At 52.3% G+C, this 68,484-nt stretch overlaps 13 protein-coding genes across 13 annotated transcripts; 6 read left to right on the forward strand and 7 right to left on the reverse strand.

The window, feature by feature from the left end:
* Positions 1-542: 542 nt before the first annotated feature.
* On the reverse strand, positions 543-1,375 carry HRG_11976 (male sterility protein; the record flags this gene model as incomplete). The annotated part of the gene is made up of 4 exons (XM_044870446.1): positions 543-565; positions 648-800; positions 854-1,225; positions 1,282-1,375. The coding sequence occupies 4 exons, from the start codon at positions 1,373-1,375 to the stop codon at positions 543-545; spliced, it is 642 nt and encodes a 213-aa protein (XP_044714454.1).
* A 1,201-nt stretch (positions 1,376-2,576) lies between these two features.
* Positions 2,577-3,457, reverse strand: HRG_11977 (AMP-binding enzyme domain-containing protein; the record flags this gene model as incomplete). The annotated part of the gene is made up of 3 exons (XM_044870447.1): positions 2,577-2,733; positions 2,780-3,075; positions 3,131-3,457. The coding sequence occupies 3 exons, from the start codon at positions 3,455-3,457 to the stop codon at positions 2,577-2,579; spliced, it is 780 nt and encodes a 259-aa protein (XP_044714455.1).
* Positions 3,458-4,122: 665 nt separating this feature from the next.
* Positions 4,123-4,440, reverse strand: HRG_11978 (uncharacterized protein; the record flags this gene model as incomplete). The annotated part of the gene is made up of 1 exon (XM_044870448.1): positions 4,123-4,440. The coding sequence occupies one exon, from the start codon at positions 4,438-4,440 to the stop codon at positions 4,123-4,125; it is 318 nt and encodes a 105-aa protein (XP_044714456.1).
* A 1,405-nt stretch (positions 4,441-5,845) lies between these two features.
* On the reverse strand, positions 5,846-7,661 carry HRG_11979 (glycosyl hydrolases family 2 domain-containing protein; the record flags this gene model as incomplete). The annotated part of the gene is made up of 10 exons (XM_044870449.1): positions 5,846-5,909; positions 5,972-6,114; positions 6,180-6,251; positions 6,332-6,359; positions 6,424-6,757; positions 6,808-6,825; positions 6,882-6,940; positions 7,047-7,058; positions 7,126-7,297; positions 7,361-7,661. The coding sequence occupies 10 exons, from the start codon at positions 7,659-7,661 to the stop codon at positions 5,846-5,848; spliced, it is 1,203 nt and encodes a 400-aa protein (XP_044714457.1).
* Positions 7,662-11,726: 4,065 nt separating this feature from the next.
* Positions 11,727-12,975, forward strand: HRG_11980 (uncharacterized protein; the record flags this gene model as incomplete). Its single annotated transcript, XM_044870450.1, has 6 exons — positions 11,727-11,736; positions 11,795-12,036; positions 12,162-12,208; positions 12,366-12,521; positions 12,611-12,743; positions 12,925-12,975. 6 exons carry the CDS (start codon positions 11,727-11,729, stop codon positions 12,973-12,975), a joined length of 639 nt encoding a protein of 212 aa, XP_044714458.1.
* A 1,040-nt stretch (positions 12,976-14,015) lies between these two features.
* Positions 14,016-15,915, reverse strand: HRG_11981 (siderophore iron transporter; the record flags this gene model as incomplete). The annotated part of the gene is made up of 4 exons (XM_044870451.1): positions 14,016-14,266; positions 14,314-14,970; positions 15,070-15,428; positions 15,485-15,915. The coding sequence occupies 4 exons, from the start codon at positions 15,913-15,915 to the stop codon at positions 14,016-14,018; spliced, it is 1,698 nt and encodes a 565-aa protein (XP_044714459.1).
* A 1,968-nt stretch (positions 15,916-17,883) lies between these two features.
* Positions 17,884-18,420, forward strand: HRG_11982 (uncharacterized protein; the record flags this gene model as incomplete). The annotated part of the gene is made up of 1 exon (XM_044870452.1): positions 17,884-18,420. The coding sequence occupies one exon, from the start codon at positions 17,884-17,886 to the stop codon at positions 18,418-18,420; it is 537 nt and encodes a 178-aa protein (XP_044714460.1).
* A 381-nt stretch (positions 18,421-18,801) lies between these two features.
* HRG_11983 (coatomer WD associated domain-containing protein) lies at positions 18,802-21,485 on the reverse strand (the record flags this gene model as incomplete). Its single annotated transcript, XM_044870453.1, has 9 exons — positions 18,802-19,122; positions 19,358-19,501; positions 19,578-19,800; positions 19,853-19,922; positions 19,997-20,015; positions 20,066-20,317; positions 20,370-20,477; positions 20,529-21,412; positions 21,461-21,485. The coding sequence occupies 9 exons, from the start codon at positions 21,483-21,485 to the stop codon at positions 18,802-18,804; spliced, it is 2,046 nt and encodes a 681-aa protein (XP_044714461.1).
* Positions 21,486-23,765: 2,280 nt separating this feature from the next.
* HRG_11984 (kinase) lies at positions 23,766-26,871 on the forward strand (the record flags this gene model as incomplete). Its single annotated transcript, XM_044870454.1, has 10 exons — positions 23,766-23,787; positions 23,921-24,052; positions 24,120-24,291; positions 24,451-24,508; positions 24,562-24,648; positions 24,702-24,881; positions 24,956-25,492; positions 25,615-25,656; positions 25,706-25,847; positions 26,714-26,871. The coding sequence occupies 10 exons, from the start codon at positions 23,766-23,768 to the stop codon at positions 26,869-26,871; spliced, it is 1,530 nt and encodes a 509-aa protein (XP_044714462.1).
* A 206-nt stretch (positions 26,872-27,077) lies between these two features.
* Positions 27,078-28,757, forward strand: HRG_11985 (phosphoglucose isomerase domain-containing protein; the record flags this gene model as incomplete). The annotated part of the gene is made up of 6 exons (XM_044870455.1): positions 27,078-27,305; positions 27,352-27,498; positions 27,727-27,818; positions 27,936-28,151; positions 28,240-28,346; positions 28,462-28,757. The coding sequence occupies 6 exons, from the start codon at positions 27,078-27,080 to the stop codon at positions 28,755-28,757; spliced, it is 1,086 nt and encodes a 361-aa protein (XP_044714463.1).
* A 2,619-nt stretch (positions 28,758-31,376) lies between these two features.
* HRG_11986 (mannitol dehydrogenase rossmann domain-containing protein) lies at positions 31,377-32,688 on the forward strand (the record flags this gene model as incomplete). The annotated part of the gene is made up of 6 exons (XM_044870456.1): positions 31,377-31,416; positions 31,511-32,052; positions 32,118-32,219; positions 32,263-32,352; positions 32,412-32,606; positions 32,653-32,688. The coding sequence occupies 6 exons, from the start codon at positions 31,377-31,379 to the stop codon at positions 32,686-32,688; spliced, it is 1,005 nt and encodes a 334-aa protein (XP_044714464.1).
* A 3,922-nt stretch (positions 32,689-36,610) lies between these two features.
* On the forward strand, positions 36,611-37,895 carry HRG_11987 (uncharacterized protein; the record flags this gene model as incomplete). The annotated part of the gene is made up of 4 exons (XM_044870457.1): positions 36,611-36,883; positions 36,949-37,038; positions 37,103-37,200; positions 37,262-37,895. The coding sequence occupies 4 exons, from the start codon at positions 36,611-36,613 to the stop codon at positions 37,893-37,895; spliced, it is 1,095 nt and encodes a 364-aa protein (XP_044714465.1).
* Positions 37,896-52,304: 14,409 nt separating this feature from the next.
* On the reverse strand, positions 52,305-52,889 carry HRG_11988 (uncharacterized protein; the record flags this gene model as incomplete). The annotated part of the gene is made up of 2 exons (XM_044870458.1): positions 52,305-52,733; positions 52,785-52,889. The coding sequence occupies 2 exons, from the start codon at positions 52,887-52,889 to the stop codon at positions 52,305-52,307; spliced, it is 534 nt and encodes a 177-aa protein (XP_044714466.1).
* Positions 52,890-68,484: the final 15,595 nt, after the last annotated feature.

Genomic DNA, 68,484 nt, shown 5'->3' on the forward strand with positions numbered 1-68,484 from the left:
GTATGTCGTCTTCCAACGAAGACCATTGTGTAACCTGCCCTACCCGCCGACAAAGTCAGGGCTTTTATCCCTCCGCGTCCTATCCATCACGGTCATTACTCTCCTCTCTCGCAGCCTTTGTTCAGTACTTGGCTCAAAATGCCCATTGGGAGCACCATAGCTCCACCAGACTTGGGTTAATCTTCTCCATCTTCCGCATCATTGCACTATTCTCCCTTGCCCGCTTGGTTTCGAAGGCGTCGAGTGACGGCCGGCTTTATACGGCGGCGTCTGCCTGTGTATCAAGCAGCTTGATGGAGGGTTCTTCTCCAGGTCAGCGTTGTCGGTGGCGCTCTTCTCGAGAACGTCGAGCCACTCTTCCAAGCTCACAAAGCTTCTTGATTCTGTCGCCATAATATTTCTTGACGGCGTGGGCAACTCTGTCCAGTCTGTCTTGGCGGATTACAAGCATGGTAGTAGCCAGATATCTCAGAGGCCGGCACCTTGGCTGTCACTCCCGCGATCTCAAGATGACGCTTGCGGTATCTTCAATAGGGACCCAATCAACAACGTGTCGCGGTCCAAGCTGGTCAGGAAGGACTCCGAGGTGACTGGCACTAGCGACGAGACTCGGGTAAAACTCCTGCTTGTTCCAAGCTCCTTCTTACGGGGCCACCGATTTGGCCGACCCGGATCACCGCCGTCGACAGCCCACACTTCTCGCGCCTCGTCCAGGATCAAGCTGCTGACCGCTTTAGACCGTCCGTAGCCCATGGTTGGCAGGTTGAGATCGGTAAAGCCAGTCTCTGGCACTTCGTCGTCTGAAGACCAAGTACCGGCCGTGCTAACGCTGGAGAGGAAAAGGACGGCACACGCTTCTTGGCTGCGGCGGCAAAGTCCACAAAGTGACGCACACCCTTGATATGCGGCTCAAAGGACCCGACGCTGATGTTGAAGTTGACCGGCCATGCGTTGTGAATGATTCGGTCAGCCTCATGCAGGAGGTTGTTGTACATCTTCTCCTCGACGCCCAATCTGGGCTTGGAAAGGTCCGCTTGCACAAACTCGACTTTAGAAAAGTCTTGGCTCAATCCTCGTTCTCCGCTGACGCCAGGTTGCCGGGAGCGGCCTCCATCCGAGCCTCGGTTCAAGGCCACAATCTTCTTCACCTGAGGGGAGGAGCACATCATGTCCAGCATGTAGGCGCCCAGTGATCCCGTAGTACCGGTCAAAAGCACTGTCTGGCCTTCAAAGAGTGGCTCTTGCTTGCCTGAGACGGGAGCTGGCAAATCGCTCGTGTACTTGGACAGAAGTCTCTGCGCAATGGAGACTTCACTCTCCGCTCTTTGCCCCCGATCGAAGACCCATTGACCACGGCAAGAAGATGTGCAGCCATCTGCGAAGGAGTAGGGTTGGCGTAAATGTCGTCCAGGCGCTACTGATTCGGGTTATCGGACGGATGGGCAGCGTCCACGCCGGAGCGCAGCATGTTTGCCATCTGGATGACTTGGGCAGAGTCGATGCCAGCGCTGAAGATGTCGGTATCGCCCTCCAGCTCCGGGGCCCAAACTTTGTTTGCAGCAAGTCAATTATGGAGCCAGTCAGCTTGTCGGCACTGTCGAAATCGAGGGCGATCGGGCCCGACGCTCCACCGGACCATGCGTTCTCGTACAGTGTGTCGATCTCATCCTTGTAGAGCTGCAGGGCGGCGGCTCGCTGAATTGACCCTTTCCAGCTCGAGGAAACGGCTTCGCGGGATCGGTCAGTCCGGCAAAGGACCGATTGATGCGGCCGAGCCACCGTCTCCTTGTTGATTTCTTCGACGAGCGGCCACAAATCCTCGAGGAACTTCTCTTTCCTCGTCGCTTGTCGGGTGGGAGGCAGGCTCAACCAACAGTGCAGGCTGGAATCTCTGGTGTCCGACAACGACGGCACCCTTCACGTTGCGTGCGCAGTGACGGCTGCCTCGATGCTGACGGGGTTGAGCTTTTCGCCATTGGAGAAGACGATGATGTTGTCAATTCGTCCCTGGTACATCCAATGGTCCGGGAGATCGGGGTGGCGCTTGAAGATGTCCTGGTCGCCCATTCTTGCGCGTCTGGGAAGGTATAGAAGACGCCTTGCTGTCGACGCCCGTTGGCGTCCTTCCGAACGAGACAAGCTCATGGACACCATCGTCATCTTCCAGCGGGCGCCAGTCTGCCCCCATAACATCCATATTGAAAAAGTACTGCCACAGCTTGGAGTTCCGTTGGAAATACCGAGGGGGAAATGCCTGTAGACGAACATGTTAAACAAAATCGGCATTGAATTTTTCATTGAATACTTACTCTGTGGACGCCATGGAGTTCTCCAAGGTGACTCCACGTTCGACAAGCATGTCGCCAGCTGCCTTTGAGAGAGCGCCTGGAAAGGTTTAGCCACAGGGAAACGAGAAGACTCGGGCGTAGAATCTTACCTCCTCCAAAAGACACAAAGTTCAACTTCCTGAGCGTCTCGATACCCTCCTCGGTGTGGCTCAATTCCTCCATGATCGAAGGAGGAGGAGAGCGGCGTCAGCTCAGACTGGGCAAGGCACTGGATAACAAGATCAGAGTTTAGCGGGCGCTCAGGGATGCCAAGTGCGATGGGCTGTCCGTAAAAATGGCCATCGACAAGAACACGTAGACGGCGGCCGCGTGGAACATTGGCATTGGGAGGAACAGTCTCGTGGACCTGTCGCTCCATTCCTGCAGCGAGAACTTGGCGCCATGGCTCGTCGGGAGAAAGCGAAACGCGTCCGCGATGGCAAAGGCCCTGCCTGACGACGATGGGCTTGGGTATACCGGTCGATCCACTGGTGTGAAGGACGACCATGGGATCCCACTGCGCTTCTTCAAACGACTTGCTGTACGGGAACAGTTGTGGCTCGGCGTTGAGCCAAACATCTGCGCTTGGAGCCGCGAAAGCCTGCAGCTTTCTCTTCTTCATCCAGGTTTGGACGAGTTGGCGGTTCGCCTCGGCGTAGTAAAACGCGTTGCAGTTGGTTGCCTCGAACAGGGAGAGGAAGCCTTCAAGACTGTTTCGCGGCGAAACGAAGAAAGCCTGGTATCCAGCCTTGACGCATCCCAGCATCATGATGAGGTAGCGAACATCGTTGGGTCCGATGTACCCAACGGTAGGGAACACCCGCAGGCGCAGGTCCGAGTTTCTTTGTGATTTCTCCGGCAACATGGTTGATGGCGTTGTAGATTTGCTTGTAAGTCACCTTGGCCCAGCCGTCCTTGGCCTCGGAGCCATTGGGAGTGAAGACGAAGGGACGCGACGGCTCGTTTTTGGCCAGGTCCTCGATGATGTTGATAGCCAGGCGACGGCCGTACGGCTTGTCTGCCAACTGGCCATTGCCGGCGCCAGCCAGGTCACTCAACTGCTGAGACCTCTGTCCAGGGTTGAGTTGTTGGTTTGGACCGGCCGGTTGGGGCAGCTGGGCTGACAGCATTGTCCCGGAGTGCGTGGATGCCTTGAATAGAGACTAAGGGTAGGGCGCTCAGGATAACGGGTTCAGGGGCTCATCAAATGCTTGGGGCGGCAGGATTGAACAGGATCCATTGGCCTGGCAAAGTTATTTGGTATATATAAGTCCTTAGACGGAACGGCATAAGAAATATTAAGGCTGTTCGGTCCAGGTCAAAGCAGGATATACGCACCCGGAAGCGGGTGCACCATTGCGTAACACTGCTCGATAAGCTTTCCCATAGACGACATACGCCGACTCCCCATTCTCGGGGACCTACGGAGTTTCCTGCCAAGCCTTCATGACCGGGATAACATGACGGCATCGGTAAAGTTCAAGCAAAACCCACTAGCCTCTCGTTTTGAACGTATCCGGAGTGCTCTTATCGCCCTGTCCGTTTCGACAAGGTCGGATGAGACTTTGAAGTAAGGCCGGATCTGGTCATCGCCTCATGTTCGTTAAACGGACTAGATGCGGAGGGTGAGGATCGGCAGCGGGAACATACAACAGGCCAAATTTAGAGTATTGTCTGTCATGATTGCACGCGGGTGAACATGTCTCGGAGAAGTGTTGACATGCATAATTCACGAATCTTTAACCTAGTCTAGCCGTTGTCCTTGGCCCTCCTTAACGCCATCGTTCACGAAGCTTCATTTTCCTGCTGACCACTGCTCCTTGACGGTTCCCTTCAAGGCCACCGGACGGACATTTGTGAAGTTCTTGATATCCGCCATGATCTCTGCTCCTTCTTCTTGCATAGCCTTCTGGTACGCCTCCATGCTGGTCCACCGCATGACGCACATCAAAGCGTATGGTGAATCTTCGGTCATTTCTACCACGTCCCACGACTGGAAACCGTACTTTGCCCATTTCTGATTGCACAGCGGCATGTGAGTCGAATAATAGTGCGAATGGTTGAATTGTAGGTCCGGAGACCGGGCATATGTAATCATGACAATGGCCGGCATGGCTGGACTTTATTTTCGGTTGAGCGGTGGGAGTTTGTGTTGAGAATGTGCGCGTAGATGAGTCGGTGGACAGTACAATATTTGGCCTTCTTACCCGTCGCTATCCAGCTACGTGCCGCTCGAGATTTATAGCATGCTACAGCGGTATACATGCGTAGCTGATGTAAACGCCGAATGGAGAAAGGTGCTATTAATCTTTGGAGAAATAAAGATGTACACCCTTCTTACCGGTAATTTGATTCTATGGTGCTAGGGAATTCCAGAGTTTCAACCTCTACGAGTCCGGACTTGATGGTTACGGATCCGGCCACTTCGAGGCATGCGCACGCCTTGCACCCACACCATATCCACAAGACAGGCCACTAGGGAACAACTTGGTCGGGTGCCATCCGCCAACCACTCGTAAGTCTTTCTCCCTTTCCCGTCGAGAGACAAGGACAGTTGGCGGGGGCGATGTCGCGGAAGGGCAGCTCGCCTGTTCTCGTTCAGCTGAATAGGAGTGACGTTGCATGATTATAGCGCTCAAAGCATTCCTGTCATGTCCACGAATGTATGCCTGCACAGGTTGTTTCTTGCATTACGCAAAATGAATAAGTATGACAAGGATTTCAGCATCATCAACGCTCCATCTAGCAGGCGGACTAAGATGCGCTGTTCCTCCAAGCCGTTACATAATTAATGGATGAAAATCCAGTGTCGGCCCCAAAACCACATGTAGAGGGCCAGGCGCCGCAGCCGACGATAATAAGGCCCTGGTCTCTTCCCAAGGGTTGTCTCCAGCCACCCGCACATGAACGCGAGCTGTCACCTCCGTGCACTCGCCGCTCTCTCACCATCCCAGTCATGCCAATGCCTCCTGAACTAATATCCGAATCAACATGTCCCAACAGCTAAAAGAGCATAGGGACAATGCTCCTTACTGCAGGCACAGCAGCTGAACATCAACCCGTCCTCATAATCCGGATTGTCGTTAAAACATTCATGATTAGCGTACCCCTCGTGCGAGCGCAGCCCGGTAAAGGAGCGCGATGTCGTCCTTCCACTGCTGCACATCTGGACGCAGCAAGCGGCGATCGTATGTGTACAGCCCGTTAACCTCACCCTCAACGTCCGTTGTTTGGGTCCAGACGCCTCCGCTGCATGCATACCGCTCAACTTGCTCGCGCAGCTCCATAAAGACGCTAGCTCTATAGTTATAGGCGTTTAGGTCTTTGCTGACCTCGTATGTCTGGTTGATTGTGTCTATCGCCTGCTGGACTTTCCAAAGGCTGAGCACGAGTGAAACCGTTAGCAGCCGAAACGGCGTCAGAACCTTGAGCGCGTAAAGAACAGGGCCAACTCACTGATCGGCTGAAACATTGTGGCCAATTCCCCAAACTCGCCCTGGAAGCCAATTCGCGTTGGATCATACGGGGAAGATGCAATGGAATAAAATGGCGTGCCTGGGGATTCGCGTAATGGTGGTTATCCTGGGATCAACGGTGTCAGTTTGCAATTAAGTTTCCCTGTTTTCTTCGCGGCATAAGCTTACGGAAAAGTCCCAAACCCGTGATCGAACCAGCCTGTCACGGAGTCAATCAACCTCGTAGGGTCAATGCTGCGCACGACATCAGTGAGTTGCCCTTCGGGATACGGTGCGTTTCTCCGCTGGCCCCAGCCTTCGTTGTAAATGACCTGTCAAGCAGCACGTTAGCTCATTGACTCTAACGATTCGTTCACCCTGCCTCGCCACGTCTTACCCAGGTCACAATGGACGGATAGCTCTTGTGCTCGCTGATGAGGACTTCAAGCTGGCGCTGAAACTCCTTTTGCTGTGCGTCATTGGGTAGCCGGTTGAAGTCATCCGGCAAGCTTGGCATATCTTGAACAACCATCAAGCCTATTTCATCACATGCTTGATAAGAAGATCGGGCTCAACTCTAAGAGTTCATTGCGTGAGCACGGCGGTGAGTCTGGGCGAAACGTCACGAGCACGAGACTTACTTTCGAACCATGTTGAAGCCCAGGGACTTGAGCATCTTCAGGTCATAAATCATAGCCTCACGACTGGGCGGCGTGTAGAGCCCATCGGGCCAGTATCCTTGATCGAGAGTGCCGAACAGAAAGACAAAGTCCCCGTTCAGAAGTGGCCGCTGAATGCCGTTGACGAGGCCCTTGGAAATCGTTCGGAATCCGGTATAGCTTTGGACTTCGTCTTCGCCCATCTTGATGGTCATGTTGTACAGAGTGGGCGAAGATGGCTCCCAAAGTTCGGGGTTGTCCACCTCAAACTGGAGTTCCGTGTCGGCATTTCCTCTTCGGCGAGCAACCACGTGCCCTTTTCGGTTGTAGATGGAAACTTCGATGGGGTTTCCTCCTCTCGAGAACTATGAGCGGTCAAGGTGACTGGGCGAGGTCAGCATCCACAGTTGTGTCTATTTCCATCCCGCGGGCATGCGTACCGATTCCGTCCATGCCGGCCGCCACGTCGAGTTGCTGGATGTGGTCTCTTGAACGCTCTCTAGCCACACCGTCTGCCAGATTCCGAGCACGGCCTGTACCAAATGTGTCTTGGATTCTTGGTTTGTTTGCCGACGGGAATGACCTCGGAGTCGGAAGGATCGTACACGAAAACCAGTCTGCGTTCAACCATCGGTCAGATCCACAAGACATCAGCACGCAACTCGCGGAGAAGAGTGAGCTTACAGTTCGTTGTCCTCGTCAAACTTGACTTGAGCCGTCACGTCGAGGCTGAATCGAAAATATCCGCCAACATGATTGCCAACTTTGACTCCGTTGACAAAAACGGTGGCGTCATAATCCACGGCTTCAAAGTGGAGGTGACCGACTTCCTTCCCATTCCTTTGAAACTCGAAAGCTTCTCGCAAACCACATGCGTGTTACGTTGAGAGCTGGATCCCCGACAGGCCGCTTTCGATACATGACGGGACCAGGACCTCGCGCTCAAGGAGACCGCCGGGGAGCTTGTCGATATCGGCGGCGCTCCTGGCCTCTTGATACGTCCAGATTCCGTTCAGGTTCTGCCAGACATCTCTACGGAGCTGGGGGCGAGGATGCTCGGGCCAAGGGTCTCTGCCGACCTTGTATGTCCAGTCCGTGTCCAGGGGCGGCGTCTGGACCCTGTACGGCACGGGAGCGCGCTTAAAGACGGACTGCAAAGATCCCGCAGCGACTGATAGCCAAAATAAGCTGCTCCATAGGACCGCATGTAGGAGTTGCATGACGACTAGAGTCGAAGTCAACTAACGAAACGGGCCGGATGTTAGCGCCCGTGGATTGTAAGCCGTGGTCAGGGGAGACCGAGTGACAAAATACGGTCGAGGAAGAACAAGAATAAAAGCATAGATGCCACGGTGGCAGGGGTAGGTGGAATGGCAGGGAGGCGTCCTTGCCGAGCCATGGAATGCTATCGTTCAGTCTATTATACTTCGTAGACACAGCACCATCGCCCCTCCTGGCTGGAGGGAGGCTGGAGGCTGTGTGATCCCCCTCAGCTTGTAGGGACCTGGTTTTATGCAGTCATCGTTGAACTGCTGCCACAAACAGTGTATCTTGGCTGCCGGTCTCATGTCGGCGGCAGACTGCGGCGAGTGCCGTTGTCCGACACAGGCGCATTGCTGGCTGCCAAGAGACGCCCAAGGCAGAGCCGGACCGCCAGGTCCTGTAGTCAGACGCGTGTCTTGTGTGACCTCCTGGACAGTCGGGCGGACGCGTTTTACCCGGAGTACTGCTACCCCCTAGATACCCCACGGAAGCTAGCTTGTCGCCCGGAATTTGACACCCTTGTTCGTACGTCCGGAGTACTCCCCGCTCATCAGCCGGCCTGTGCAGATCAGACGCAGGGCTGTTGTTGCGGGGTCACATCGTCGATCTTTGCAGGGCCTGGATCCAGGATCATGGGTCATATGAAAATGTCTTGTGGCCCCTCAGGCATCGGCTCCATGAATGGCTTGCCAAGGCTCATCCGGGCCTGTGTCGTCCGGTCGTCTGATGCCACCGCTTGCTGACCTTCCCCATCAGGCAGAGAGCATGTACGTTTAGGCCAGCACCTGAAATTAAGGTTATTTAACAACCAAGCTTGTCGGTTCGTAATGACGCGAGGCTCTTGGGCCCATGACGTATTTCCAGCAGTCCTCCTCCACGCTTTCAGTCGGGTCAATCATAGCGAGTGGTGTGTGGAAGCATTGTTGGTGTCTGGTGGTGGCTTCACCACCCTGAAAGTAAGCGAACGTATCAGTGCCAGCACTGGATGCCTTTAGTTCCCGCGTCTTGGATAGTTCGAGATCATCAATGCTGGCCTCTACTGCGCGCTGGTTTCATGTCGCTTTCGTGTCGTTCCAGAACCGAGCTCTGGAAATATTCATGCGGTCACCCCTTCGCTTGATGTAATCTCGTGAGCTCATGTTGCAACACGCAATAAGTTCTTGGGTTTCATTGACACGTCTCTGTTTGGATTATCGGCGGCGACTGCTTCATGTGCTGTGGCAGATGGTGTTGTGGTGCACACGAGCGTCTTGGTGATCAAACCTGAATTCAGACTTGGTCGGAGACATGTTGACAAATCCCCGGCCATTTGGATTGACATCTCTGCTCTTATGCTGGCTGGCCGAGTTCATATGGGTATGCCATACAGACGTACCTCTGGGAGGTAAATCAAGAAAATCAGAGCCTTGAACAATGCACGCTACACCTGGTTGCTAATAATCCCTACACGTAGTCTCGCACATCCAAACAGCCTGATATACAGGTCCTCTGAAGTACTCGATCTTCGACCAAAGGCAAAGGCTCAAGCAGACAGTGCTGGCTTAGCTGGTAGGCAGCCGATGCCATCGATGACAGCTCGAAATTTGATTCTTACACCTTATCGAAACCATCTGAACATGAAGCCTGCAAGATGTCTCATCGATAGCCAGTCTAAATGTCCATGTCCAGATCTTGACAAGCTCCTCGACAACCCTTCCTCTCGGTCTCTCACTGTTTCCCCATTGGCGCTTCTTCATGGTGAAAAGAGTCCGGCGAGCGGTTCGTCGCGTATTCCGCCGTCTTCCGTGGCTTCAACTTTCTTTTCTCGACGCCAGTTCAATTCACATACTTGCGAGAGGCGGGTAGCAAAGCTGGCGCCCAATCTCAATAGAGACACAATTCAGGGCAACGACAAGTAGAGACAAGCACCTCGGAAAACACGCTTGCGATCGAGTCTCGCGTGCTTGTGTGCAACATCCGCATGTCTCACGAGTGGCCGGCTCATACGTGAAACTGGCTTATCCCTACCGTTGACGCATTGACGCATTGCCACGAGACACTTTACAGCAGTCGGATGCATCTAGAACCAATGGATCAAGGCTTGGATAATCCGTCGTCCTGACCGGCGGAGCGACTGAGGTAGGCGACGGCGTGGGCTTCTCCTCAGAAAACAAGTACCGTCCGACCTCGATGCGTCTATGCAACGCTGCGAGGCTTCAGTTGATCTCGAGTTTACCGGCCGGATGGCCGCAGCGATAAACGAGCATCATGGCTTCATCAACAACTACCACGTGTGCCAGTTGGAGATTTCCCCTTGCGATATGCTGATGAGATGGCATCCTGCGTCGTCCTCGGATCAGTATTCACCCCCGTGTATCTTTCCCATGGAAAGCTTCCCGCGATCAGCAAGTTGCGCATTCACGGATCGATACCTAGTATCGAACCGTGGACTTGAGCCAGGGTAAATGTCCCTTGGGCGAGATGATTGGCTTTCAATGTCTCACCCATGTTCATGTGCCGCGTGACGATGCGCTCAGTTGAGCATCCCGGAGCCTCGACCCAGCCTCAGCCCCAACAAGACCAGGGCTCAGAACCGAGATGGAAGCACCACGATCAGTTGCTTGTCCTAACTCGCGTGTTCGGAGCGCTTCCTGGCTTAGTACGCCGGCGAGTTCCCGAGGACGCCAACAAATGGAATACTCAAGGACATGAGCAGTCGTCGCATCGGCAGACATGAAATCATATAGTCAACCGTATTTGACGGAGGTGGAATGGCCAAACGGGTGTGAACGCCGTCCTGAAACGTCGTTTCGCGATCAATGACAATGATCCGAACTCCGTGGAATACGACAGCCACCCGGCACCGCTTCCCGGCTTGCTTCATTCGCAAAAGCAGCCCGGCTTCGGCCCACACTGTCACATGGCCCGTCGGACGGCGCACCGCGTCCCTCGCGCATCCGTTGTCTCCGCGTATGTACGTATCCGCCCCCGGCCCCGGCGCTGCGTTGTGCCTGCGCGGGACAGCAAACTCGCATCGTGCCATTATTCTGACACACATTTGGACACTTCCGGACTCCGCCACTTGACGATGCCGCTCCAACATGCATCGCCGAGCCCTGCAGGTGTTGCTTCCAAGCGACACAAATGGCAACCAATCATGTCGAGTCGCACTGCAACCGTATGGGTTTGGCTGGATGTCCAGTCGAGTTTGCTTGGCATATACTGGCGGTTGGGTATCGATGCCCATTGAGACGGCAGAAGCGGATGCAAAGAGGAGGTTGGGCAACATCTCGACGTCTGGCCTTTCTAACTTGAGCGTGCGTGCTCTTGAGCAGCTGCTACGTACATGTAAGTTGTCAGCAAACAGCGCTCATGAGCGGGTAGCACAAGCTAAGCGGGAAACCAAGTGCATGGATCAGACGTGAAACGCGGACGGCAGTGTTCAAGCCGCAGCTAACAACCTTTTTGCGTCGCGGCAAGGGGCCCAGTTATGTAGACGCGCCGTGGGTGCACAACCTCTCATGAGATTGCGTGCTCGACATCCTCCTTGACCTCATATGTAGCGGTGGCGTCATCCGCACCATCATCGCGTCAACTCGGCCTGGCCAGTTCCGACGTCGACCGGCGCAAGTCCCCTCGCAGATGGCACATCCGTTTTGGACTGGTATGGCGAAGCAATCAGTTGCATTTCGCAATATGTTGCGTGATGCGGTCACTGCGGGGATCTGGGCATGGACCCGTTGGAGACCGGAAAGGGGGGTGGGCTGTCAGTAGTCGGATTGAAAACCGGGGGAGCCAGGTCCAGCTCCATCCCTCGGCATCCATACATATATATCTAGAGCCGAGGCCCCCCCTCCACCGTAAAGACTGAGAGGTCCAAGACGACGACTCGCCTGCTTGCCATATACAGAATGGCGCCCTCACTTGTCGGGACAACCACTGAGGTCACGACTTCTTCCACTTACAAGCTCACATTCGGCAAGTACAAGGAGACGGACGGCACCTCAATCGACAGAGATGTAGAAACGGGCAAAAGGGCAACAATGCCGCCAGGTGATTATCCTCAGATTATCCCCTCGACGCAGAGACCGGAAATCGGAAGTTGACCCAGCATATCAGTACCTTCACTACTTGCCTACCTGGAACCCCGAGGAGAGATACCCCCCTCTCGAGCCCTTTGAACACTACGAACACGGCAAAGATGCCGACCCGTCTTTTCCCAACCTGCTGCCGCCGGGCACCTCCGTCACGGACCTCACCCCGACCATCGGCTCCGAGGTGAAAGGGATCCAGCTGTCCTCGCTCAGCGACGCCGGCAAGGACGAGCTCGCACTATACGTGGCACAGCGCAAGGTTGTTGCCTTCCGGAACCAGACTTTGCCGACCTCCCCATCTCCGAAGCCCTCCATCATGGCTCCTACTTTGGCCGACACCACATCCACCCGACATCGGGAGTGCCAGAGCTATCCGAGATCCAGCTCGTGCACCGCGGCGAGGGTGACAAGGCCAAGGAGGAGATGCTTCGGTACCACACGACCACGGTGGCCTGGCTCGGATGCCACGTACGAGCAGCAGCCTCCCGGCACAACGTTCCTCTACATCCTGAACAAGCCGGACACCGGAGGCGACACGCTTTTGTCGACGCCGTCCAGGCCTACAGGCGTCTGAGCCCGCTCTTCCAGGAGCGTCTTCACGGCAAAGGCCACGCACTCGGGCATTGAGCAGGTCAACGCCGCCGCCATCAGGGCCAGCATCAAGAGACGAGCCCGTCGTCAACGAGCACCCGATTGTGCGGACTCATCCGGCAACGGAGAAAAGGCTCTCTTTGTCAACGATCAGTGTGTGGTGTTCTGGACAAACGAAGCGCTCTGCATTCTGCTGGGTGGCTCGATGAACTCGACGTGGCTGACACTTGTTTGCTTGACAGTTACACGCGAGATTTTAGGGATGAAAAGGAAGAGTCCGACGCCATCCTCCAGTTCCTCTACAACCACATGGCGGTGCCGACTTCCAGGCCGGATCAAGTGGGAGGAGGAACGGTGGTCGTATGGGACAATCGGGTAACCCAGCACACTGCTCTGGCCAACTGGGAGAATGGACAGAGGCGTCACCTGCACGCATCACGCCACAGGCCGAAAGGCCATATGAGACGCCTTTTGATGGCTAAGAAGCCTAAGCTTGATGACGGACCGAGAACATGCCAATGATGACTTTGATGTTCTTCCATTGCCTCAACTCCAGGTCCAGACGTTGTTCAATCACTCGGCATATCATCCGGATCATAACACGTAGTACCAGAACAAGGCGGTCTCTTCCTTGTGCTCCTGCACTCCCATGTAGAGCAGCTCGTCGTAGCCGCCAAACCTGAGGCCGAGTTTCTTGTAGAAGCGACAGCCGCGACATTATTGGACTGCGACTCGACTCGGATGCCTGCCACGCCAATCTCCGCGCCCAGCCGACGACGGCGCCGAAGGCGTGGCGCCGTTGCCTGCCCCCGAACCTCGACGTCCAGCGCAATGGTGTGCAGGAGCGCCACGTTGTTCCAGTCCTTCAGCGCAAACGCATAGCCATGACCTGCTGGCCGTCGGTCAGCGCAAGAAAGCCTATCGGGTCGTCGGCTCGGCAAAGTCTTGCTCGTCGAAGCCGTATGTTTTTCGAAGGTGGGAACGGGCGTCGTCTTGATCTCTTGGCCAGAGGCGAGGTGGTCGTATGGCGGCGATAACTCTGGACACTTCAGGAAAAATCCCGGTCGGCAATGTCCTCGGCCGTCAGCCGCGCTATCCTGGCCACCTTCATCGATGCTGTGCAAGACTTGAGCACCGGCGACTATCCAGGCGGGTACTGCGTTACCCCGGCAGTATATTGTATAAGCAATAAACCGCCAGGTTGGAACTCAATGGTGTGGCCTTGTCTCTGTTCGCGGGGCGGCGAGTGTCGATGGGGCCGTGTAAGTGCGCCTTTCGTTGCCGAGGATGAGCATCAATGACAAGGTGCCTGCAGGACACTGAGGTACTGGAAATGCATGTCAACGGGCAAATAATGAGTCATCGGCGACAGCCTGAGACGTTGCTGTCCATTGTACGGAGTTACACTTGTCTCATTGTGCATCATCCACCGCGCTCAGTTCCGACCAGCCTCTCACAGACACCATATAAGAACGGTCTCTCTTCCGCTCTGTCCATCCATTTGACCCGTCGGACCAGACTTCAACGTCAGCATGTATCCTCCGACGGACCGTTTTGCATCCTTCTTGGCGTCGTCCTCCTCGCCTACGCCTACGGCCTCGTTTGGCGTTCACTCACTTCAGGCCACCATCAACGTGGTTCCGCCGTTCAGCCCATGTCGGCAAAGATTGCCGACGTCAGCCTCGGGGTCGCACAGGACGCTCCGCTGCATATCCAGTGCATAGTATACCCCATATCCAGTGAGTCGCATGCACTCTCAAGGGCGCTCAAGGTCGACATCCCCGTTTCAGAAGCGCTGTCCTTGGCCAGCGTCTGCTCGTTGCTCAGCTTGGGGTTGCGCAGCATCGCGGCAAAGATGAGGGCACGCAGAGGCAGACGCCCGTGATGCAGAGGATGCGCTGGATCGACTGGTACGCATCCACGACGGCTGTCCTCTCGGGCGTACCCACCGGATAGGCAGCAACAACGTTGGTAAAGGGGTCGGCGTAGGCCGCGGCGGCCAACGTCGAGTTGAGGTCGGCCAGCGTCTCGTCCAGCTTGGCGGGGAGTAACTGCGACCACATAGCCCCAGACACCGTGTTTCCAAGGGCGGAGCCGACATTGTACATTGCCAGATAGATGCCAGTCATGACGGCCAGGTTCTCGTGCTTGAGTCCGACCTGCAGCGAGGCCTGGGCGGTGTATGGAAACATGCCACCGGCGACACCTAGAAGCACCTGGGCGCCGATGACGCCGGCTCGGCCGCTTCCCGAAGTCGAGCCACGGTAGTGGATGAGAAGGCCAAAGGCGACCATGTACAGGGCGGTTCCGACAACGACAAAGATCTTGAGCCGGCGCACCTTGAAGACGACCAGGCCAAGGAGGTCCGACAATGACACTGGTGAAGGTAGAGGAGACGACGCGGGTGGCGGCCTTGACGGAAAAGTCAAAGGCGACCTGCAGCACGGTGAAGAAAGTCGGATTGCATGGTGAAGGCGAAGTTGAGGAAGATGGCGATGCCGAGGAGCCCAGACGGAGCGGTCCTTGATGAGGAAAAGGGCACCAGCGGGTGGCGCCTTGAGTTCCCAGAGGACGAAGACGGGGATGCACAAGACGCCGACGACTGGGGGCGATGACCGACGCGCTTCTCCACTTGCTCTGAAGCCTCCGGCAAGTCAGGGGCACGAGGATGAGGGCAAAGGGGCAACCATGAGGACGGGGCCAATGACATCGAGGAGCCAGAAGAGCTCCAGAGTCAAGCTGCGGAAGCCGAGTATCTCAAACGAGGAGCGATAGTTGGTCAGACGCCCCTCCTTGTGGGCACGGCGAGCGACGACGCCGAGGCTGAGGATGAGAGGCATGGCGCAGAGTGGAAAGATGATGCACCACATGGCAACGCCCCAGCGCCAGGTGGTGGCGGCGAGGACGGCTTCCGAGATGTTGCCACTGACCCAGGTGTTGATGATGAAGGGAAGGGCGGGGATGTAGCTGAAGAAGAGACGGGCACGGGTCGAGGAGATGTCGGCGATGATAACCTCGACGAGCAGAATAATCATGGTGTAGCCGATCTGGTAGATGACACTGCCACCAGCAAAGGTGTCGATGTTGTTGGACACGGCCTCGACAACGGTGCCGACAACGTAAAGGAAGACGGCCACGCAAAGGGCTCGACGCGGCCAAAGACGTCGGCAATCTTGGCCGACACAGGCTGGGCGGCGGCGGCAATGACGGCGCGAACCACGTTGATGGTGGCCTGAAGCGAGTGGACGCCGAACGAGGCCGATGCGACGGGCTGGTAGGCGTAGCGCAGGGTGCCGTCGAGCCCGTAGGCGTAGGCAGGAGGAAGACGCCTGAAAGATGCAAATACGGTCCGTCGGGAGATGCTCGCCGACAGGGCCTCGACGCGAGGCGACGCCAGGCGACGTGAGGTCCTGACGGCGGCGGCGGCCGAAGGGCGCCTGGATGGGCGCGATGGGCGGCGTTGTCGGCGTCGAGGGGATGGGTGCCGTCGTCCGCGCCGAGGTGGCGGGCGGCCTTCATCGGTATTTGGCGATGGCGACGTTGCCATGCTGACGGATGTGCGGGTGCGGTGATGATGATGCTGGTAGCTGATGAGTGTGGCGAGGAGGAGGAGGAGGCGGAGGAGGAGGAGGCGGAGGAGGAGGAGGAGGCGGAGGAGGAGGAGGACGAGACGACGTGGGAAGATTTCAGCAAGCAAGCCGGCAGCTAATGAAGCAGCTGGTCAGTGGCCGGTCTGTCGAGCAGGCAGGCGGTCGTTCTTAACTATACCAATAGAATGAAAAATAATACAGGCTCCGGATGCGGGTGGTCGTTCGGTGGAATCAACAGGTCGCGTGTACAGCAGTCTCGACCTCAACGTTGATGAGGCGACAATGTCTGTTCCAGTCTTGAAGCCTACTTTCCGCCTGTCACTGACACGCACAGCAAACTCTAGAAAAAAAGAGAAAGGTAAAATCTCGTGGCTGTTATCAGATGGATCTGATAATCATGCGACGGATCCGCTCGTTAGCTTCAGCTGGGCGTAGCGCGCCCAGCGGCGACGAGCCGAAAGGGCCGATGCCGCTTTGACCTTTCCATGCGGCTGGAGTCACCAGCCGGCCTGATGAAAAGGCGGAGGCGAGAGGAGATAATAAAAGACGCACGACGAAAAACGTGGTTGCCGGGAGGTCAGACGAGTGGGGGGTGGCGGCCGGATGTTGGGTTCAACCTCGAGACAAGAAGTCAACCCGACTTATGATATACATAATTACACAGTACATTACATGTAGGCTCTCCCGTGTGGCTTTCACCACGCCACCTGCTCGCTGTCGGTCGCAGGAAGCGAGAGCGAGCATGTACAGAACAGACTGTCGGCTCTTCATCTTCATCTTCTTGACAGCATGGGCTTCAAGACGTTCGGTGTCTTTGCTTTGCTCCGCCAAGAGCCCGCGGGCAACATTCACACCGAGACGGCCGACGACAAAGGCCTCTCTGGGTACGTACTCCGTACGGAGAGCAGCCTGCCTGGTACAGTACCTACCTATTGTACTGTACCGTACCTACCTTGGTAGATCGCCAACTGACTCGCGCACCGAGTTGCGGACAGCGACAACTAGTACGGGCAAAGCCCAGCGATAGCAGCAAATGCACAGCCGAGACACACATCCAGCCTAGCTGTATTAAGGTCACCGCTACAGTACGAGCGGATGCCACCGCTGATTGCCTCGGAATCCGGACCCGCTGCCAGCTTGGCCTGGTACAACCCGCCTGTGTCTCGACAGCCGGCTGGAGTGACGGGCAAATGGGAGACAAGGTCTGAGACAGGGTGCGAGATGGGATGCGTTCTCGTCGGATTGTTAATTAATTTAGCCTTCTGCCCAAGGGTTCATCCAGGCATCAAGCCCGCTTGCATTCCTTGAAACTCGTGGGCCCATGCTTAATGGTTCTGTATCCTTGCAGCGCGCACTCAAATTCGGGACGGAAAAAGAATGTCCCCACTTGCCCAAAACTCCCCTTGCCTTGAACATGACTACCTAATTACTTGCGAAACCGCCCGATGCGCCCTCGGATGAACCGTCCGCCTTCCTTTCTCGAGATTGGGTCGTGTGTTGCCATGCTCTCTCGCATTACAAGTGACTTGAAACCCGCCGCTTGCCTCTCTGTTGCTCCATCGAAAGCATCTTTCCCGAGGTTGAATGCCGAAGACATGGCTATTTCAGTCAGAGGCCACTCCCGTCACCCATGGGCCTCGAGTCATCGTGACAGGCTCACCTCGCTCCCTCTCCCGAGGCCTGACTAGTGTCTTTGTCTGATCTACGATCCGAACAACAGGAATCTGCCCTACCTCGATCCAGAAGTCCACCAACACTCGGCAATCGTGACACGGGACAGATTAAAAGCCCCTCCCTTTCCTCTCTCCCTTGCCTTCCCCCCGGCCTCTGCTCTCGAATTCTTGAAAACAAGCTGCCAACCACGCCTCGCTCGCCATCTCTCTTCTGACATCTTTCGCCTCGTCCTTCAAAAAGGAAACGCCGCCATGCAGTCCCGTCTCGCCGCCCTCCTCGCCGCCCTCGCCGCCGCCTCGTCGGCCTCGGCAGAAGTAAACTATCTGGCCGCCATGCCCGCCGCCCTCAACACCCCCCATGCCCTGCTCCCCCGGCAGACGGGAGGCGCCTCGCCCACCATCCCCACTGAGTGCTACAGCGCCATCGTCTCCCTCTTCAGCTCGTGCCCACCCCGCCCCGAGGTCCAGTCCGCCCTCGAGGCCGACCTCGCGCGCAAGCCGCCCGCCGACCTCTGCAGCTTCACCACCCCGCCCAACCTTTCCGCCCAGTTTTCCTCGTACAGCTCCCAGCTCGACTCGTGGTCCTCGCGCAACGCAAACCAGCTCACCGCCTGCTCCAACCTCCCCAACATAAACGCCTTCTCCGCCTGTGGTTCAGACCGCTCCAGCTCAACCCCCGCCGCCAACGCCGTCTCCAGCAGCACCCGGTCCGGCAACGCCCCGGCCCGCCAGAATGGCATGGCTGCCGCCGCCGTCGTCGCCTTTGGCTTGGCCGTTGCTATCTTGTAGAGACAGGAAAAGGAAGCAAGGGATGCATGTCGGTATTGAGCGACTTCTTCATCACTTTAAAGAATAATAGCATTGCATGTGGGTTGGTTCAGGCGCAAAGAGGTCAGCAATGATTTTCAAGCATCCCAACAACTTGCATATATATACTTGTCCATGTCACTTCAACTCAGTGCCTTCTGTGCATCTTTTTGATCAAAAAATAAAACATATAGTTTCGAGAACCGTTCTATCCAGTTCACTGGGCAGGCGCCAATGGTCGACAGTGACAGCGCCCATGGCTGGCTCGCTCCACCTTGCGGATTGGCCTGCTCCAGTATTGACATCTTCGTCCCGCCATCTACTTTTGCAACAGAAATACAGCAGAGAGCGCCTAGCCATTCCTCATCCTCCGCGTTCTCCTCGTCCTCCTTGCCTCGCCCCTCCGTCCTCCTCCTCCTCCTCCTCCGCGTCCACGGCCGGCGCCTGTTTCTCGGCAACGGGAGCCTCTCCATTTGCCCCCGCCACGTTCGTCTTGTCCAGTGCGTCGCCGCCTTCGCGTTCCGCTTGCAACCACGCGTCCCACTCGGGGAACAGCTCCGCGTCCTCGTCAGGGACCCCGATGAGCTTTGCCACCCGTCCCTTCTTGCCCTTGTCCAGACTCTCTTTCCAGTCCTTGACGATGGAGGCGGCCAGACTGGGCTTATGTTTGCGCGAAAAGCACCGCTTCGGCCAGACGGCCAGTCTTGGTCAGCATTTCGACGCAGCCGTCGACATCTCCCAGGAGCCAGTAGCATGAGAACGCGACATTGTGCGTTGCCCTCCGCTTGAGCAGCCAGCTTGAAAGCCCTTGCCGGTCGCCAGTGGACGAGTGCAGCAAAGCAGAGAGCCGAGGTCTTTGGCATGTGCGAAGCACTCCGCAGCAAGAGCCATCCCATCCCGCCAGAGCCGCGTCGCCTACCGTCTTCCACTTATGGTCCGCGTCCGCCTTGCGCGCCAGGTCCAGGGCGATATCGAGCTGGTTGAGGCCGAGCGAGGTCGAACTTGTGCTCCGGGTCTGTCGCCACCTCAAGGCCAACTCCTTGTGGCCTTGGCCTTCCAGAATCTCGCGATTTTGTTCAGCTGGTCCACGGGAATGGTCGGCAGCAGCTCGGCCGCCGTCTCCATGTCGTCGCGGGTACCAAGGTTTGGTATTCCAACACGGGAAGCGACAGGGCAAACGAGGTGACGTTGACATCCTTGTCCGCGAGGTAGATGCGAGAGTCTCTTTGGATGTATCCAAGGACATATATCGGCTTGTCAAAGTGGGAAACGGTATACGTCTGGTCGCCAACCAGGTAATTGAGTCGGTTCGTGCTATTGGTGTAGATGAAGCAGTCCCCGACCCATTCGCCTGTCCGAACACTGTCTGGGGTCAGCCTAGGCCGCTGAGGCGCGACGCGACCGCCGGGCTTACCTTTCGCTGATATCCGTGATGACTTCAAACGCGGCCTCGACGCCATCCTCGTTCACCTGACCGGCCTGCACTGCCTCGACATAGTTTTCTCAGGAGAATCGCAGCACGTAAAGGTGTCGTCGCATGCAATCGCAATAAGTTCACCGCTATCCGACCAATAGACCTGCGCAATGTCAGTGCCCCGAGTTCATCAGCTGTGGCAAGCTCACGAACCTGCTTGGGCTCAACCTCGATCCTTCGGACGAGGCCGCCCGTGGCCCAGTCGAAAAAGGAGACGCCGCCCTGACCAATGACGCCGAGCAAGACACCGCCGGTGAGGCCCTCCGCCTGGAAACCCACGTCCAGGCCGCCGCTCTTTTCAATAAAGTTCTTGTACACCTTGACGCTCATGGGCGATTCGCGGATAGCGAAATCGTTGCTGTTTTCCTTGGACGCCCAGACGAAATCCAGCGCAGAGCCAAAGGCCTTGTTGCGCCAGGCCAGAGCCGTGTAGATGATGTATTCGCCGTCTCCGCACACAGCGACGAAGCGGCCGTTGGGAGTGTAGCAGCGTCTGCGGATAGACTTCGCACGTTCCGAGGTCTTTGTGGGAGGCTGATTGGCTCATTGTCCTTGATGCTGGCATCTACAGACTTGTCAGCAGTCGAAGCTTTAGATACTCGACGCGCAGCTCAACTTGCCTCCTTGATGATGGAGGACACAACTTCGTTGTGTCTGGCCCAGATGAGTTTTCAGAGGCGTCCATGGACACGGCGGGCTCTTCGCGGCCCAGCTTGACGACGACGGCGCCATCGTCAAAGCCCACGGCGACGCCTTGCTGTCCCTTTTGATAGGCAATGCACCACGCTCGTTCGAGGCTGTAGTTCAGGGACTGTTCGAATCGGTACGTGTTCGCGTGCCAGACTCGGATGGTGCCGTCCTCGGAGCCGGAGATGATGACGGGCAACTCGGGGTGGTAGCATGCAAAAGAGACGTTGTTGGTGTGGCCCTCGAGGGTTGCAATCAACGACTTGGTCGTGTAGTCCCACACCTTGATGGTTCGGTCGTCGGACGTGGTGAGCAGGTAGGGCTTATCGGAGTGAGGGTAGTAGTCGACGTGGTTGACGCCCTTGGTCTCGTGCGCCTCCAGAGTGAAGTTGGCAGTGGCCGAGCCTAGGCTCCAGATCTTGACGGTGCGGTCGAGGCAGGCCGAGGCAAACGTGTTTGTGTCTTTGGGGTTGATGGCGAGGCCCATAACATAGTGACTGTGTCCCTCGTAGACCTGCACGCATTTCCAGCCCTTGTCCCAATCCCACAGCTTGATGGTCATGTCGTCGGACGCGGTGAGGATAAAGGGCAGGGTCGGGTGGACAGCGATGGCTCGAATGTAGTCCGGATGCGCCTCGAACGAAGTGATCTTTTCCGACGTGTTGTAGTTATAGACGCGCAATTGGAAGTCGTCGGAACCGCAGACGATCCAATTCTTGCGCGAGACGAATCGGCCGGCGCGAACGGGGACGTCGGTGAGCTCGAAAGTCTTCACGATTTGCTGCGTCTCGTAAGACCAGATGTATGCATGGCCTGCAGAGGTTTAGATGTGGCGAATAATAGTGAAGTCGGTGTACGCACCGCTATAGAGGTCGTGAGAATCCATGGCTCATGCGGGTGAAAGTCGATTCCCTTCACTCGTTCGCTGCGAGCGAACAGTTGGCGCTGTGAGGGCAGATGGAGAGTCAGCGCACAATCCTGGCCTAGAAGCCGGAGAGACTGGCACTGACCTTGACGTCCAATCTCATCGTGTCGGCGGGTGGATGCCCTGAGCTGCCGGTGCAAAGCTCTTATCCAGCCCGAGGATCGGCGACTCGAGGTGTAGACTGAGGAAGGGAGACGTGGCGGTCACCGGCGTAGTGGGCTTTCGCTCTCGCCAACAACCACCATGCAACAGGGGCAGGATCGGGATATTTTCAGGCAGAGGGAAGAGGCGTTGCTGCATCGATGGAGGCCGAAGGTATACAGCTGTTGTTGTCGTGCTGAAGCGAACCGAAAGGCTTGGGATGAGCTCGTGGGAAATGTGCGGTAAATGCCCCCATAGCATGGCTCTACCAGAATGGAAGGCTGCTGCTTCTGCCAGGCTGGCCACGCGCCTGGATTGTCAGGTATCAACCAGCTGCAGAACGGCGGGTACCTTGTGCTTGTACCTGCGGGGCTTCGAGATTCGCCTACGGGTTACTACGTGTCCATTGCTGTCAAGAGAACGATCAATTGCACCTGGATTGTCTCCCGGTACAAGGCAATTGATGGCTGCGTATCTCCTCTTATAGGACCAACTCGTGGACTACCTTCCTTGCCAGAGCCATGTTTGACCTCGATAGGGCCGCGTGTGCCCTTGGTCGGGAACGGGCTCAGACGGGTCAGATCTCGCCGCGGCTGCGCAATGAGATGGACGCCCCATTCGCTTGCTGGCTGCTCTCAGCACTCGCCATTTTGGACGAAAGCTAATACTCCGTACAAACACCTCTTGACCCCTTGCCCGAGATGTGCCTGGCAAGGTGCGCCTGGTCCTGGACATTTACAAGGTAGGAAGGTGGGTTAGTAATCAAATGAGGCCGCCCAGGCTCAGACCACAACCAATGACTCGTCTTATGTCGCCCTGCTGGAATTAAAGGGGAAAAGGGCGAATGAATATTTTCTTTTCTTCTTGTTTGAAGCAGTAGGCCCCTCTGCCCTCCAGTAAGCCGCATTCATTTGTTCGTATCCGTACTGTCCTGTGCGGATATGCACCGGGTGTTCTGGCGAGTAACTTCTGCGGTGCCGGTCTGCCCTATCTTATCTCGAAGCACCGTGCGTCACCTTTTGTTTCTGTTCATGTGCGCACTGACAAGACGGGCAGGATTCCGGAATGGCTCTCTCAGTTCGAGAAGCAGACACAGTGCGCATTCTATGCCCCCTTGCAATGGCTGACCGTCCCTTGCCCTGCCTTAGTACTAATTACCTAGTACCTTAAGGTACCTAGGTGGTCAAGCCCCGTGAATGATTTCATAGCCCGAGCCAGGGTACCTCCAAACCCCGTGTTTTGTATAGCAGTACCCCATGGCATCTGCCGGCGCCTGAGGCACATTCCCCGAGATACCTCGACCCGAGGTGCGGGTACTAACCGTAGCACAATATACCTGCATTTGGGCCCCCTTTCCTTCGTCCGAGGCTCCATTTCACCAGCGTCGTTTGTGCTGCTGCTTCGCCTCGTCGTTGCCGTCATCTACCCCTTCTCCCAACGAAACACGTACAAACCTTGCGCAGCCTCTCTCTCCCTCTGTCCCTTTTGTCTCCCCAAGTTCCAGCACCAAGAGATCTTGACCCTTTGCCAGCCTTGTTCAGCGGCGATTCGCCTTCCTCAGCCACGCCGGCCGCTCGTCATCCACCCCTCGTCTCATCTCCCTCGACCCGGCCTCGTCTTCTGTCGTTTCCGCCCTCTCTAGCCAGCTGCCAGTCCTCAACTATCTGCATCCTCAGGCCTACCTTAGCCTGGTCGACTACTGACCCAGTCTCGCACCCTCTTTCGGTCAAGGCGCCTTTCGCGCAGCTGGAGGCTTCAGGCGTCTGCGGGGTTGCATTGCGCATGCCAACTCTGCCACTACCACCCACTTCCAGGCCAACCTGTCACCAACAGCCACCCTGGGATAAGCAACTCGGCCGCGATCCCACTTCGTCGCCACCGGGGAGAAAGCACTAGCCCTCCATTCCATCTGGCACCCTCCGTCCCGACAGCTGAACTGCGTTGCGCCGACCCGGCGTCTCCTCTCTCCCCTTTATCCTGACTGACCGACCATCGCCATTCAAAATACCCATTTGCCCCGCGTCTTGAGCTGTCACGATCCCTACCAACCGCCCGTCCTTGTCGTCCTCCGCCGTCCCCGCTTCCACGCATACCGCCACTATGTCGTGGAAACTCACCAAGAGTACGTTTTTTTGGTACCCGTCGTCTTGCTCTTCCCCGAGCCGACAATGTCCAGCCTCTAGGCGGGACGACCCGTTTCGGCGTCCCCGAGCACCCCCCGTGTCAACCGGAAGCTGACAGCCTTGCCCGTCTAGAATTCAAGGATACCCATCTGGGGACCCTGAGCGCCTTTTCTCGATCCCCCTCTACCTCGACCATCACAGACAAGGACGACAAGGCTCAAAATGCCACGGGCGCCACGACTCCGACCACCGACAACGCCATTGGTATGTGCTTTCATCGTGCCTGGCCAGGTGGAAGCCAATTCCGGGCTAATATCTGTGTTGAAACTAGCTGCCTCGGAAGCAACCAAGCGCCCGTCGTCAAGCCGCCCAAGCCCGGCATCCTTGTCGTCACACTCCACGAGGGCCAAGGCTTCTCCCTGCCTGAGCAACACCGAGCTGCCTTTGCCTCGCAGCACCAGGGCTCACTGTCATCTAGCAATGCGGCAACCATGGCCGGCTCAGTACGACCCTCTTCCTCGCAACGAGCGGCCGGTTCCTTCATGAACGGCTCAAACAGGCCACACTCCTCAGCCGGTGGATTCGGCGGTATACCAACAAACCATGGCCGAATCTCAGGCAAATACATGCCCTACGCACTTCTCGACTTTGACAAGGTGCAGGTCTTTGTCAATTCCGTCGAAGGCAACGAGAATCCCCTCTGGGCAGGCGGCGGCACCAGTACAAGTTCGATGTCTCCCGGATGACGGAGCTTGTCATCCACCTGTACGCAGAAACCCAACCGCTGCTCCTGGGTCCGGGCGGGTCAGGACATCTTTCTGGGCGTCGTTCGCATCAATCCTCGATTCGAGGCGGCAGCCGTATGTGAGGACCCCAAGGCCAGCAAGAAGGACCGGGAGAGGCTGCCGACGAGCATGCCCAAGGCCAGAAGGGCGAAGGACAAAGCGGCGTCGAGTGGGTGGATGTGCAGTACGGCAGTGGCAAGATCAAGGTCGGCGTCGAATATGTCGAGACGCGAGCAGGCAAGCTCAAGATTGAAGACTTTGAGCTGCTCAAGGTTGTGGGCAAGGGCAGCTTTGGGAAGGTGATGCAGGTACGCAAAAAGGACACGAACCGCATTTACGCTCTCAAGACGATTCGCAAAGCCACATCATCTCCCGGTCCGAGGTGGCGCATACGCTCGCCGAGCGGTCTGTCTTGGCACAAATCAACAATCCCTTCATTGTCCCCCTCAAGTTCAGCTTTCAGTCGCCCGAGAAGCTCTACTTCGTGCTGGCGTTTGTCAATGGAGGAGAACTCTTCCACCATCTGCAAAAGGAACACCGGTTCGACGTCAACAGATCGCGCTTCTACACGGCGGAGCTGCTCTGCGCCCTGGAATGCCTGCACGGCTTCAGCGTCATCTACCGCGACCTAAAGCCCGAGAACATCCTGCTCGACTACCAGGGCCACATTGCGCTCTGCGACTTTGGCCTCTGCAAGCTCGACATGAAGGACGAAGACCGGACGAATACCTTTTGCGGGACGCCCGAATACCTTGCGCCGGAGCTGCTGATGGGCAAGGGCTACAACAAGACGGTCGACTGGTGGACTCTGGGCGTGCTGCTGTACGAGATGCTGACTGGCCTGCCTCCCTTTTACGACGAAAACACCAATGAAATGTACCGCAAGATCCTATCAGAGCCACTGCACTTTTCGGATGTGGTGCCACCGGCGGCCAGGATCTGTTGACCAAGCTGCAACCGCAATCCCGAAGAGCGGCTCGGCGCCAACGGGTCGGCGGAGATCAAGGCTCATCCGTTCTTTCACGCCATTGACTGGAGAAGCTGCTGCAGCGCAAGTATGAGCCGACCTTTAAGCCCAGCGTGGTGAGTGCAAGCATCCCTAAGGCCATGACTCCTGCTAACGACTGGCCAGGCTGACGCGCTGGATACGGCCAATTTTGACCCCGAGTTCGTCGGAGGCGCCCCAAGACTCTTACGTGGACGGCCCGATGCTGTCGCAGACAATGCAGAACCAATTCCGGGGTTCAGCTATAACAGGCCCATTGCGGGGCTTGGCGCCGGCGGAGCGTCAAGGACCCTTCCTTTGTGGGCAGCATCAGGACAATCGATAAGGGAAAAGTGGCGTGCTGGCACAGCGGTTGGCTGAAGACGGGGAGCTCAGCTGTCGGTCGGTTCCCCCTCTGGCCCACGCGGCAGTAGACTGATGAGGTGGCGAGGGGGGGAAAGGTGCAAGGCCGAGACAAAGGACCACGGCGGGAGCGTGATGAATGTACCATTGAGATGGGGAGTTTTGGCAGGTAACATGGATACGAGGTACACTGTGTTGGACAGCATTGATGACTTGTCCGTGATTTGTTTGTGTGGAAGTGGCGGCGGGAAGCTGGGTTAGATGTAGCATGGTGTGCGGAGAGGACAGAATACATGACGAGGGTACGCGAGAGGACTTGGCCTGGCCTACGAAACGGACGAGAGGGTGAGAGTTGTATGTGTGTACCCGTGTTGGAAGAGCCGCGCAACAATGCCAACTAGGTATTCTATTGCCGTGCCTTGCATCTGTAAATGGTGGCCAAGGAAGGGCGGCAAGGTCGGGTAACACGGGGGAGGGCGGGGAATGAGGGAAGAGGAGACCAAGAGCTGCATTTGTATGTACTGTAGAAAGGATGACGTCGTCGCCTGGACAAATACTTGGCCGTTTGCTACAATTACCGCTGCTTGATGCCGAGGATGCGCGATATAGGGTAGGTCCAGTAGGTAGGAGCATGGAGAGAGCAAGGCGGGACACCAAGGCGGGGCACCGGGGAGCTATGGTGCCCCTCATCATTCTCACCCCTTCCCACCCGGATTCAACCCCTCCCTCGTCCAGCTCCGGCTCCTCTCGCCTTACCTCACCTCACCTCGTCCTCGTCGTCGCTCCATCCAGGCATCGAAGGCGGCGGAATCAGACGTCCAGTATTTGAAGGCTCCACCGTCCAAACCGACTCAACCGACGGCAAGCTCGGCCACTGGAGAGCGCGGTTATCTCGGTTGACCCTGACGCTCCTCGATAGCTTCCGCTTGCTCCGCCCAGACAGACTTTAGCGAGAAGAGGTATCCACTCACTCGGCCACCTTGGAGGCCAACAATACACTCCCCGGTAAGTGGACAGCTTCAAATCCTATCTTGCCAGTCCAGGCCCGTCCTCTCCGATCACGCCTGGCTCCGCTTCGGCTCCTCATAACAGCGGCTACTAACCTGCCTTTGCTCAAGTAATCCCATCTTCCTTCGTTATTCTATTGACGGCAAAAATGGCTCCCGCAAACACGCTCCCCGCCTGGGCTGAGCTTCAGGCCCATCGCGACAACGTGGGCAAGAACTTTGTCCTCAAGGACGCCTTTGCCTCTGACTCGGACCGCTTCGACCGCTTCTCTCGCACGTTTTCCTCGGACGACGTCTCGGCCGACATCCTTTTTGACTTTAGCAAGAACTTCCTGACCGAGGACACGCTCAACCTTCTCATCAAGCTCGCCGAGCAGGCTGGTGTTCGAGCGCAAGCGCGATGCCATGTTTGCCGGCGATAAGATCAACTTTACGGAGAACCGTGCCGTCTTCCACCCGGCCCTGCGCAACGTCAGCGGTGTCGAGATGAAGGTCGACGGCCAGGATGTCATGAACTGCCCCGGCGGCGTCAACGACGTCCTCAAGCACATGAAGGAGTTCTCCGGCCAGGTCCGCAGCGGCGAGTGGAAGGGCTTCACAGGCAAAAGCTCACCACAATCATAAACATTGGCATTGGCGGATCCGACCTGTGGTGCCCTTCCAGTTCTCTTGAGGCAGCCCGCTGATGCCCCAGCAGCGGCCCGTCATGGTCACAGAGGCGCTCAAGCTACGGCGCCGACGACATGACGCTCCACTTCGTTTCCAACATTGACGGCACCCACGGCTGAGGCCCTCAAGCACTCAGACCCGGAGACGACTCTCTTCCTCGTCGCCTCAAAGACCTTTACCACGGCTGAGACGACGACCAACGCAAACACGGCCAAGGCCTGGTTCCTCGAGAGTCGGGCGGCAAAGGCGACATTGCAAAACACTTTGTCGCCCTCTCCACAAACGAGCCCGAGGTGACAAAGTTTGGTATTGACAGCAAGAATATGTTTGGCTTCGAGCTGGGTCGGCGGCCGCTACTCGGTTTGGAGCGCCATTGGCCTCAGCGTCGCCATCTACGTCGGCTTCGAGAATTTCCACAAGTTCCTCAGCGGTGCCCATGCCATGGACCAGCACTTCCGCAAGACTCCCATCAAGGACAACATTCCTATCCTCGGCGGCCTGCTCAGCGTCTGGTACTCGGACTTTTTCCAGGCCCAGACTCACCTCGTTGCGCCGTATGTTGAATCCTGTCGCGCCATGCCACGCCCTCGCCAAGGCTGGCTCGGGCCCCTGTCGACCTGGATGCTGACTTTTGTTGTGCAGGTTCGACCAGTATCTCCATCGCTTTCCGGCCTATCTGCAGCAGCTCTCCATGGAGTCAAACGGCAAGTCAATCTCGTCTGACGGATCGTCGGTCAAGTACACAACTGGTAAGTTGGCTCCTCTGCACACGCTGTCCCCAATCGACTTTGCTTGTCCACGGGCGGCTTGTTCTCCGTTTCCCCCCTCCTTACTCCAAGAAGACGAGCGCTGCTGACCGGCAAGGCCCCATTCTTTTTGGCGAGCCCTGCACCAACGCCCAACACTCCTTCTTCCAGCTTGTGCACCAGGGCACCAAGCTGATCCCCACCGACTTCATCCTCGCCGCCCAGTCGCACAACCCCATGGCCCACAACCTCCACCAGATGCTCGCTTCCAACTACTTCGCGCAGGCCGAGGCCCTTATGGTTGGCAAGACTGACGACCAGGTCAAGGCGGAAGGAACCGCGAGCGACCTCGTGCCCCATAAGCGCTTCCTCGGCAACCGCCCGACGACGTCGATCCTCGTCGGGGCTCCATAGGACGCGGGCTCGGTGCCTTGATTGTCTACTACGAGCACCTGACCTTTACGGAGGCGCGCCATCTGGGACGTCAACAGCTTCGACCAGTGGGGCGTCGAGCTGGGCAAGGTGCTGGCAAAGATTCTCAAGGAGCTCGACGAGGCGGAAATGGCGAGGCCACGACAGCTCGACTGGCAGCCTCATTGGCGCCTTCAAGAAGTATGCCAAGATTTGAGCGGCTGCACGTCTTGATGCTGCAGGCGTGAAACGGCAACAAGTTGTGTGAAAAGTGATTGGGAATGGCGCAGCGCTCGCCAGCTATCAACGGGGAGGCGGGGGAATGAGAGACATGAAGTATTGACAAGATTGACAAGAAGAATAAGTGTACCAATGCAGTCGATAAGGCCATAATTGTCTATATATCATGTGCTTTGTTTTCCAGGCTGCGGGATGTCGCCTCATACCGTACTGTCCAGGCCTCAAGCCACAAGGCACCGAGAGGCGAATGATGATGGAAAATGGCAACGACAAATGAGACTGGCCACCAGGGGCTCATGTGTTTACCTTGTTTGTCCTCGTACGAAGAGGGCAGTTGAGGTGAAAGTCAGACTTGTTCAACCGGTCACTGAAGTCATGTCCTGCGCTTGACAGCTGCCCCTTTCGACTACAGATTACGATTGCTTGGCGGACGGATGGAGCCGCAGAAAGGCCGAGGTGCGTTGCGGGCGCTTGCGATGGAGGAAACCACGGATGACACCACCAGGCCACGTCCGGGGAATTTTGGGTCATGTTTATATTTGAAACGTTCAGGGTCGCTCGAGCGGAGACTGGCGAGGCTCTTCATTGTCGTTGACGTTGACGGTGGCAGCGAGTGGGCAATTCTCAGCAGGGACTTTGGGACGCTCCCCGCTGCGGGGCCCGTCTGGCTGCCCAAACAACATTTGCTTGGTGGGTGCGTGCATGCAGCGCTGCAAGTCGTCTGTTGTTTGTTGGGCGCAGATGGCGACTGTGGCATCTGGGTGTTGTCTTTGGGCTGCCCTGCTTTGGGCGGCGGCTTCAGTCGCTGTCGATGTTGAATATTCGTACTTCAGGTAGCTGAGGGTGGAAAGGAGGAGGAGGGGATGACGATGGAGCGGCTGGAACGGAACAGCGAGGACCCGGAGAAGCCTGCCTCAGCTTGGTGATGGTGGTGAGCGCTTATATCTTGGCGGTAGTTCAGGCCGGCAACGGCAAGTAGTATTCTTCGAGGGCATCTTCAGCAGTACCTTCAGCTGTACAGTACAGCACGGTGCAGCATGCCACCTTGCGTCCATGCCCATTTTCTGCATCGACAATCGGTTCCCAGAATGGATTTGATTCCTTGCCGACTGGCTTTGATGAGTCTCCACTGATGACGATGGGCAACAGGCCAGGTGTACAGTGTGTTGGCGCACAGTCGATCGGACGTATGTACAGTACAGTATCGGCAGCTTGTATGCGTACATGCCTTGTACAGTAGATTGGCGGCGATATTTGCACGGGCACCAACAAATTCTAAGTTGAAGGGTCCGATGTCTTTTCCATCTGAGCAAGAAGCGAGGTAGACGCTAATAAGCCGGCACCCTGAGCAGAGAGCCTATACTCGGTAACGCCCGGCCGAGCGAGTTTCCATTGGGCTTTGCTGTGCCACCTCAGTGTTCTTGTTGGGCCCGACAGACCTCTGCATGTCCAGCGATGCATTCACCCATGGTTCCGACAAAGGGCAACTTGCCGGCCAACAACTCGGTGGAGACGGGAAAGAGAACATTGCATTGGGTTGACTGTCGCATAAAGACAGACACGGCGCAGCGCAGAGGCCGCAGAGGCCGCCGAGAGCGGGGCTACTCCTCCACACGACGTCAGGCACATCGCGATTGCTTGCATCGTGACGGGCATCATGACCATGATTTGCACCCACCCGTTCCAAGGGGCAACCGGCATGAGGAGGCTGCCTGCTCTGCCTTTTGAGCGGTGTGCACCACCGCCAGATACCCCGCTTGACTGAGCAACAGCAGAGAGGCCATTTCAACCCCATCCGTCCGTTCATCGTGCATACTGTGCACACTGTGCGGATCGGGGGGCTTTACCGTGGCCGAGCACGGAGTACATACAAGGGCGCCTGGTTTGACTCGCACGCACCAAGGGAGGGGCAGCCCGAACCCCACCTGCCCTTTTCTGCAGCAGCTTTTGGCAGAAACAACATGGGCCCCCGTACCGCTACTTGCCCCTCGCTTCTGGACCCGCGGTGGGCCAGGCAGTACGATGTTGCAGTACCTCCACTCAGCCCCCTTTGTTCCCCGCCAATATCGTCACCACTGCCCGGTCCCAGCCTACTGTCGTCTGCCACCCCATACAGTGCAGATCCAGCACGGCCCACACACCGCCAGCACCCCCCTCGTGAGTCCGATTCCCCCGCCCCTCCCCTGCTTTATATAAACCACCGCTCACCCGCTTCCGTCTCTCGCACCGTCTGCAACTCCTGCCTCTTCCCAACCGTTCCATCAACCTCTCTCTACATCGCCATTGCATCTTGATCAGACCTCTCACCGACTGCTTCTCGCCAGGCTTCATCCGCCCCAATCACCAACCCCTCTCCGTCTCCGCTCTGCTTCATCTTTCGCCATGGGCAAGAAGGCTGTTCACTTTGGCGCCGGCAACATTGGTACGTCACCTCCCACAATTTTTGCTTCCTCTTAACACTTCTGGGACGGAAGAAGACAAGTGAACATCGTGGGCACTAACATTGCTATCTCCAGGCCGCGGCTTTGTCGCCTGCTTCCTCCACAACTCGGGTTACGAAGTCGTCTTTGCCGACGTTGTGGACTCGCTCATCGACAAGATCAATGCCACCCCCTCCTACAAGGTCATCGAGGTTGGTGTCGAGGGCACCACGGAGCAAACAATCACAAATTACCGCGCCATCAACTCCAAGACGCACGAGGAGGATTTGATTGAGGAGCTCCGGACTGCCGACATTGCCACCTGTTCCGTCGGCCCCAACATCCTCAAGTTCATTGCTCCAGTTCTCGCGAAAGCCATCGACCGCCGCTCTGAAGACGCCAACCCTCTGCACGTCATTGCGTGCGAGAATGCCATCGGTGCCACCGACACCCTCGCCCAGCACATCAAGGATCCCACGAACACGGATCCCGCTCGCCTCGAGACTCATCACCTTCGCGCCCGGTATGCCAACTCGGCCATTGACAGAATTGTCCCCGCCCAGGACCCCAACGCCGGCCTTGATGTTAAGCTGGAAAAGTTCTTCGAGTGGGTGGTTGACAGGACGCCCTTTGAGGATGTTGGCATTCCCCCCATCGGGGCGTCAACTGGGTCGGCAACCTGCAACCCTTCATTGAGCGTAAGCTCTTTACCGTCAACACAGGCCACGCTACGGCCGCCTACGGCTACAACCGCAGAAAGCGCACCGTCTACGATGCCCTCCAGGATAAGGACATCATGGCCGAGGTCCGGGGCGTTGAATGAGACCAAGACCCTGATTGTCGCCAAGCACGGCATCGACGAGCAGCAGCAGACGGCGTACGTGGAAAAGATTATCAAGCGCATCGCCAACCCTCACCTCGAAGACGCCGTCGAGCGTGTCGGCCGCGCCCCCCTGCGCAAGCTCGCGCAAGGCGCTTCATCGGCCCCGCTGCGGAGCTTGCCGAGAAGGGCCAGTCCATCAAGTACCTGCTCGATGCCGTTGAGATGTGCTTCCGTTTCCAGAACGTGGAGGAGGATGAAGAGTCCAAGGAACTGGCTAAGATCATGTCGGAGAGCAAACCGGAGGACATTGTTGCCAAAGTCTGCGGGGTCCAAACGTCTGAGAAGATTTACCCGCAGCTTGTCGAGGTGGTGAAGCGTGTCAAGAGACAGCGCCGAGAATTGACTCCAAGGCCAGTCGTCAAACAAACGGCGACCGGGTCCCAAGATTTGACACCAGACGTTGTGTTCCTGGGAGATGGCACGCGACGGGATGGGCTGAAGCGTCGTGGCTTTGCTTTTATGTGCATTTTTATCTACAGTCAGATGGCAAGGCGCTCGGTACGGAAATGGAGTTTGATCATTGAAAGCCTAAGAGACTGCCCGGGCAATGAAACAAGTGCATATTCTTGACACGTGTCACGGACAAATTGGCGTGTTACGAAATGGAATCAATATCTTAACCTCTGTGCCCATTGTGAGTAGAATATCCGTCAGGTGATCTTACAAGCTGGCCGAGCCTAATATGAACGTGGGTGCTGGCTGTCAGGTGGACTCTGAGCGACGGGCCACTGGTGGATTTTGTTGAGCGAAGTCTACGAGACAAAGCAAGCCGTGCGATCAAGCGGCTTTCCATGACGTGAAACATGCCCAATATGCACGTCGAGCTCGCACAGAGTCTTGAGTCGTAACCTCTCAGTACCATGTTATGCCTCTGGTATCTTTTCCAGGGCGCTCGTAGACGTGGACAGCTCCATCGTGACGCTGAAATGCCCGTGCTACGCCCCAAGAGGAAGGTCGTGGTGCGGTACCCGGCAGCTTGGATCATAGGCGGGCAGGCCCCATTCCCACAGTAGCAGAGGACGGGCCGACGAAAAGGGGAAGGTGGTAGGGTCCGGGAGTCTCGGCGCAAGTGCCGACAGTGCAGTTGATGACGGATGCATCGTGAAGAGCGGGTTGGGGGCTGGAGGGTGTGGTGATTTGGTCACTCGACCCAGCCCAATCGCGAGTCGACGGCTTACTCGACCCCCGGCAGAAAAAGGAAACTCTGGAGCCCTGAGCGGTCTCTTGCCCGATGATTTATAGCAGCAGCAGCGTCTGGCCAGAGCTACTGGACAGCGCGTCGGGGATGATACTTGACTGTACGCTACGCGTGATAATCGACAAGAGTATCCGGCGGCTTCTTCTTGTCTTGGCCGCGGTTGACTTTGCTGCCAGGTTTCTGCCGAGCTCGGAGGTATTATAAGCACCGCTTTCGATTTGAGCTCCGGTCAAGTCAGGATCAAGGGTGAGTGTCCTGGTCTCTCTATATATCGGGCGGCTTGTGTCTGTACATCTTCAAGTTAGCTAAAAGACCCGAGGGCTTGGGAATGGATGTTGGAGCTCCGAGCATACGGGGTAGACATTTCGGTAGCCTGTAATGACATTGCAATGCCCCAAATGCAACCACCTTTTCCATGTTGAAAAAGGGGCCTGAATTGGAAAGGCGTCTCCGTATAGCTCACGACATAGCCTCTTGCCAAGGACACGGGGTTGAAGGATTCTCGAGAAGCGCTTGTGATACGCTTCAACTTACGATCCTACCCTGCTCGCTCTTCCACGCTGATGCCCGCAAATAGAATTGGCGGACTGAGGTGAGCGCGGTCGGATTGAGGAGCGACGATCAGGAGCGTGCCACTTCTTGATCCCATAAATAAGTCACTTTGAATTATTCCCAAAGTCGGAGTCCGAAAGTCCTAGAAGCTGCATTTCCAATTTGTCAACGGACCAGTTGGAGTCAAACGCGGGGATCGCTTGAGCAATCTCGGTAAAAGTCTCTATCTCTGGGGAGCATAATGATGAGTATAGCAGTTAGATTAGGTAGGCTGAGCCAAGTCATGAACCCCCGACGTAGCAGCAGAGCCATTGACGTCAATGAACAATAGCGTCGGAAGAAGACTCGACGATGGCAGTTGCTTGACTAGGCGTATCACGCGAAAGGAGGAGTCGTAATAGCATGACTTTGCCTTGGTGTACAGTGATTACCGCTTCATGTAGGCAGGCGGCCATGAACTTATGGGTAATTACAGCTGGAGTTCGACGCGACGACTATATCCGGAAAGTCCTAGACCAGGAACAAGGCCCAAGCGTATGAAATAGAAGATGGCAAGGTGCGATACCGAGACTACTAGGGTGCGCGGGACGAGGAGGGCTTGGAGGCTTGGTCGAGGACGAATATTCGACGAGCATTAAAAGCAGACTCGGACATGGCCGTGGCCGTGTTGATAATGTCCGTGGGACTAGAGTTCGGCCCCTTGGCTTGGGCTCGATGACGTTGGATGAAGACGGCAGAGGAACAGTGCGGACGTCCTTTGCCACGGCCCCTCAACGTCGCTAGTCAATCTATGGTATTTTGTCGAGCCGGGATAAGTATTCGGATGGCTGCCGAGTTGGACTGGAAATCACACAGCTCTGAAATGCTTCACCGGGTCGTCGATACGAGTAAAGCCGAACCGGGCGTCGTTTGCGAAACAAGCACTGACTCGACTCCGACAAGACGCCGCATCCCAAAGATCAAAATGGACAAGTACCAGATCAGGGCCGCCTTTCTGCCAAAGACGCACACAATGACGCTCGAGAGGGACCCTGTTCACGCCTCTCAGTGCCATGGACGCAGGGGCGTTCTATCCGAGGCTCGCGTTCCGGGTTGCACGGCGACGGCCCGAGGGCGCACCGGACGCAACCAAGTTTTGGGAGCGGGAGGAATTTTGCAGTCGGCAGATTGGGCTATTCTAGAATTGCAGCCGCCCGGAGCCTCTGCTCGGGTCCCTTTGTTGTCGCATCACGGCTCTATGGCGACGATGCTTGGCAATGCCGCCTCTGCGTCGTGACATGGCAGCAAACACACACATGGTATACTTTTCCCAAGCCCATTCGCAGTTTGGAAAAATCTGCATCAGCCGTCGTAAACCGTCCGCATCCACATCGACGACTGCCTCTCGCCCGTCCCATGTCTTGCATTTCCCCGCTCGGCAACCATCATGATAGAATAGACATGTGCGCAGGTCACTGTTGCATGCCGGTCGACTTCCCGCGTCCCCCTTGCTGTTCCCTCTCTCTCCACCGAAGGGGGGTTGCAGCCGTTACGGCTCTGGCTTACATGAACCCCCGAGGACCCGGGCCCTGACGGACTTTTTTCCCCCCCCCCCCCCCCGCTTTCGCCTTGAACCATCAGGAGACGGCATGGGGCCATGTCGGAAGAGATCGATGCTATGCGTCGTCGACACCATATTAGCAGTCACCATACACTCAGGACTTGTTGCCTTGTCCGTGGATTTGGCCAGAAGCAGCCCGACGCTTGTTCGATGCATTCGTATATGCGGGCCTCTCACATCCAGCCGGCAAGCGAAATGCAAGGCGGTTTGCCGGTTTGTCACAATTATCAAGACTGTTGTATGCGGGAAAAGTTCCCAACAGTGTGACAGCCAAACTGTAACTCTATGGCTGTGGTTCCAGTTAAGTCGTCCGGCGTCAAGGGGCGAACCGGCATCCATCATATCGAGACACAGAAGGCTCTGGAACGCTGGCCGGCATCATGCTGCTGAAAAATGACACTCCCACAGTCGAGCTGCCTGGTGTGACGGAGACTTGCTGCGTGTTTGCATGCATGGCCCCCGGTCTCGAACTCGCCGTCTGCTGGAAAGCACATGGTGGTTCCCTCATGTTCCGCGTAGGTCTGCAATCGGCCAATGCATGTCGACAATGGACCCGTGCATGCTGCTGCCGAGCCCTTGGTGGTGGCATTCCATCATCATCGCGTGTCACGGGCTTTCTCTCGTGCGCTCGCTCTCACCACGCCCTCAGCCCGCCTTGTCTGGGAGCCGACCCGAGGCCAGCCGGAAGCGTGGGATGATGCTCTCGAGCCGGACGAGGCGAGCCATCACGCATTGTTGAACCGAGTCCAACCGTCGTGGACGGGCGGCGACCATGAGAGCGTGGCCTATATAAAGCGGCCGCTGTGGATGGCCTTTCAGCTCAACCGCCGTTTGAACTACAAGCCGAGCTTGGGCCATAGTCAAGACATTCAAACATTCGATTCCTCTCTTCAGATCGGAGGTCGAGAAAACTTGCCCTTTATCTACCTCCTAAGTCCTTCAAGCATTGTCCAACAGCGAGCCATGTTGCTGCCACTGCTACTCCTCGGCCTGACGTCGAGCGTCGCCAACGCCGACATTGTCGTCTCGGTCAGCGACGTCAAGCCCCTGCCGCTCAAGACGGCCAGCACGGCGTCGACGGCGCTGCAGCTCTTCCAGCAAAGCTGCCCGGAGAGATCAACCCGTCGGCTCGGGCCCCAGGCCAAGGTCATCGTCTCGTCCTACGCCGACTCGCCGCACGACCTGGCCATTGCCGCGGCAAGCTCTATGCCTCCTCGTCCGACAGCCTGGTGCGAGGTGCCATTGACGCGTGGGCGCAGCACCAGAGCCTCGTGCTGCGGCCCGACGTGGTCTGGTTCGAGATCCTGGCGCAGCTCAACCTATACATGACCAAGCACGCCGAGGAGCTCCGCCACCTGTTTGTCAACTTCCAGGGCCAGGAGGAGATCGTGGTGCGCAGTGGACATGGCAGGGCGTCATCGACGGCTTCAAGTCAGAGATCCAGAAGAGGTCAAGACGCACTGGCTCGAGAACTGGATCACGCCAGGCTTTAGCACCAGCAATGCCAACGACAACACGACGGCCACGGTGCTCATGATGGGGCTCATGCAGCAGTACTTTAAGTTTACGGGCGGAATCATCTGCGGGCTGCCGTCGGTGACGCTGCTCGGCGAGGGACGACTGGGCGGCGCTGCTCGACAAGCTCGAGAATCTGCGCCTCTTTGGAGCCGAGCCGTCGCAGTACGCCAAGAACTTGCGGCCGATCCTGAACATGTTTGTCAAGACGTGGGACGAGCCCCAGAGCAAGCAGGTGCAGGCCTTCTGGAAGCAGATTGTGCGTGCCGACAAGGTCTTTACGTGCGGCACGGGCCCCATCGAGTACGACATCTCGGGCTGGATCACGGGCTTCATGCACTGGTCGTCCAACGGCGACGTACGCGTGCCGGCGGGCGTGCCGGCCGCCGAGGGCGACACCACGCTCGACGGCATCACCTACTACCGCGCCAACCTCAACCAGCTGCCCGTCGGCTACGCCAAGGCGCCGCTCAAGCTGCTCGACTACCCGACGCCCGGCACCAGCAGCATGGCGTACGTGCTGGCGGGCAACATCGGCATCGCGCGCGCCGAGGTGGCGTCCAAGGCCGGCAGCCGCAGCAGGGGCGGCGTGCTGGCCCAGCCGCTCAGCGCCTGGTTCCTGTACGGGCCCGTCGACGTCAACGCGACCCAAACACAGTCGGATGTTGGGAGCCGGGCGAGATCGACGGAATCTACAAGGGCTCCGGACAAACTGCCCCAGGGCGGTTACTGAAGAGGTTCCGAAGATGGGCTTTGATGGGACTCGGGAGACGAGTGAGGATGCAGACGGCGGCAGGCTTGCTCTGGCCGGGATCACATGTGGCATGCTTCACAGCCATGGAGAGATGTAGCGGAAGGAGAGGACGGGAAAAGTATTGCTATTCGGCTGTTGTTAAATCTCTATTCGGCGAATCTCCCCTTTATTTGCCCCTTTTTAGGTAATTAATACCTTCTATCACGAGATGCCTGGCATTATTCATATATAAAGCCATGGACCAGGGCCATCAAATAAACTTCTTCTTCTTTACACCCTCAGCTCTAAATGAACGGTATACAGCCACTTGTTGGTTGAACAAACTTCAAGCGAGCCTCTTACGCCCTCTAGCCGGGTTACCTCCCGAAAAGACGACGGAGCGCCGAGCCACCTGCTCCCGCCCCCATTCCCTTCAACGCCCTTGATTGAAGCGTCTTTACTTAGCATATGCACGCAAACTGTTGTGCCAGCTCAAAGAGAGGGGCATGTCAGAGGGTTATGAAATACGTCGCAGTTTGGCGATTGGAGGAGCTCGTCTCGACAGCTCATAAACCTTGCGCTAGCAAGAGGGACCTAGGAAGCTAAAAACACCCGGTGTGGAAGAAGGAAGAAGGAGCTGAACGGAGGTGTAGAGAGGAGGGTAGGGGAGAGAGGGGAAGTAGAAGTGGCGATGGCTTCCTATATGTTACGGGGTCAGCACTGTTAGCACAGGTGCTGGGCGTAATTGATGTAAATTGAGCTACAAAGAGTGTAAAGGGGAGACGTGTCTACATCGCTCCCTTTAGGAGTCGTGTCCGTGGCGCTCGCACGTGACTAGTCTGGCCATGCCAGATCTACACATCGGGGCGTAGCCTTACCCATTCCCCTCTCTCTCTGGCGCTGGTGCCCTTTTTCCTGTTCCTGGTCCCTCTACAACGATCGTAGGGCCGTCGTCTATAGGGTCTGGTGCCGTTACTATCGACGGGCGTCGCCATTAGTCCTAGCCCGTAGTGGTCCGCGTATTCTCTTGCCCTGTATCTGCAGCTGTGGTTGTATTCCTTCGACTTGCCCTGGATTTGGGCCGGCTGTGCTTCCGTTGCCACTCGTCGGTGCTGGTATGGTCCATCGTTTTCGAGAGCCGGGCCGTATCTCTGTTCGTACTTATCCAAGGCCGCTGTCTGTTGCATATTGTCTAAAGAGGTCCAGGTCGGGTCTTGCCAACCTTGCCAGCGTACAAGGACTTCCCGCCTACGGCCGCGGCCGGTTCTCTTCCACCTAGCGCATAGTATTTCCTCTACTACTTGGTGAGCCTCCCCGTCTACTTGGATAGATGGGGTTGAGCGTCTGTGCGTTGCTGACCAGGCATTGGGTCCGTCCCCGCTCTCCGGAGTTGGTCGACGTGGAACCTATTATAGCAGCCCCTCGGGAGGTCTGCTAGTTCAACCGTGTACGGGTCGAGTACCTTGCTTATCGTATACTTAGCGTGCAGCCAGTCGAACTTCTTCTTAGGTCGCTCTGACGCGTAGTTCCGTAAGTCAAGCCAAACCTTATCGCCTACTTCGAAGCGTTCTGCCGCGTTCCGTCGTCTGTTAGCGAAGCGTTCTTGTTGCTGCGTAGCTGTCGCCATTGATGCTTGGCAGAGGTCCGTAATCTGTTGTAGTTTGGTAACAAATTTCTTTGCCCTGGTTTCTGGCGAATGCTGAGGATACTCTTCCATATGCTTCCGTAACGAGGGAACTGGTGACTTCGGCTCATAGCCGTGTATAGCGAAGAATGGGGACATCCTATAGAGGTATTGACCCGACCGTTTAACGCCATCTGAGCCGCGGGAACCCACTTATCCCAGTCGTTCTGGTTCTGGTTAATCACGGCGCGGAGGTATGCCTGTACTTCTTGGTTCATCCTCTCAGGGCCTCCGTCGGTTTGGGGGTGGTACGCCGTGCTTAGCTGCTGGTCGATCCCCAGTAACTTGCACATGTGCCTCCAAAGCGGCCTACCCAATTCGAGCCCCTATCGCTCGTTATAGCGTCGGGCCACCAGTGGTAGCGGGCGAAGCACCATAGAAAACGCTCTGCACATGCTTCCGCTTCCATCGTTGGCATCGGTTCGAGTATAACTTCCTTACTTAGCCGGTCCTTGATAACGGGCAGCGGTTACCGTTCGCAAGGGGGAGGTCCGTAATAAAGTCCATCTGTATCTGGCGGAAGAAGCGGTCCGGTACGGGTAGCGGTCTAAGTAGACCCCTTTTATGCTCGCGCCATATCTTCGTACGGCCGCAGACTATCACGGGGCAGACCTAGGATGCCAGGGAAGATCTATGTTGTGCTGTGAGGAGGGCAAACTACGGAGGTGGAACAGAGTCTAGACTAAGTACAGGGATGCACGTGACGGAACCCAGGTTGGTGCCGTGACAGTACCCCCTTCCCAAACGGCTGTTCGTCCTCGAACAGCCTAAACGACTAAGAGCGGCCTGGGCACAAAGTATATAGTTGTGCCCTTTACTTCTGCCCAGACCGGGGGCCTGGCTTGTTTGGGTGAACTCTATGAAAGTCGAGGAGTACTTGGTTATGTCCTTTGAGGTCTCTAGCCGGTTGCCAGGTAGGGTCATAGTGTTTCCACTTGACTAGGTAATGTAGGCCATCAACGTCTCTGCGGCTATTTAGTAGCCCGTCAAATAGCCATTTTCGACTAGTTCTCCTGTCTCGTCATCGCGTTCTAGGACTCGTCCTCGGATGTTTTGACTCGGCCTCGTTGATAACGTCTTGGCCGGGTAGACCATTTGCTTCTGGTTTCGGTCGTAGGAGCGAGTTGTGGAACACGGAAAGATCTTCATTCCTCAGGAGTTTAAGCGCATGAACGAGGGTAGACTTTCAGAATTGGGAATGGTCCTGCCCACTTGTCGTCTCCTTTCTTCATCGGCCGGTTTGTCTTCATATTCTTCGTGCTTACGTAGACTTCTTGACCTTCGGCGTACTGAGGAGCATCTTCTCGATTGAGGTTGGCGTTCTCCTCGTAGCGTCTGGCGGCTTGGGTTGCAAGGGCTTTCAGCTGAGTGATAATACGCTCAAAGCGGTCGGCGATGTTGTTTGCTTTGAACTCTCGTCGTTGGGCTGCGGACTGGTTTGGCGGCAGTGGCTTGGTTGGTTCAGTGCCGAGTTTGGGGTGAAACCCATAGTTAGCGAAGAATGGTGATACTCCCGTGGTCTCAGATGTAACGTTGTTCGTGGCGAACTCGGCAAGAGGAGCCAGTCGACCCAGTCGTCTTGGTGGAAGTTCATGAATGCTCTCAGATATTGTTCGATGCCTGCGTTGATCCGTTCCGTTTGTCCGTCTGTCTCTGGGTGGAAGGCGGAAGAATGGCGGTCGAACTCCTAGGCGGTCGGAGACTTGGCGCCAGAACTCGGAGATGAATTGGGAACCGCGGTCGGAGATGACATTGTCGGGTGTGCCATGGAGGCAATAGACTCGGCTGATAAAGACAGAGGCTAGTTCTTCGGCTGTTAGGCCTACAACTGGGATGAAATGGCGCATCTTTGTCAATCGGCACACAACGAGGACATGCTGGTATGTTTTGCCATGGCGCTCGCATTCTGGCAGGGGCGTGATGTAGTCAATGGATATATCTGACCAAGCTTGGAATGGCACTTGCAGTGGTTGGAGGAATCCTGGGGTGCCGACCTTGAGGCTGACCCGATCACACAGCTCGCAGGCTTTAACATATTCCTCGATGTCTCGGGTTATGCGTGGCCACCAGTAAGTTCGGCTAACCAAATCGATTGTCTTTATCCGCCGGGGTGTCCTGCAGGGCCTGTGGAGTGCGTACGGTAAATAACCTGGGTCTTTAGTTCCTGATCGTTGGGTGGTATGAAGAGCTTCTCGCGGTAGTATATGCGATTCCCAATGACAGAGCAGTCTGCCATTGCTACGCGAAGTTCCTTTCGCCATTTCTTGGGCCAGCGGCGGTGGGTTGATGCGTCTCTCAGGGCCGTCAGCATGTCTTGGGCCATCTCTGAATTTTCGTAGGCTCTATCGACCAGTTCATCGATGGGTTTGTCCATGGCTGGCATGATAACGTCTATCGGGGCGGCAGCGAGGTCGAATTGTTGACTTCTCGAGTCAGTTCAGCCAGGGCCTCTGGGTCAAAGATGTGTTCTGGCAGAATGGTCCGTTGGCGGTTCTTAATGCGGTCGTCGTTTGTGTCTGCGCGCTTGGGTTGGTCTTCTGGCTTTCGACTTAGCGCATCTGGACGGACGGCTTTGGTGCCTGGTCGATAAACAATACGGAAGTTGAAGCCTGACAGGAACTCGGACCAGCGGACTTGTCGTTGGTTTAGAGCCTTGGTTGTTGTGAAATATTCAAGGTTCTTATGGTCCGTGATGACTTCGAAGGGTTCTTGGGTCCCTGAAGCTCAGGCCTCCATTCTTCCAGAGCCTTAATGATCGCCAGTAGTTCCTTGTCGTAGATCTCGTAGTTGCATTCCTGGGCCGAGTGTTTTGACGAGAAGTAGGCTACAGGTCGCAGTACGCCTTCATCATCATACTGGGACAAGACTCCTCCAGACGCCCAGTCCGAGGCGTCTGTTTCAAGTACAGTTTTCCTATTATAGTCATATAAGGCTAGAACCGGTGCTACGGAGAATGCGGCTTTCAGTCGGTCAAAGGCGGTTTGGTGTTCTACCTCCCAGGACCAGATTGTGCTCTTCTTCAGGAGGTCATTTAATGGCCGGGTGATCTTGGAGAAGTCACGGATAAAGCGGCGATAAAAGTTTGCAAAGCCGAGGAATCTTTGTAAGTCGCGGAGTGCTGTTGGTGGCTTCCAGTTGAGGATTGTAGAGACCTTGTCGGGTCCATCTCGACACCTCCAGGCGTAACGATCAGCCCAAGGTATTTCGTCCTAGTTGTTTCGAATTCGCATTTGTCGATATCAATCTGGAGGCCTGCATCGCGAAGTCGTGTGACTACCTCGCGGACGTGTTCCCTATGTTGCTTCTTATCTGTTGAATATATCAAGATATCGTCAAGGTAGGCGGTGCAGAACTTATCCAGAAGGTCGAATAAGGTATGGTTGATGTAGTTCTGGAAGGTTGCTGGGGCGTTGCAGAGGCCGAACGGCATAACCAATGTTTCAAACAAGCCAAACCGTGTGATAAAGGCTGTTTTCCATATATCTCCCTCGGCGATGCGGATTTTGTTAAATGCGGCGATAATGTCTAGTTTCGTATAGACTTTGGCGTTGCATAGGGCATCTAGAGTCTCACGGATCAAAGGCAGTGGGTAGCGGTTCTTTATGGTGATGTTGTTAAGACCGCGGTAGTCCTGGCAGATCGGACACCACCTCCTGGCTTCGCGGCAAGGAGTAGTGGTGCTGCACAGCGGGGACTCCCGTATGAACCCTTTAGACAGGTTATCATCCAGCCATTTCCGTATGACTTTGAGTTCCTGTGGGTTCATTGGGCGTGTCTTTTGGTACGGAGGTTCTTTTCCAGTCAAAGCTCTATCTTATGGTCCCATGAGCGCTGCGGGGAAGTTTGTCTGCGAGCTTAGGTAGGAACACATCGTAGAGGTCGCGGAGCCATATCGGGAGCTTCTTCAAGACGTCATCCGCTGTTCGCTCCGGCTTGCCTTTCATGAACTTTTCGATATCGGCATCTGTGATCTTGGCTAGGCGGGCTGGTGAGTAGCATTCGTCAACAAAGTCGTGCAATTCATTAGGAAAGAGCTGTCTTGCTTCCTTCCAGCTGAAGTCCATGTTTTTGCTGCTTATACCAAGGACTACCATTTTATAATATTCCTCTGGGAGGTCAGGTAGGCGGTATTTCATCTGCTGGCGACTACTATCCAGTCGATCAAGCTCATCCCATGTCATTTTCATCGCCTCAACGGTTGGGTCGCGGCAATTGGACGAAGTTTGTAGCGTTTGTAAGCCGTATGTTCGATAGGTCTGGTCGGTCTGATGGTTCTGGGCGGTGTCGCGAGATGGGTTTGGAAGTGGCACGCTGAGTGGAGGTAGCGGAGGTCTTGGTGGTGGCTTCTTTGTATGACGGCTGCCAGCAGTCATACGAGGGGCTGGTTTAGTTCTCGGCTGATTGGGGATCATCTGGGCTCGGCACTCGGGGCCTTGGTGATTCTTCGGGTTGCAGTACGGTAGTGATTTGCGCCTGGGGTCAGCGTTGCTTTAAATGTCATAACCGGAGCATCTTCGCCAGCGTTGGAACAGTCGTTACTATCATTCTCTAAGTCTTCAACTGTTGGAGGCTGATAGAATGAGACTCGTCGCGCTGGCTTGCTAGATATTGGCGTTGCTTCAAATGTCATGACGGGGCATCTTCGCTAGTGTTTGAGCAGTTGCTAGTATCGTCCTCTGAGTCGTCGACCGTTGAGGACTGATGTGTGAGTGCTGGAGCAGTTGCTATGGTCGTCCTCTGAATCTTCGACAATTGGAGCTGGTAGGACAAGGCTCGTCGGACTGGTTTGCCAGGGGTTGGTAGGTCGAACGAGACTCGTCGGGCTGGTTCACCCGGGATTGGTAGGTCGTGGTAGTTGCCGGGCGGGTCGGGCAGCACCGGTGCAGATGCGTTCTGAACTCCTTGGGGCAACAAAAGTTGTGACAGTATGGGGATGTGAATGTCAGGACATACTGGACCAGTCGATGCTTGGGTTGTGGCGTTGCAGCCAGGGAGTCCAAGGATGATAGGGGTGTCCGGGAGAGGTCTGTAACAAAGAATAGGCAGAGCTCATTGTGCAATCCTATCAATATTGGTGCAATGAAGTATTCCGATATTGAGCCAGCCGGTTTCCCGTCGGCGAGGAGGAGGGCTCGTTTTGTTGGCGTTGGTTGGGTTACGATATTCCGGGTCTTGACAAAGCTACGGTCCGCAAATGCCCGTGCAGAGCATCCGCTATCAATAAGGCTCGTCACCTCAATGGGGTCGGTATGCGCGGGGACTAAGGTAGCTTGAATGAGTAGAGATTTGCTGTCTATTGACCTAAGTCTGATAGGTTTGTGGCTCGAGAGACAGCGACGTATCCATTCCGGCATCCTTGGTTCCTTCGTTGACCTCCGTCCGCGGCTCTGGGCGGAGGTTATTCTTTTCCCCGGTGCTCAAGTGAGGCTGGGGTGTTGACAGAGGGAGTGGGGGTTGGTGTAGTCCTTGTTTCCTCGTCTGCTATAATATAGCCTTGTTCGAGGATCGCAGTCTTGGAAAGGCTGGGGATACGCAGGGGTGGGGCTGGGAAACGGGTGGGTTGTGTTGTTGGCTGGCTTGGTAATTGTAGGGGCGGTGGTTTTGTCCAGGTTGGCCGCGTCCCATTCCTCTACTGTACCCATAGCTAGTTTATATGTTCCAAAGGCCTGGTTGCGTTTTGCGTCGGCCTGCTTCTTTTCATCACATCGCTTTTAAGTGGCCGGGCTTTTGCAGTACAAACAGAGGTTATTAGTAAAGCAGTCCTCCCTCGTAGGTCTAGCTTGGCGCGTAGCGTCCAAAACCATCGGGTCGCCAGCGTCAGCCTGTTGGCGTTGTTGGAATTGCTGGTGTGTTTGGCCTTGGTAGGGTCGACTACCTAGACGTCCTGAGCGCAGTTTGTCCTGGTGGTCCTTGGCCAACAGGTTATCGTAGATCGTCTGGTACATTTACACACCAGAGAAGTTGTCTCTAGCAGGGCGGACAAGCTGGTGCGTCATTTCGTTGGCGAGTTCCTGAGAGACCTTGAGCTGCAAGGACTCAACTTTCTGGGTCTCAGTCTTTCCACACTCCTCGGCCAGGGCGGCAAAGTCAGCGATGAAGTTTTGGAAGGGTTTCTTGCCCATCAAAGGTTATCAAAGGCTTGTGAAGCCGAAAGTGTCAGATCAAGCGTTTCATACTGTTTGTTCATCTCCGCCAGGCAGTCGGTATGGGTTTGCCATGGCCATATGGCTTTTTTCTCATGTTCAATAATGAAATCGAATTTCTTGCGGTAGAGCTTCAGGCCGATCCTCCAAGCAGGCCAGCGATGTGTTGGATTCTGATAAAATCGGTGACAAAGAAACTCATCCACAGCAAAAGTTCGGAGCGCGAGAGCGCCAGTTGACATATTGCTGTTGGCGTTTCTTAACATCCTTCTCATCGCCTTCAAATGGGTTGGGGTTTGGCATCATTCGACGGGGGCGTGACTCAGGGCGCAATTCTGTTGGTCTGGCGCTCAGCAGAGTTCTTAGTTCATCGGCGAGGGTGACAAGGGAGTCTTGGGTCCGGGGTGTTCCTTGGGCTTGGGCGAGGTGTGTTTCTAATTCCGCGATTCGTCTCTCTAGATTGGCGTTTTGGTTGATGAAGTGGTCCATTGCGCTCTCGGCCGCGCGGCAGAGAGCTTCGACCTGGTTCTTGTACATGTCGTCTGTTGGGTCTTGGAGCATAGAGGCGAGGCTGGAGCAGTCACAAGCTTGGACCCGGTGAAGGGCAGCTGCGATGTTTGGGAAGGTATCATGAATAGCGTCGGCGAGGTTGCGCCCGCCTGGTTCTGGGGATTCATCATGGTCTTGGCAGGGCGGGGAAAAATTCCAGTGATCGAGGTAGGGCTGGGCCGCTCGCGGCGTGGTGATCTCGTTGCGTGGGACTTGGGGTGTCGAATGGAAAACTCTGGTTAGGTGTACAATCGGGATGGCGGCGCAGCGATAGTAGACAGCACAAACTATCACGGGGCAGACCTAGGATGCCAGGGAAGATCTATGTTGTGCTGTGAGGAGGGCAAACTACGGAGGTGGAACAGAGTCTAGACTAAGTACAGGGATGCACGTGACGGAACCCAGGTTGGTGCCGTGACACAGACATCGCAGTTACGCAAGAAACGTCGGATATGCTGTTGCATTAGCGGCCAGTAGAAGTCCCTGGATACGGCTTCTATCGTCCCTTCCCGTCCCGGGTGGCCTACTACATGGGAGTCATGAACCTTCTGGATTAAGGAGCCCCGTAATTCGTTTAGCGACTCCTGCTCTAGCGGTGCTGCCTTGGCTGCTGCTTCTGTCGTGATCGGTGCGCCTGGCACCCATAAGCGGCCACGTAGTCGTAGGTGCCCCCGAGGATCAATAAAGCACTCGGCGACTTGTACCTTCAGCTTAAGCTTGGGTCGAGGGACCGAGATCCGTTTCGTACCGCGTTATAAACGCTTGTAAAGACTGGATCCTGGTTTGCCGTTTGCTGCCATAATTGTTGTAGCTCTGGGTCGTGGAAAACCGTGTGTTCTTCTTCGCCTTCTCCCGCTTGAGTCGACGTTACTCCGACGTAGGTACGTAGGGCTGCTTCTGGAATAAGCTGCATATCTCGTGCTTCGTGATCCGCTTCGTTTGGTCGGTCCTGTTCGCGGCGAGAGCGCGTCTGGCACCACTGCTTCCCGTCCCGGACGGTACTGGAGCTGGAAGTTAAAACGCGAGAGATATTCAGCCCAACGTGCCTGCCTTTCCGAGAGCTGTTGGCGCGTCGCGAAATACTCGAGGTTCTTATGGTCGGTAAGGATAACGAAGTTATCACAGCTTCGTAGCTCGGCTGACCATTGTTCGAGACAACGAATAATAGCGAGCATTTCCTTATCATGGATTGGGTAGTTGCGCTCAGCCGGTGATAGCTTCTGCGAGTGGAACGCTACTGGCTTGCGTTGTCCGTCGACTTCCTGCGTAAGTGTGCCCCAAGCGCCCAGCCGCTACAGTCTGCTTCTACGAAGGTTGGCCTCTCGAAATCCCATTGAGTAAGAATAGGGCGTTCGTAAATAGCGTCTTTAGTGTCTGGAACGCCATATCGTGCTCGTCCGTCCACTTGAACTTAGTCCCCTTTCCTGTTAGTGCTGTTAGGGTGCAGTTATTTCCGAGGCTTGCGGTATAAATATCCGGTAGTAGTTAACGAATCCTAGAAAACTGCGCACCCCTTCTGGGTAACGGGGACTGCCCACTCGACTATTGCTCGTATCTTGTCGGGATCTGCCTGAATGCCAATTCCTGCGTGAATAATGAATCCTAGGTACTTAATCCGCTTGACTCCAAATTCGCATTTCTCCGGGTCTAGGTGTAGTCCATGCTCGGCGAGGCGTTCTAAAACTAACCGTACCTTCCGGAAATGGTCTTCTCTGCTCCCGCTCGAATAGATAAGTATATCGTCCATATAAGCAGAGGCGAACTCGTCGAGGTAGTCTCGTAGGATACCGTTAATATACCGCTGGAAGGTTGCTGGCGCGCCACTTAGCCCGAACAGGGTAACCATCCATTCGAAGAGACCGTACCGGGTGCGGAACGCTGTCTTCCACTCGTCTCCTTCTGCAACCCGTACTTTATGGAACGCTTGTACCACGTCGACCTTAGTGAACCACTTCGCATCTTTTAGGTTGCGAAGTGTCCCTATTAGAGGAAGGGGAACGGTCCGACTTAGTGATTGCGTTCAACGCTCTGTAGTCACAACAGAATCGCAGCCCGCCACCTGGTTTCCTCACAAACAGGACTGGAGCTGCTGCTTCTGAACTGCTTGCACGGATAAATCCTTTATCCACTAGGTCTCGTAGAGTCTTCTTAAGAACCAGGAGTTCCTCTCGTGACATACCGTATAGTGCTCCATACGGTAGTGGTAACTGCTGGCCATTCGGGTCCTCCTTGATTCTGATTTCGTGGTCTATGCCTGGCTTATGAGGATTCAGCTTATCAGCTTCCTTCTTCATAAATAGAGGCAGTAAATCGTGGAACCGCTGGGGTATCGTTCGGCGTAGCTCTGCTTCTGACATGGGTTTCTTTGGTGATAACGCCCTTTCGATATCCTTCATGCTGATAGCGAAAATCGCCGTGGCAGCTGCCTCTCTTCCTTCCTGCTTGCGGATCCTTTCAAAGTAACCCACAAAGGTACTGGCTGGTACGTGCTTTGCTTCTTCGAACTCCTTGGCTTTCGCAGAATATTCTCCTTCCCCGGTGATCTACCCAGTCTTGTGTAGGTTCATGCCATAGTCGTTTCTCGTGGGGCACTGGTACGACTTTGTGTGGCATAACCAGGGTTTCCTAGGATTAGGGAATTCCAATCGGGGCACCACGTAGGCACAGATCGTCTGTATGTGGCCGTTGACCTCCATTGATAGCCATACGAGGCCCTAATCGTTGCTCCTTCCATTGCCCCTGATGCTCCTGTAATAGCTCGCGGTGCTATTTCCACTATAGGAACTTCCAACTTTTCGACGACTTCTTCGTCAACCGCGGCGTAGCACTGGCATCCCTCGTCTACGAGTGAGGAGAAGAGATTGGTCCTATTGATAATGCTTCGAATTATTGTAGGACCAACTTCCATTTTTCTGAGAACTTCTCTTCTTTGCCACTGCTCCGTTCTTTGGCCTCGAGACCCGTCTTTGTTTCGAGGCTACGCATTTCCAGAGGGATGGGGTCTCGCTAAGTCCTGACTCTTCCTCACTAGAGTCGTTACCATCATCTTCCAGCAAGGGCATGATCCTAGCGGTGCGGACTTTTACATCCCTCGACCGGCTAGGGTCCTGTCCTGGCGAGTAGGGGCAAGCGGCAATGAAATGGGTGTTGTCGCCGCAGCGGAGACAACGACCCTCGTCACGGCGTTTATTCCGTTCGTCCTCGGATACCCACCTCGCCCGTTGCTTCCGTCCTGACCTAGGCTGGAAGCGAACCGTCTTGCTCGTTCCACTTGACCCCTGGCCGTTCGCCCGTCCTCTCTGACCCTGCCCCTGAGTGCGTGTAACCGTCATTATTACGTCGCCGTCATGGTCGCGTGCGTCACGTGCGTTCTGCTCGGCGGGTAACGTTGCTGACGGTGCCGGGGTGTTGTCGTTACCGGCGACCTGGATGTTGCCGATGCCTGATGCCTGCCCTTGGTCACGTTGCCCGCGGGAGCCTGCTTCCTCTGCAACGCCTTAAACTTCGCGGTGTGCTCGAACGCCCAAGCAATCGGGTGTAGACGTTGGATGTACTCGTTGTAGTCCTTCGGCATGATAACCGGGACTAGTTGCTCACGGAGAGCAGGAGAGATCGAGTTCCGTAGCCATGCGAGCTTGGAAGCATTATCCCAGCTCGCGCCGCCCGCTGGTCAATGTTTCCTCGAATTCAGGAGGAACTTCCCAAACTCTTGGCTGTCTCGTTGAATGAGGGTGCGCAGCCTGTCCTGCGCCCTCTCTGTCTGCTGCACGCTGCCGAACGTCTGGGCTAGGTGCGAGAAGAATTTCCGGGGGTCTGGGTTGCCCTTCGCGCTCTCTTGCCTCAAAACCCTCGACTCTCCTCATCATCTGATCCGGCAAGGTCTGCAGGATCTCGTACCACACGACGTTGTTGGCCGTTTAGGCCCTCCTCTTCGTCGGTATTGTACTTAAATACCAGACGGTCGAGGTAGAAGTGGAAGGACTCAGGTTGACCGTTCCACTTCGGCCAAGTCATCGGCTTGCGCTTCTTGCCACGGTCCATTTCCTGGGCTGCTTCCGGCCTCGGTTCGACGGGTAAGATCGCCGGGGCTGAGCACCCCGGGCTGGGTGTCAACGGTGGCGCTGCTGGCTAGCCCGGTGAACATCTTCCGCAGTTCTTCGTCTCCCGCGATCCCAGATAAGATCTGCAAGAGCTCTTGCTCCTTCCCTCCATCGGCTCGTTGCGCCGCCGGTCGCGGTGCCCCTGCATAACTACTATTGTCCTCCATCTTGTTCGTCCGTCTCGTCGTCCGATCGATCGTCCGTCTCGTCGTTTAGCCTATCGCCTGTCTTGCTGTCTGTCCTGCTGACTGTCCTGCTGTCTGTCCTGCTGTCTGTCCTGCTGTCTGTCCTGCTGTCTGTCCTGCTGTCTGTCCTTCTGTCTGTCCTGTCTTTTGTTAACTGGTAGCTCAATATGTTACGGGGTCAGCACTGTTAGCACAGGTGCTGGGCGTAATTGATGTAAATTGAGCTACAAAGAGTGTAAAGGGGAGACGTGTCTACATCGCTCCCTTTAGGAGTCGTGTCCGTGGCGCTCGCACGTGACTAGTCTGGCCATGCCAGATCTACACATCGGGGCGTAGCCCCTTACACTATAGAGGTAGCGAGAGATAAGACGGATGTGCCGGCAACGGCTAAAATAGAGGGGAAAAACCGGCAAAAAGCTCGGTAGTTAAGAGGACATTAGTGACTTCTTTAAGCAAGATCTTCTTTGTGAATTAGGATGCTAGAGGGATATAAAGAGGGGCGTTAGATAGAGGAAAGAAGGACAATTAAGGCAATATAATAATTACTCCCCTACCGCAATTGCTGCCCCCGTAATAATTAAATAACTTTGCCCTACCTATCCGACCTATTACTTCTAATTTTACCTTCGTGCATTTTATATATACTTCTTATATCTCTCTTCGCGAGAGTCTATACTATAGATAATAAATCCTAACTAATAATAAGAGGTTTTTAAAATAACTAAATAGAGGGCTTGTGGACAGGCTCTTCACTGCAGTGAGGTTATTCGAACTGGTTCAATTGGTTATATCTTGTGTAACTAGGGAAACGTGTCCCATACAAACTGTGTGCAAAGACCTTCCTCCCTGTGTCTCACCTCTTACTCGCACGTGACTAGCGCGGTCGATTAGTTATACGTGCGCGATCGGTGCCTAGTGCACAGGTGGATCCAACACTGGAACCTCTTTCTAAATCGATGATCGCGCACTAATCAATCCACCAAAAACACACACACACAGCGAATTAAGATGAGATAGGAAAAACACGAACAAGAACACCAACAAACTCCTACCACGATGCATCACTATGTTGGATGGTGTGCTCTGACTGTAGCTCTCCCTCCCCACACTGGGTGTGTTCTGCCACACGCCATCATGGGCCACATTTCGAGCGCCGGATGCGCTAGCTGATTCCATCGGTCCCACGTTGGAATATGGACACGAGGATCTCCTCGTTAATGTGAATGGAATAAAGAACGACGGTAAAGCAGAAGAAGGGAACGAAAAACCGATTAAATCTCGTCGAGAATTGTTGTGTTATTGCGATGAACGAATCCTTCCACCCTCACGTTTAGCTGATTGTCGCTAATAAACTGCGTGAGGGCGCTGTTTGGTGATGCCTTCGTCATAGCATCGGCAGGGTTATCTGCGCCGTTGACCCAACGGATTTCCGCAATATCCCTTGATTCATATGCCTGCCTCAGCGCCATGATATCTATCATGAGTCGCTTCTCTGTTGTGGTGCCAAGTTTGACGAGGCACTCATAGAGGCTATATGAATCTGTGCAAATGACGAGCGGGATTTGCTTCAGATCAAGGCGTTGTGCGATCGTATTGACCGTTTGCTTGATCACAAATGCGAGATCGAAGCCCGATGTCAATCCATAGATCTCTGATGCAAGAACGCTTCGAGTAACGCGCTTGCATTTAGTTGAGCTCAATGAAGAATGTTTCCGCGGATGGAAAATGAATCGGTTGATTGCGCGGTCTCATTGGCGATGATAATCACAAAGCCGATCTGAGCTTAAATCCTTATTGTTGGCGAATGATCCATCGGTGAACACAAAGATCTTCGCGCTCTCGAGATCGATGGGTATGTAACATAGGCCACGGTCGGGATTGTTGATCTGCCATTCAATCCGCTTGTTCAAAGCCTTGAAGTCGGTATTAACGGGCTCTTGGGCTTGTGCCGCAACGGAACAATCGTATGTTGCTTCGGGTTGGCAAATCGAAGCGATATATGCCCCGGGCGCGTTGAGCAGCATAATCCTGATGCCTACTTGATGCCTGAAGATTGATCTCCTCGAGGTTTGGGCTTGGCCCTTCTGCCTGACGATGACACAGCCATTTTGTATGGTCAGGCGGCTGCCGTTAAAGTCGCAGATGGAACCTTCTTGGAGAATCTCTTTTGGCTTGGCCTTAAAGCAGAGTTCTTTCTCCTCGATCTTGAGAAATGCATCTGTGCCAACAATGAATGTGTCATCCGTTTGCAAGGCCGCGATGCCAAACAGGTCCTTGTCGGCGATGTTGTTTGCCGTGATCAGAAGGCACGGGTCAAACGAAGAGGTTTCCATATTAAGCTTGCGGCAGTGATGGTCGTGATATGTGTTGAACCAGTGGGCTCCTGCCTCTGCGATGCCATATAGCGGCTTCACGATTCGCAGGATTGTTCCTCTGGATATCTTCTTTTGAGTTCTTGAGGAAGGGCTGCAAGGATGACACGGGCCAGCTTGGTCTGGGATTGTGTGTATGCCATCGTGATGTCTCTGATCATGATGAACATATCCCGTGTGCAGAGAAACGGTGCTAAGGCCAAGGCCACGCGTTGTGCGGGCCGGCTGATGGTAGGGGCTTGTGGATCCCGTTTCCCATCATCATTGTATCCTTGCACAACGAGGCGTGATTTCTCGTATGGCGTTGCAGTATTTCTTCCCTTAACCTCTCTGACCATTCGTGATTTGAAGACACGATATCCACCATGTTTATTCGCATCGAATTCTTCGGGTACAATGACCCCAGCGGCGAGGAGGTTCGTGAGCTCGAGTGTGTCGGAAGCTTCAAATGGGAAACCGGTGCTTGTGATCTTTCCTTCAGCTCGTAGCCGCTTGCCTGGGCCGAGATGTTCCATTTCTTTTCGAACAAGAAACGCATTAGCTTCATGATGAACGATAAATTGAACGGGTGAGCAAACAATAGTGGATTCTGATGTGCCATTTTGTGCAGCATCCTTCCTAGGTCAGCCACGCCTGCGCGGCCTCTTTGGCTCAGGGTATTCGAAAGGTTTGGGTTGGTCTTCTGTGGTAGGAAGAGAAGAGGTTGTTGAGTTGTGGGTGGAAGGGAAGAGGTTTTGAAGAGGATGTTGTTGATCGGATTGTGTTGAGGAAGGAGTGATTGTTGTGTTGATGGGTCTGTGCGGCTAGGGCTAGGGTCGGGTTGCAACTGAGGAAGGAGCGATTCCGGGTGACGATAGTACGGTTGGACGCATGTACTGCGAAATTTCGCTGGTCCGTTGTCCAGGTCAACTGCGATTTCCGTATCCGTCACCTCGAGCACTTTATATGGGCCTTGCCATCCGTGCTTCTCGCGAAATACGCGAACTTCGCTTCCTAGCGCCAGGGATAGGGGCAGGCGCAACGCTGTATCAGGCCCATTACGCGTATTTAACGCGGTCTGAACCTTCCTCTGGGCGTTGATCTTCCTCAGCTCTGACATCGTTCGCCACACCGCCAGCTCTTGCCATTGCGGAAGGTGTAGGCGGCGAATCCATCGTCATTCGAGGCAGAGCACCGAAGACGAGGAGGTTGGAACGAGGCCATCCGGACCGGCTGTGTCGTTGACAGCCTTGAAAGCCATTTGAAGGACTTGATCAGGGCTCACGGTATCCTTCAGCTCTGCCTTTAATATATCATATGCTCTTCGGACGGGCACATGATACTTCTCAACCTTCCCAACAGCCCAATGTGCTTCCACAGGCACCTGATGACACGTTATTCCCATCAATTTCGCTTCTGCTTGGAACTCGGCAGCAGCGAAATTCGTGCCTGCGTCATGAGTGATCACATCGGGTGGTCCAAGGTATGTATCCATCAACATTGTTTCAACGCGAGCCACGTTTCCTTGGCCGTCATGTTGGATAGGAATCTCCTGCCTGATAGGCAGTGGCTTGATCAACAACATGGAGGACTGGTCTGCCACCCAATGTCATGACATCAACGATGACTTCGTAATTGAAGTCACAATCATCCTTCAAGCTGAACTTGAACCTTCGTGGCGGGTCGGATTTCATCTGACAGTAGTGGCAGAACTTCTTGATCATTTCCAGAGCTTCGATTTCCACATCATGGCCAGCCGAATTCAGCAGCTTGTGCAGCCGATACACGGATGGATGACCAAAACGCGTGTGGAGGCGCCGCAATTCAGCCTCCGTGAGATATGCCACTGATGCCTCTTGTTTCCGCAAGAAGAACCACGCGTGACCCCATCTTCGAATCACTGGAACGCTCACACCATTGCCAACGAGCTCGTTCGTGACGTTATTTAAATATACGCCGAGCCGATCCATATCAGCTAGGCATAGGAGGAATGGCGTTGGCACGTTGACTATATGAAAATCAACCTCTCCCACTGGTGTGTTCAAGGTGATCACGCCAAGTGGTGTTCCAATCTTCCTGCACCAAATCTAACTGGTTCGGGCTTGCGATCATCACGGAATTGGACTGGGGGCATCTCTCGTTGGAGAGCACGCAGTTGTTCGATTCCTCCCGTCGATATGCATGCCGCACCTGTGTCCGGCATGATTCCTTGGAACGAGTCTTGAGAGTAACGATCTAGTATGAATTGTGTGGTTCGTCACTGTTGAATAACTTGATGCCTACTGGAGAGATCCGATGATGGAAAGCTTCGTTGGACAGAAAGGTCGCAGCAGCGTAGAACGATTCATAAGGGTCAGAGGAGTCAGAATCATCGGATTCCTCGGTGCTCGAGTCATCCTGATCCTGTGATTCCCCTTCATAGTCAGCCAAGAACATAGCATACGAACGAGATTGACCGTGGAAGCCTCTCTCGTAGATACTTCTCTTTGGCTGCTTTTCTCTCGTTTTCAGGATGTCTCGTTGAGAAACAACCTTCCTTGCCGCAAACGTAGCATTTCTTCTTCCAATTTGGCTGACGCCTTTGTGATTGACCTCTTGTTCCGCCGGAATTTCGCTGAAATTTGCGATCCACGAAGTGCTGATCATGTCCTCTATCCAGGTCTTGGGGATATTGGCCACTGGGTTGTTCAGATCGTTCATCTTGCATGGCAGATAGCGATGATCGAAGCTGTGATGCCAATCCCTCAAATGTAGGTGCGGAGAGTATATCGCGAGTCGGAATTCAGGCACACCACGGCACGCCCTGAGCGTTGCATCGATCAGGCCACCTTCGCCGCCAGACTTATCCCCGAGTGCTCTCCTACAGAGCCGCAATTTCGTAAGAAGGGCCTGGAGGACCTCGTCAGATGACTTACCGGGCATCTCAGCCCGAAGTCGGCTGAAGGTGAGGTCCTCCAGTGGGTATGATACATCTTCTGGTTGATTTCGGTGTCAAAGTGCTCTTTCATCTTCTGATACATCTCAGCGAAGGTTAAATCAGTGCTGATTTCGTGTAGAAAGAAGGACTGAGCTTCCCAGCCAGAATCGAAGGAAAACACCATGGAATTTAGACGGAGGAATGTTTGCTTGACGGCACACGCTCATGAATTTCGGATCTTGTCATCGAAGATATCGTATGGTTCGCCGGTATAGGCTAGTTTCTTGTCCCATATCTTAATGAATCTAATCGTGAGATCGGCCTCAACTTCCTCGTTCTCGAATCGAGGTGGAATGCTCGTGTATGCATCTCGGAAGTTGGTAGTCCGTACGGGGCGTCTGCTGATACCGAGGATTCGCGCCATTGATGCTGAGGCTCTTGCTGAGCGGGTTGATGGGTCTCAATGATCTGAGGATTCCGGTTCCGCCGGTCGGGTAATAGTTGGCTGCTGGATTACTACCGGTGCCGGTGACGATATAGCCGCTTTAACAGTTCCTTGGAGCAGCTTCTGTTTCACCTTATATGCCACGGTGTTTTCAGCAACCTCTTGACCAAGCAACTCGTTCTCATCCCATTCAGGAAGTTCGTTACTTGTTAGAAGGCCACATAAAGCTCGAGAGATGCTAGAGTTGGCCTTGCCCATATAGATCCCCCTAATTCTGAGAAGCGTCCGGAGTCTTGATCTAAGGCGTGGGTTGATTAGTTCGAAGTCATCATAGCTCCATCCCGTGAAGTCGTTATACAGATCCCCAAGCAGGGCAATTCCGTGGTTACGTTTATCCACCGTGTATGTTGCCACACAGCCTAAGAAGAAGCTGTTGCGGTGGACAAGGGAGGAGCTCTGGGTGATAGGTTCGTTGAGAAATCCGCGTCGAAATGCCTGATCGGGAGTGAAGGGCTCCACGATCGTCAGGTTCCGTTCAACGAGTTGCCTGTCTTCGAGACACGTTGGCCGGGTATCCTGGGCTGTTGCCGGGGCTAGTGCGGCAGATGAATTGTCAGACATATTGACAGGCTGTGTGCTGAGAAACGGGCACAGGGTGTCAATGAGGTTATCAATGTGCGATAGGGCACGCCTAAGGGTCGCTGATGACAGCAAAGCTTAGCACGGTTGGATAACTAGTGGGCTCTGATGCAGAGTCTTCGTAGCAATCCGCGCGTTGTAGCAACTATCCTACCGTCAGGGAGCTCGCTTTGCAGAGCGTGACGATAGGTTAGCTCTCTTCCGTCTTGCTGTTCTGTGTCACCTTTGCCGGGCGACACTGATCAGTGTGGACAGGCTCTTCACTGCAGTGAGGTTATTCGAACTGGTTCAATTGGTTATATCTTGTGTAACTAGGAAACGTGTCCCATACAAACTGTGTGCAAAGACCTTCCTCCCTGTGTCTCACCTCTTACTCGCACGTGACTAGCGCGGTCGATTAGTTATACGTGCGCGATCGGTGCCTAGTGCACAGGTGGATCCAACAGGGCTAAATTTATAGTCCTAGCGGGTTTATTATACCTTATAGGGTATAAAACCTTGCCTTTTAGGCCCTAACTAGCTAGTAAACTACTATAGCTATCCGGTAAACTTTTTTATAGGGAAGTATAGCTAGTTAAGGCGTAGCGCCGATACTATATAATTTGGTACGTATATTCCCCGTGTGACGACCGGTGATATTCCCAAGGGATAAACCTGTCGAGGGGTTTATGTTGGCAGATACAACAGGGCGTGGTCTGAGCAATGATAAGTATGTCACGTTGGTGATGAGTCGGAGGTCGTAGACCGTAGACTGTAACCAGGTAATCAAGTGATCGGAATCAGAGATGAGATCGTGATAGGGATCATAATGATTGTGTTGAAAGCTAAAGCTATCTAGTCTAAAGGAGTGAAATGGGGCAGCTATATATACCCAACTGCCCGTCTCTGATCGCGAGTGCTGGAGGTGATCACAGAGGTGATCACCTTGATCGATGAACGATCCGTCGAGCACCGCTCGCTTGATCGTAAGGCGATCCACCGATCACCTTTCGCATGGTCACGTGATCCTTCAGCGGTTAGTCATCCCTGGCCCGTGTCATGGCCATCCGTTGGTCGGGTCGTAACATCCGTTGGTCGGGTCGTAACACCCCGCGCCTATACTAAACTCTCTACCTTATAGAAAATTACTTCCTTATTAACTTTACTAATTTAAAGCTATCTATATCGCGATTTACGCCCTTAATAGCTATTATTATAGAGTCTCTCTTTAACTAGACCTTCTCGTCCTTCTAAGAAGCGTAAGCCGCTTATAATATAATTACGCGGGCATAAGGCTTTGCCCTCGCTATTATAGCAAAGAAGCCTATAGTAGCCTCGCCGGTATATATCTATCTACGCTGCTCTAAGGGGCGTAAATATATTAACTATAGTAATAAAGCTATCGCTAAACGCCGGAAGATAAGTATATAGATAACCTAATGCCCCTATTATCTAATCTTAAAGCTCGATTAGCCTATAGGGCGATAGTTAGTTATAAGCCTATTTAGAGCTACTATTATAAGCTATAACTACTACTTTATCGAGCTAATCGCTTATATAAAGTATAAGAGGGAGGTTATTATAAAATACTCCTCTAAGATCGTTTAGCTATATAATAATAGCTTAAGGCCTATTTATATTATAGTATAGCTCCGCTCGCGCTCTTATAAAGACCTTAAGCTTACCGGCGTTACTATTAAGTAGATATATAACGCCCTTACTTAATATTATTAGGAAGAGCTAGCTAGGCGTACGCCGCTTTAATACTTCTATAATAACCTTAAAAAATCTAACTTCTTTATATATAACGCTCGCGATCTACTAGGCCGACTTTCTATACTCTTTTTAGCCCTAAAAAGCGGCCTCGAGCTCCTCCGTTAGTTCCTAGCTATTAAGTAACTAGACTATATATATAAGACTAGCCGCTTTAATATACCGCTCCTTAATATATATAGTATAACGTATATAAAGAAGACCTTCTTAATAGCCTCGGTCTTCCTTATAGGCGACGCTAAGCCTTAATATCGCTAGGCTATTATAGCCTTAATTATATTATTAGCTAAGGAAGGAATTTAACCTCTATAGGTTATTATAATAGACTGTAAATAAGCTTTAATTAACGCCCTTATAAGCTTTAAAGAGCTTAAAGATATAGCCTACTTACTTTACTAGTAGTATATTAGTAAGAACGTCCTCGCTAAGTATAAGGCTTACTTCCCTAAGGCTACGAAGAACGCTTAAGGCTATATAGAGCGAGCACTAAGCTTTATATAATTCCTTAAGGATTAAGATAGCTTTATTAACTTAACTAATATAAATATCTTTAACTAGTGCCTATAGTAATATAAGGCGTTAGCCTATCCGCCTATAGCTATATACTATATACTATAAATATAGCTCGAGCCTTAAAAGGAAAAGCTTACTACTTAATTTATTAACCGGTATTATTACTTTAGCTATATAATTACCTTAGTTATTAAGGGCCTCTATTTATTAATAAAGCGGTTCCTTTAGTCCTTAATAAGGGACCTTATAACTATCTTAAAGAAATTTATAGCCTTCTAAGTATATTAAGCCTTTAAAATTAAGGCTATTTAAAAGCACGATATATATAAAACTAGCTCCTTTATACTAAAGGACCTATATCTCTTTATACGTAAGAGGATATTATCTCGGGCTCTTAATCTTATAGCTAAGTAATATAATTCGCTTTAAATAAACCTATATATAAAGAAGCTTATAAAGCTATTAAGCTACTACCCCTATAGCTTCTCTATAAGTATAGGCTTACTATACTAGTATCTCCTCTTTTAGCTCCTTAAAGGCTTAAGCGGTAGGTTAGCCTTATAGCTAAAAGACTTTAATATCTTCTAGCATATTATATAGGCCTCCTTTATAGGCCTTAAGGCTCCCTTTAAGCCGCTTATTATTCGTGGTAAAAGTAGGCCTAAGGGCGCCCTTAACCTTAAGAAAATATATAGTATAAGACGAGACCCCTCTATATATAAGATCGTAGAAAGCGTTAAATATAGCGAGGCTATATAGGCGGTAGTAGCGCCGCCGGCGCTATTAACTACTAAGAGAAGTATAGCGATAGTAATAAGAGATAGGTTACGATACCTTTAATAACGGGGCGATATATATAAGCTAGGTATATATATACTATAGGCGTATTAACGAGCTATTTAGTGCACGCTAGTCTCTAATAATAAGGATAACCCTTAGCCTACCCTAGACTTATTATAAGACTAGCTAGTCGACCTTATATAGGATAAAATTATCGTCGCAATGCCTTTATATAAGCCCTTATAGGAGCTCTCGTAAGATACCGAGTATAAGTTATACCTACCGGCTAAATAGGACGAGATAGCTATATAATAGGATAAGATAAACGTAGCTATTAAGGAAGAAAGATAAGTATAGTAAGATTTATATAAAGGCAATATATTATAGAGACGCAATAGTTATATTAGCGCTAGGGCGCCTAATATATTAATTTCTATATATCGTAATAACCTTATTTATATATATATTACCGACTTAATAGTCTTAAGCGTAGGAGCGGGGAATATATATACTAAATTATACGGTATCGGCGCTATACCTTAACTAGCTATACTTCCCTATAAAAAAGTTTACTAGATAGCTATAGTAGTTTACTAGCTAGTTAAGGCCTCCTTTTATTATTTCTTAAGGTATAGTAATATTCTTTAGTTATTAACGTATATAATTAAAGATAAAGTAAGGCCTATAGGTATTAAACTATAAATAGTTAAGTAATAGTAAGTATAGTATATAAAGTTAAATAAAGGGTATATAACGTTTTTATTATTATAGTTAGATATAAAAGGACTATTATAAGTTATAAAGTCGGTTATTATAAATTCCCCGCCGCCTTTTACTACCTTTTGCTTTAAGTAAGCCCCTCCCCTTTTAGCCCGTTACTATATCCTAGATTACTATAAGAATACCTATACTTTTTATAAGAAGGTATAAGTAATAAGCGTAGGATCGGGTAATTAATAATATAAGCGGAAAGATCGGTCGAAGGAGTATAGGGTAGGATTTCGTCCGGAGTTTATAACGAGTATATAAGGGGCTAAATAATATATTAAAATAATAGCGTTATAAAAGATACTTATAAACTTACTTATTCTATCTACTACTCCTTATTATAGAGTAGGTAGAGGCGTGGGCTTAGGTACGGTCCGTTAGAAGAAGGTTAATAATCTACGAGGGGGAAAAGAAAGAGAAGTACGGGCCTAGCCTATATAGGCGTAGAGGCCGCTTATATATAGACTTAGCCTAGACCCTAGTCTAGGCCTATATAGGGCAAAAGCCCTTATATTATACCCCTACCTAGCTTTTAAAGAGACGCCTCTAAATAATACCTAATACCGCGCTTAGGGGGACGGAACCTCGCGCGGACCACGCCGCTAGTCGCGGAAAAAACGTTAGCAAATAACGTATAATACCCTCCTAAGCGAGCTTCTCGGATAGACTATATTATTAATAGGGGCCGCGCCCTAGGAGTCGGGCTTTAGTACTTCTAGCTAAGGAGTAGAGGCACGTAGAACAGCGCGTAGCTAGCTTCGGTAAGCTTATAGTATCCCGCCCCCCTTATATCGGCGCACGGTAGTAGCTCTTAGTACCGCAACGTAGGGGACGGTACTCCGGTATATAAGGCTCCGCTCCCTCCTGTATAGGGCTATATAGGCACTCCCTTTTACTATAGTTATATTATATTAGCGGCCTTCCTATATCTTAGCCGCCCTTTCGGTCGCTATAGGCATACGTCCCGTCTATATAGTAGCTACTGCCGTATACGAGGGGACGCCGATAAAGCCTATAAAGGCGTTACTAAGATTACTCGTCGCTAGAGTTACTATCGTCGAACCTAACCTCCTTTCCGTCCTAGCGCGTGCGCCCCTCTACTACTTAGAGTGCGTTTACCCGCGCCTCCTAGCGCGGGCACTTTAAAAACTAGTAGGATTTACTACTATAGCCTATATAGCGACCCTCTTATCGCTACCTCTTTCTATCTTTAGTCCTCGAGGCGGAGATAGAGATATCTATAGTATTACTAGCGTTATCCTCTTCTTATACTATAGAAGAAGACGAAAAAAGAAACTTATTACTACTAAGCTCGAAAAGAAAGTAGACGAGATCGGTATATATATTTAGTAATATAGACCTTTCGCTTAGACGGGTACGCTAATCTAAATTTAAGCTTATAATAAGGTAATTATACTTTACTACGTTAGGCTAGCTATATATATTTACTTAATAAAGCACCTCTTTAAACTATATAAGGTAGGCTAGAATAGCTTTACTCTGCTTTTAATAGAGCGTTATAAGCTCCTAGCCTACTAACTTAGCTATATTAGGTTCGCCGTAATTAGTACGGAGCTTCGCGAGGAGGTTAGCTAGTCTATTTATACTAGTACGCGTAAACGGTAAGAGATACCTTTATAGGTATAGGGATAGGCTCGCGTAAAGATAGTCGAATTAGGCGCGGATATCCCTTATTACGGCGCTATTAGTACGGAGCTTCGCTTCTATATAAAGTAGCTACGGCTCGAGCTCTATAGAGGAGCCGTCGAACTTACTAAGGTATAGTAGTACCGCTCTTAGTTATACGGAGCCTATAAGAAGGTATAAGCAATAAGCGTAGAATCGGGTAATCGATAACGTAAGCGGAAAGATCGGTCGAAGGAGTATAGGGTAGGATTTTATCCGGAATTTATAACGAGTATATAAGGGGCTGAATAATATATTAAAAGAATAGCGTTATAAAAGATGCTTGCTAACTTACTTATTCTATCTACTACTCCTAGGGAAATCCTTCGTCTTTTATAGACTATTGCTCGCCTACTAGTAAACTAATTAGTTAGCTTTCTAGTATATTCTATAGTGCTTAAAAAGCTCTATCTATAGTATATCTTCCTAACTTAGTAGGTGGTCTAATTATAGCGTGATAGTTAACGTAAGACTATAGGTTCTAGCATAAGTAGTGGATTTAACTAGAATGTTCTATGCCCTACCTATTCTCGTATCGCGGATATCTTCGGAACCGCTAGGCTAAAATAGGCAATAGGGTATCCGTTCTGCTCGTAATTAACTTATGCTCTTTATGCATATTTTTGTTTATAAGGATAGGCTTATCCTAACCCGCTTTTCCTAAAGGAAGGTATAGATGTCTAGTAGAGGTCTTTGTCTTTTAAGGGTTATTCCCTTAGACTATATTATAGAGCCTCTTTTTACTAGCTTATTCTATAAAGCCTCCCTATGCTTATTATTTCTTTATAATAGTAAAATAGGAATATAAGGGTATATTCTTATAGAGCCCTACTATTATAAGAGGCTCTTAATTGCCTAGGCGAACTAAGTATTACGTTCGCCTTAATTTTACGACTATAGGAGTATGGATATTTCGCGTGCGTATATACCGGCGCGGGCGGTTTAACTAGACTAGGTAATTAAACGTCGGCTTTAAAGGTAGCTAAAAATAGCTATTCCGTATACGGGGATATAGAAAGGGTAAAATAAAGGGTAGATTATACTATTATAGAGTAAGCAGAGGCGTAGGCTTAGGTACGGTCCGTTAAAAGAAGGTTAATAATCTATAAGGGGGAAAAGGAAGAGAAGTGCGGGCCTAGCCTATATAGGCGCGGAGGCCGCTTATATATAGACTTAGCCTAGACCCTAGTCTAGGCTTATATAGGGCAAAAGCCCTTATACTCCTAGGGAAATCCTTTGTCTTTTATAGACTATTGCTCGCCTACTAGTAGATTAATTAGTTAGCTTTCTAATATATTCTATAGTACTTAAAAAGCTCTATCTATAGTATATCTTCCTAACTTAGTAGGTGGTCTAATTATAATATAATAGTTAACGTAAGACTATAGGTTTTAGTATAGGTAGTATATAAGAGCGCTACTAAGAGGTATAGGCTAATAAAGCACTTAGGTATATAGTACTAATATATTAGTAGGGTATTAGTAGGGAATCGTACCTACCTTACTCGTATATTATAAACTACTTACTATTTTAATAAAAAAGGAAAAAATCCCTCTTCTTATAAGCTTTAGTCTTATAATAAGGAGAATATAATATATATAGCGTAGTACCTCTAGCTATCTCTACTACCTAACTAATCATACTATAATATATATTCCCTTATAATTTCTAAAGCTTCCCTTTTTAGTTACTTAGTAAAGATAGCTACTTAAAGAAGACTATATAACGCTCTTATAGCGCGACGTAGTAGTTAACTAGTCAGGGTGATATATTTATTACGTATATTAAGTATATCCTTAGGAGATATAGATTTATATCGAAGATATCGCTACTTATAAGCGTAAGATAACTATCTTATAAGGAAAAGCTTATAGCTCTATAAGCGCGGGTTAAGGAGCTAGAGGAGATAAAACGCCTATAAGTTCGCGTTATATAATTAAAGGAGGAAATTACTAAACGCGCCGGTGCTATTACTATCTATTTAAGGAAGTATCGACGGTCCTACTCCCTTAAATCGGACGGTAGTTATATAGGCGAGGTTAAGATTAAAAATATTACTTAATTATCTTAACCTACTAATATATAGAAACGTTTAAACTAGACTTATAATCTAGAAGACGCCTTTAAAGTAGCGCCTAGACGTTTTCGTTATAATAAAATAAAGATCCTTTATATAGTAGATTATATATATAGCGACTATAAAGTAAGATAGCGCCGATACCTTAAAGAATAGATACTTATCTTAATTAAGAATACTATAAATAAGGAGATACTATTAGCAATATAATTAAAGGAGGCTTACTAACGAGAAGGCTAGTCCTTCTTAGAGTTTAGCTTATACCTTAACTCCTTAGAGAGGTATTTTAAACGCTTATTAAAAAAGGCGCGTACTCTTACGTTTTTCGCTAAGCTAGAGCTATAACTTTAAGACTAAATTAACCTCTACTTAATACCTATTTATACCTATTAATAAGAAGAGCTTATATAAGTCGCTTAACGATATTAGGATACTACTACTAATAAGAGGTAACGTACTAATACTACTTCTACCCTTAAAAGAACTAGGAATAGAAATAGTACTATACCCTAAGGTAGTATATATAAGGGAAGGAATTAAAGAGGCCGATAAGCTAGGCTAAATTATTAAAGAAATACTACCGATTTAACTAATAACTAATAAGCTAGCGATATACCTATTAAGGGCTAAACTAAGGGACGTTATCAAGGAAGAGAATTATTATATACTAGGCCCTTAGTATAGGGCTAGTACGTTAACCTTACCGTCTACCTAGATCTAGTATAGGTCTAATAGGTAATTAAACGGACTAGCTACTATATATAATTAAACGTATTATATAGACTAGCTACTATACGTTATTACGCGTATTAAATATAGACTAGCTACTAGTCTTATAAGTTAAAGTAAGAGTAGTAATAACTATCTATATTCTTCTTTACCCGCCTAAGATCTAGCGGGTTCTCTATCTTCTATATATACTATAGCGAGCGTAGGACCTTACTTAGGGCTTTAACTAAGTAATATCTTAACCTTATAATCGTACGACGGTAGTATAGCGTATTAGTAGTATTTCCCGGTATTTTCCTTAAGTAGGTATAGGTATTTCTCTATAATTTCCTCATTATATCCTTATAGTAACTTCTTAGGGAAATATCGGTATAATCCCTAAGGAACTATTATTACTTAGGAAATTATAGTATATTTCCTGTATAATATATCCCTAAGGGAAATCTCTATAAAATATCTATATAATCCGCTTAGTTATTATTTCTAGGATTTCTAGGTAATTTCCTAGAGTTTACCTAGTAGCTTCTAGGTTCCTTCTTCTATAAGGAGCCTTAGGGAGGGAGGCTAATATCGTTATAAGTACCTAGATTATCGACTATAAGGTATCCCGTAATAAATACCTAGGGCGAAAGAATTAACTAATATCCCTATTAGTCTCCTATAGTATTAAAGCGGGAGTTACGTTAATAGGGAATCGTAGTAAAGTTATATAGATTTCTAAGGTTAGTATAGGGAATAACTCGTTTTTTATCTAGAACGTAACCTAGTATAACTAATACCGGGGGCGCGAGGAGGCTAAGCTAGGAGTAAAATACTACTAGGACTAAGGGAGCTAGGTAGCTAAACTAGGGTAATAAATAAGTAGGGCTAAGGGCGTAGTATAGCTAAGCTAGGGAAAACTAATTATAACTAAGGGCGCTCTATAGCTAAGCTAGTAATAAAATAAATAGGGCCGAGGATACTACGAGGCTAACCTAGTAACCGACCGTCTTACGCTATAAGGGCAGGGGTAGGGTAGGGGATTTCCTCCTCGGCCTCCTCCTTTATTAGTTCCTTAGGGCTTACTAGCACGTTAGCTAGGGCATCCTATATATTAGAGGCTCTATAGATAGGCACGCCGTAGGCGTTATTTAAGGCCGGTTTTACTAGGAGTATTATAGCTAGTCTATTATAAGAGGCTAGAATTTAATTATAGATTACTACTATTAGTGCCTATATAGTTAGGCCTAGGTTCTAGAATCCGCTTAAGTACGCGTTAGTAAACTTCTAGTCTAATAAGTTAAAATAGGCTATTACGTTAGCTATATAAAGGCGGGCCGCGGTTAGTATATATAGGGGGCTAACGCGGGCGGCTCTCTAGTAAGCTATAGCGAGCTCGGGTAAGTAGTTTAAGAGGTAGGCGGCGAACGTAAACCGATAGATAAAGCTAGCGGGTACTCTAGCGAGGGCGGCGCACTAGCTAAGCGAGAGGTCGGCGTCGGCCTCCTTATAGATAGCGGCGAATAGATTTACCTAGATTACGGCCGCGTCTAGGGCTCTATAGACTAGCGCTTTTAACCTAGAGTAGATAATACCTATATAGCCGTCGGTATTGCCTAGGTTATTATAGTATACTATAAAAGGTATAATAAGGAATAGTCTAGGCTTTCTATAGCTTAGAACCTAAAAGGGGTTAAGCTTTTATTAGACTAGTATTAAGGCCTACTCCTTAGTAAATAAGTTAGCCCGCTTAGAAGAAGTAAAGGGCGGGGCCGCGGCGGCGGTAAGTAAGCGTCTAGTAAATAAGTTCCTTAATAGCTTATTAAATATAAGGTCTACTATACTAGATCCTTTAGTCTTGGCTAGGGTGCGCTTAAGGGTCTCTCTAAACTTATAAGTTCTTAGTATACTAAAGGCCTCGCGCTCCTCTATAGTAGCGGCCTTAAATATCTTTAAATAGGTAAAGAGGCACTTTATACTAGTAATAGTAGCGACGATCTTAAGTATCTTAGCGTCTATAGAGGCTACCTATTTAGATAGGAGCTTATTAATAACGTTAGCTAAGATAGTAGCGATCTATATAGTTCTAAGGGCGCTAGTTATCCTCTTAGTTTTATTAGGGAAGATAGCTTTATCTAGGTCGCGTAGTAATAAGGGAAGAAGCTCGTCCTTATTAAACGATAAGGTAAACTACCCGCGGGCGTTTTAAGGGGTACTAAGGGTTTTTCCTATAATACCTAAAACTAAGGGTAGCGAGTTACTAAACGAATTACTAAAGCTTAATAGTAATAGGGCATAGTTATTAAAGTAAATATATAATAGAGTATTAAGAATAAAGCGATAAGAAGCGCTAACCTACTATAGTTAGATAGTTAACGTCGCGTTTACCTTAGTTTAGGTAGTTATAGGAGTTATAGTAGTAATATAATAGGCGGCGATACTATAAGGTATAGAGAAGTATAGCTAATTACGTTCGTATAGATTATAAGCTTTAGCTAGGGGAAGAGATAGAAGGGCGTAGTATATACCGTTTTCTACTAAGCCCGCGTTAAGATCGTACCCTTCTCTTATAAGGAGGTCGTATAACGACCGGTATTATTCCTAAGGGATAAACCTATCGAGGGGTTTATATTAATAGATATAATAGGGCGTAGTCTAAGTAATAATAAGTATATTATATTAGTAATAAGTCGGAGGTTATAGACCGTAGACTATAACTAGGTAATTAGAATTAGAGATAGAATTATAATAAAGATCTATATTAAAAGCTAGAGAGCTATCTATCTAAAGGAGTAAGGTAGGTAGCTATATATACTATAGAGACTATCCTTAGATTACGGTCTTAGCGTAATCCCTTCATAACTTACTATAGCTTACTTATAAGCTATACTCCTAAGTAGTAATCTATCTATATAAGGCTTACTTAGCTTACGTATGCTTTAAGTAAGCTAAGCCTAAGTAACTTCTTATCCTAACTATTATTCCGAGCCGCCTTATTACGTAAACGTAGCTAGCTCTCCTACGGCCCGCTAACCGTAGTTATAATATAATATCTCCCCTCCTTTTAGTCTTATCCGTAAGACCTACTACTGCCTTAGCCGCTATATATAAATATACCCTTATCGCGCGTATATATATTCCCCGTTTCGTCCTTTCTATCCCTTAGGATATACTACTAATAGTATATCTAGTCGCGTATTAAAGGATTGTTCTTATAAGACCCTTAAGTATATTCGTTTAGCTAAGTCTATTAATTATCTTAGTTTCGACGTTATACTATATTCTTTTATTT

Source organism: Hirsutella rhossiliensis, assembly GCF_020360975.1.
Source record: "Hirsutella rhossiliensis strain HR02 chromosome Unknown scaffold00032, whole genome shotgun sequence".
NCBI classification, from domain to species: Eukaryota; Fungi; Ascomycota; class Sordariomycetes; order Hypocreales; family Ophiocordycipitaceae; genus Hirsutella; species Hirsutella rhossiliensis.